Source organism: Microtus oregoni, unplaced genomic scaffold (assembly GCF_018167655.1).
Source record: "Microtus oregoni isolate MIOR12 unplaced genomic scaffold, Mior012 000017F_ref0000208, whole genome shotgun sequence".
Lineage (NCBI taxonomy): Eukaryota > Metazoa > Chordata > Mammalia > Rodentia > Cricetidae > Microtus > Microtus oregoni.
The window spans coordinates 4,689,021-4,745,551 of NW_024543076.1; the positions used below are offsets into that span (position 1 = coordinate 4,689,021).

General features: G+C 45.8%; 1 protein-coding gene across 3 annotated transcripts; it reads left to right on the forward strand.

Annotated features, from left to right (window-relative positions):
- The first annotated feature begins 9,680 nt into the window (after nucleotides 1-9,680).
- On the forward strand, nucleotides 9,681-56,295 carry Gne (glucosamine (UDP-N-acetyl)-2-epimerase/N-acetylmannosamine kinase). 3 transcript variants are annotated; one of them, XM_041667477.1, is made up of 12 exons: nucleotides 9,681-9,809; nucleotides 29,060-29,265; nucleotides 30,921-31,372; nucleotides 34,477-34,629; nucleotides 37,378-37,590; nucleotides 44,327-44,414; nucleotides 45,688-45,898; nucleotides 48,688-48,817; nucleotides 49,114-49,335; nucleotides 50,911-51,093; nucleotides 54,389-54,505; nucleotides 55,755-56,295. In XM_041667477.1, the coding sequence occupies exons 1-12, from the start codon at nucleotides 9,684-9,686 to the stop codon at nucleotides 55,988-55,990; spliced, it is 2,337 nt and encodes a 778-aa protein (XP_041523411.1). In that variant the 5' UTR covers nucleotides 9,681-9,683; the 3' UTR covers nucleotides 55,991-56,295. The 3 variants fall into 3 exon arrangements, with proteins under 3 accessions (XP_041523411.1, XP_041523413.1, XP_041523412.1); XM_041667479.1 differs by lacking the exon at nucleotides 9,681-9,809 and adding an exon at nucleotides 23,593-23,968; XM_041667478.1 differs by lacking the exon at nucleotides 9,681-9,809 and adding an exon at nucleotides 24,334-24,352.
- Nucleotides 56,296-56,531: the final 236 nt, after the last annotated feature.

Genomic DNA, 56,531 nt, shown 5'->3' on the forward strand with positions numbered 1-56,531 from the left:
TCTCACTTCAGAGCAGACCTTCCCCTCCACACACACCCTCCACTGTCTACCTTCCTGAACAGGTGAGCAAGAGTTCACATCAGAACCTCCTCCTTAGCACCTCCGCCACCTCAGGACCTGCGGCTGTGAGCTCCAGGGCCAGAAGGCAGCTCCACCCTCAAAGTCGACTGAAGTGAAGAGTCCTCTTAGAAACAGGAGAGCAGCTCAGGGAAAGAGACTTACGCCATCTCTCCTGGTCTGGTGTCTGTCTAGAGAACTACAATTCTTGACAATGCTCTCAACTCCAGGGGCCTCTGGCTCCACAGACCTCTGACAAGGGGGCGGCACTTGGGTCAACAGAAAGCCATGTCGCGGCTCCGCGCATCTCTTTGTTCTTCTGAGCCACTTGCCCCATGATCACACTTCCTCCCAAAACCTAAACTGCTCCCGCTGGCTTTCCCAGATGTCTCATTTATGAAGCTTTCCACATTCCTATTTTGAGCTCCGGACTTGAGAGAAAGATGAATCCCGCCATTGTCTCTCTAACTAGAAGGCAGAGGGTATGTCACTTTGCAGAGACACAGGATGACACACACGAGCTTCTCTGAGACATGATGGGTGTAAGGAGATAGGAAGTAGGCCAGAGGATATGGCCCCATGACCTCACAGGGGCAGGGAGAGAAGATAAGTCAGGAATAGCCTTGGAGAGCCAGGGTGAAACTATCTGGGGCCACAGCTCAGCGGGGGCAGAGGGGAACTGGCTGCAGTGATAGATCAAATCCCCTCATGAGAGGCCACTACTACTTCTGTGGATAGTAGTATCAGGAAAGTGGGGGGTTAAAGCAGAGTGTGAGGCTCTGGGGTTACAGGGTCTGGCAAAGCTGCAGGGCCATCAAAGCTCAGACCAGCGGTGATATAGGAGTGACTTCCTGTCCCTGAAGGAAACGCCAGATTAAAGCCACTTGGTTTTGGTTCACAGTTCAAGAGGATGCAGTTCATTATGGTTAAGAAGTCATGGCAGCAGGAGCTTCAGGCAGCCGGTCACGTGTGTCTGCGGACAGGGAGCGTAGAGGAGATGGTGGAGCTCAGCTGGTTACATGTTTGCAGGCATGGAGCGGAGAGGAGATGGTGGAGCTCAGCCGGTCACGTGTTTGACAAAAAGAGGGGAAGGTAGCCAGGAATAAATCAATGGTCAGTGTCGCTAGCTTGCCAGTCCCTGCAGGAACTGAATCAGCGAGTTGCTTGGAAAAGGGACCTGAAGAGATAGAAAACACACACGCACGCACGCACGCACGCACGTATGGGCGGGGTGTACAGGGGGGTTCAAATCCATTTCATTTTCGGACATTTTCTTTCAGGAAGAATTAGATGAAGGAGCAAGACCAGATGGTTGATTTTAACATTAGCTATAATATTGCACAGACCCCTCTCACGTCTCGGCTCCCCTCCACACGGGAGCAAATGAAGAGCAGAAGCAGGATTCCAGTCCAAAGCAGAGAACTCGCGTGGCTCCTCGGTAAAGACGTCAGAGAACGTCCTCAGCTGTCAGTCTTCCCATCTGTTTGAATACAGGGGCTTAGGGACCAGCCTGGACACTGAGGGGCTTACAACAAGCTGGGCATGGTAGTGCACACCTATAAATCCCAGTTCTTGTGAGGCAGGAGAATTGTGGATTCAATGCCAGTCCAGGCTATACAGTCTGGGCTACACAGAGACAACCTGACTCCAAAACAAAACAAAACAAATGCAAAGCAAACAGAACTTAAAGCCAGGCTAAGTAACCGACCATAAAAGGCGTGCTAGGGTCACAAGAGGACTCTGTGGTAAAAACACTTGCCACACAAGCCTGGCAACCTGAGCTCAATTCCTGAAATCCACAGTGGAAAGGGACTGAAAAATAATATAAAAATAGAAGAACTGATTTGAAGATCGATGCAAAACAAAAATACCACAGGCAGAGTTTGTACAGGCAGACATGGAGACCCAGTGGAGAGGAAGGAAGCTCAAGCATTAAGCTCAAGTCAGCTGACTCGGTTCTTTACAGCCATTGGTTCAGGAACAGGATGGACCTTAGAAATGATAAATTGCCCAAGATCATTCCAGAGTAACCGCCAGAGGCGGAATTCAAGCGGGCTTTCTTTCTTTCCCAGTCTGTGGACCAGGGGAAAGGACCTGTCAGCATACAGAACGCTGTTCTGCTCCTGGAAGAGAGGGTTCTGGGGCTTCAGTGATGTCAGTGGTGAGCCTATCTGATGAGCCACGGTGGGGGATTTGATAAAGGACTCTTCCCACGGAAGCTTCCTCTCTGATAGACAATTCAAAGAATTAAAGCTCTGGGGGAAAGAGGCCCCCAGAGATTGCGACAGCCTGTATTGTCAGGACTTACCAGAGATGCAAATCGATCGTACACATTCATAAAGAGATTTATCTCAAGGCATTGAGCATAGTCACTTCTTGCGTCTAAACCTGATGGCCGAAGGTAGCTATTTGGACTCAGGAAAGACTTGTGGTTCAAATTCAAAGGCAACTGGGCCAGAAATCCAGGAAATATCCATATTACAGACCAATATGAAGTATACTGACAGACTCCTTCCTGCTACAGTGAGGAAGGTCAGCCTTTTCTCTTATTCAGGCCTGGACAGACTGGATGAAACCTGCCTGTGCTGTGGAGGAATCTGCTGTTCTCAAGCCCATACCTTTAATTATAAATCTCATCCCACAGCACCCCAGGAAACCACCTAGAATAAGTTTGAGCAGATGCGTGGGTACTGGAGTTATGGTTTACCCCATAGAATACATGCCTAGAAAGTCTGCAACCCTGGGTTTGGTCCCTATAGTCCTTTCGAACAATGACAAAAACCTAGATATGGTGATCCAGCCAAACTACTATATTAAATTTCCACACTTACCAACAAGTTGGTCTGAAAATCTCAGAGTATTGCAGAATCTGAAAAAAGTGTCCACAGATGTGACAAAGCATCGTGACCTGGAGTTAGCCCCCATCACTGCAGTCACCTGTCAGTCAGCCTGTCAATCAGGATCCAGGAGCTAAGTCTCGAGCATGGCTGTGAAGGGTTTCCACACTGGGGTGAGATGAGCGGATCCATTCTAACTACAGATAGTCCCATTCCATGGGCTGAAGTCTCAGACTGAATAAATCAGTGAAAGTGAGCTGAGGACCAGTGTCCACCTCTCTGCTTCCCAGCCGCGGATGCAATGTGACCAGCGGCTTCAACCTCCTGCTTCCAAGGCTTCCCCACCATGAGGAACTGTGAACAAGAAGAGACGCTTCATTCTTTAAGTTGCTTTAGGTGTTTGTCACAACAATGGGAAGAGTAGCTAATCTAATTATCTAGGTAGGTCCTAAATCCAGTGACAAGTGTCCTTGAAAGAACTACACAGAGGGCCGTACAGAAGAGAAGAAAGCTTTCCGGATGCCCAGAAGAGGCTAAGTAAGCCAAGGAATGTCTAAAGAAGCTGGGAGAGCCAAACAGAAAGTGTCCTAGAGCCTAGAAAGGGAGCACAGGTCTGTTGACATTTTGGTTTTGGACTGTGGCTATCAGGAGTGTGAGAATACATTTCTGTTGTTCTACTTTGTGATTGAATAATGTTCCTGAGGAAGCTGACACAGCAAGGGACATCAAGTGGCTCATCTTCCTCTTTACCCTACCCCGGCCAGTCACACCATGGACTTGTGTGGCCATGTGCTTGCTTGCACCCACACAAGTCAGGGGCAGGGGGACTTCTTCTGACCCCTCTCCCCTCATCTCCTCTCACCTCCTGCCCAAATGCTACTTTCCTGCCCAAATGCCAAAAGAGCCCTGTCCTTGCCCACTCTTGGCTGCCATTTCTCACTTGCTCAGAACCCTGGTTTTATATCCTGCACCCTTATAACTGCCCTGACTCTGTCTTCCGGGCCTAAGAAGCCCTGAGCTGGCTCATCCCAGGACACTCACTGTCGCCACCTCCCACACCAGAGAGCATTTGTTGTGCGTTTACACAATCAGCATTCTGCACCTAGAAATGCAAGCTCACCATCTGCTCAGTGAGTTCCGCCCTCTCACCTCGTGAAAAGTATAACGTGTCCCAGGCTTCTGGAAGTCCATTTAGCATGCATTTCTGCTGGCGGGGTACAAGATGCACCTGCTTGGTGATTAGAACCAGACCCGACTGCAAGGCCCCTCTCCAGAGTGCAACTTTATTTGTTGGTCTTTACGTGGAAAACACACACTCCCCGTGGGAAGCAAGGCCGGGGCTACCTCTGGCATGGGGGCGTTATTTTGTTGACGGTATAAACCTAAGGCTTATCCTTTTGTTTTGTCTTGTGACAGTCTCACCACGCATCCCTCACTTGCCTGTAACTCACTATCATAGACCAGCTTGGCCCTGGGTGATCCTCCTCCCTCTAGCTCCCAAGTTCTGGGGATTCAGGCATGTTCCACCATGCCTGGCTAAGGTATAATTTTATTTGTATAAGAAAAGACACAGAACGATGAAGTTATATTTATAGAGTAAAGGTTACCTAAACATTGAGTCTACAAAAATGTGAGGTTAAGACTGATATCTTGAAATCTTGCTCCTCTTTCCCCCACATTTCTTTATTTTTTGCATTTGTCTGTATGTGTGTGGGCATGAGCACATCAGCTTGTTGGTTTCCTCTACCACGTGGCTTCCAGGCTCCAAACTCAGGTCATCAGACCTCATGATAAGCACCGTTACCTGCTGCACCATCCTGTTCAACTTTTTTTTTTAAGTAGCATCTCATTTAGCTCAGGCTGTCCTTGAACTCACTATGTAGCTGTGGATGACCTTCAAATCCTAACTCTTAAAACAAATTATACTAGTGCTGGTTTGGTGGTGCATGCATTTAATCCAGCACATGGAAGGAGGAAGCAGGAGAACCAGACGTGCAAGGTCAGACTGGATTAATAATCTCAAAACTACAAAATATCATATCAATATGGCATTATTATATGTACATTTATATGTATTTGTAATGTCAACTTGTGTAATATATACTTCTGGGGTTGGAATATACGCTCTCCATATCTGAATTTCCTTAAAAAGGGCACACCACTACTCGTACACACGCCAGTTCCTGCTTCCTAGTCCTGGCTGTCTCAGGACTCTCCCAAACTCTGTAGCCTCTCAGGCCCTGAGCCGGAACCGTCCCTCTTCTCTAAGAAAACCTCCTTGCATCTTTTCTGCTGTAAGTCATCTAAGGCATGGTTAATCACTCTTAACTGGGCCCACCTGGGCCTCTACGTGTTGGGAGAATCAGTATCTTCCCATCTAGGAATAGAATCTGCATATTGACAGAGGTCTGAGATCTTTCCAGCAAGGATTTACAGCAATCCATAGGTAATATGGTTTTATTTTTTATTTTTTTATTTTTTGGATTTTTGAGACAGGGTTTCACTGTAGTTTTAGAGCCTGTCCTACAGGCTCTTGTAGACCAGGCTGGCCTCGAACTCACAGAGATCTGCCTGCCTCTGTCTCCGGAGTGCTGGGATTAAAGGTGTGCGCCACCACCACCCAGCCCAGTAATATGGTTTTAATTCTTTCTACTCACACTTTTTTTTTTTTACATCTGTCGTGTGTGTTAGAACTGTCAATGCAGTACAGAATGATGGGACAATGTGAGGATTTTATCTCAGCATTACCTGTGGTCCTCGCTATAGGTTTGCACAGTTTTCTTACTGAATTAAGATTGGGGTTTTGCCAGTTGTTCACTTTTAAAATCAGAAATGTGCATAGCAAATGCTTTTTCAGAAGTTCTCTAATCTAGACTATTCTTCCGTTAATGTAATAGACCGCATAAAGAGATTTCTCAAGTTGAGCCATCCTGATGTCTGAGCGATGAAGGCCATTTGGTCATTAGGATTATTCTTAACATGCATTGTTGGGACTCCCTGGGAACCCGCTGGTCAGGGAAGCAGATGGGCAGTCTTCAGACCTTTGCCCCCCCTCCTTTCCTCCAAATCTAATCCCCCAGTCTCATTCTCAGCTCAGTAGCAAACTATAGGCTGTGGCCTTTCTACCCCCTCTGCCCACATCCCCAAGAAAAGAAGCAGATCCTAGTGGCAACCCTGCTTTACTCCTTCTTACAGACAGCTGGTATACCCCATTCTACTCCATCACCACCCCTAAGTGCCAGCTCCCAATACCAATAAACATGTTCTGAAAAGAAACCCCAATGGCCACACCTGGCAGGATGTCAGAAACATTCCCTTCCAGGGTACCCACACACGACACACTCGCCTAAGAAACAGACATGACAACAGAAACCAAGGAATGAACACTAACGCAATAGAGACAAGACCAGGTGTCAACACCTAGAATTACAGTCTTCCCAAACCCAGGTACCTAAACACCAGCATGCAAAAACAGCAGCCAGGACAATATGTCTCTACTAAAGCTCAGCAACCTTACTATAGTAGGCCCTGAGAAATGAAATATAGATGAAGCACAGGACAAAGTCTTCAAATTAGCATTTATGAGCCGGGCAGTGGTGGCGCACGCCTTTAATTCCAACACTTGGGAGGCAGAGGCAGGCGGATCTCTGTGAGTTCGAGACCAGCCTGGTCTACAAGAGCTAGTTCCAGGACAGGCTCCAAAGCTACAGAGAAACCCTGTCTTGGAAAAAATGAACAACAACAACAACAAAATCAAAAACCAACCAAACAAAAACAAATTAGCCTTAAAGAGGAGATGAAGAAACCCATTCAAAAAATCTGTAAAATACAAACAATGGAGTGAAATGAATAAACCAGTTCAAGACCTGAAAGTGGAAATAGAATCGATAAAGAAAGCCATCTGGGAAAAAAATTGAGGAATTCGAATAAGAATCTCAGAGGCAAGCTTCATCAATGGAATACAAGAAATGGAAGAGAGAATCTCAGGAGTAGAAGACACGATAGGAAAAATGGATACATTAGTCTGATGGAGGAAGGTCATTGGTTAAGTAATAAAGAAACTGCTTGGCCCCATAGGTTAAAACATAGGTGGGAGGAGTAAACAGAACAGAATGCTGGGAGGAAGAGGAAGTGAGCTCAGAGACGCCATGCTCCCCTCTCCCGGGCAGACGTGATAGCTCTGCTCTCTGAGGCAGATGCATGAAGCTCAGACCCAGGATGGACATAGGCTAGAATCTTTCCTGGGAAGACTGATGCTACACAGATTATTAGAGATGGGTTGATCGGGATATGAGAATTAGTCTATAAGGGCTAGAGTTAATGGGCCAAGCAGTGTTTAAAAGAATACAGTTTGTGTGTTGTTATTTCGGGGCATAAGCTAGGCAGGCAGCCGGGGTGCCGGGGACTCAGCCCGGCCGCTCCTACTACTACATTAGTCAAAGAAAATGTTAACTCTAAAAGAAATCCTGGCACATCTGGAGCACTGTGAAAAGATCAAATATATAAATAATAAGTATAAAAGAAGAAGACACCCAAGTCAAAGGCACAGAAACTATTTTCAACAAAATCATAGAAGAAAAATTTCCTAACCTAAAGAAGGACATGCCTACCAAGGTGAAAGAAACATACAGAACACCAAATAGACTGGACCAGAAAAGAAAGTCTTCTCAGGACATAATAATCAAAATACTAAAAGTACAGAGCAAAGAAAGAGTATTGAAAGCTGCAAGGGAAAAAGACCCTCACATATAAAGACAGACCTATTAGAATAACACTTGATTTCTCAGAAGTTCCTGTGCAGATGTCCTCTAGACTCAAAGACACCACAGAAGCCATCTTAGACTGCTATAACCAGCAAAACTTGCAGTCACAATAGATGGAGGAAATAAGACATTTCATAATAAAACCAAATTTAAGCATTGTTTGTCCAAATCCAGCCCTACTGAAGATGGTTAGAACACCTGAAAGTTCGAGAACAAAAAGAAGAAATAACACCCAAAAGGAATAAAGGGCACAACATAATCAAATTTAGGGCTGAAATCACTAAAATAGAAATAAACAAACAAAAAAATCAATGAAACAAATAGTTGGTTATTTGAGAAAATCACTAAGATTGACAGATCCTTAGCCAAATTAACTAAAATGTAAAAAGAGAAGATCCAAATTAATAAAATTAGAGATGAAAAGGGGAACATAAGGAAATCCAGAAAATCATATGGCATATTTAAAAACCTGTACTCCACAAAATTCAAAAATCTAATAGAAAAGGATAACTTTTCTGAAAATATATCATTTATCAATATTGAACCAAGGGTAGATAAGCAATTTAGACAGACTCCTAGTGAAATACAAGCTGCAATTAAAAGACTCCCAACAACAACAACAAAAACAGGGCCAGCCGGTTTTAGTGCAGAAAACTGAAAACAGACTTTCAAAGAAGAGTTACTACAAATACTCTTCAAATTATTTCACAAAATAGAAACAGAAGCAACATCACCCAACTCATTTTATGAGGCCACAGTTTTAGACTCAAAAAAAAAAAAAAACAGAATTACAAACCAATTTCCCTGATGAACATAGATACAAAAATTCTCAATACAATACTTGCAAACCAAATCTAAGAACATGTCAAAAAGATCATCCACCACGATTAAGTAGGCCTTATCTCAAGACGCAGGCCTAGTTCAATACATGAAAATCAACAAATGTCATATACCATATAAACAGAGTAAAGACTGAAAACCCAATCATCTCATTAGATGCAGAAAGGGTCGTTGATCAGACCCAATGCCCCTTCATGATAAAAGTCCCAGGGGGATTTAGGGATACAATGGACCCACCTCAATATAAAAAAGCTGATTTACAGCAAGCCCACAGCCAGACTTAGCATCAACCACTAATGCCTCCATGCTTGCCTACAGCCCAATCTTAGGGAGGCATTTTCTCAATTGGGGTTCTCTCTTCTCAGATGACCATAGCCTGTGTCAAGTTGACATAAAATTAGCCAGTTCAGCCTGTTTCCAAACGGACCGCAAACTCAAGGTCCTCTTCACACTGTGGAGCGCTGAGACCAAGGCACACCTCGGCACCAGCGAGGCGCTTTACGTTTTAATTACAGATTTCCTTAAGTGGGTGACATCCTGCGGTAGACACGGCCGGAGAGCGGAGTAGGTGACTGTGCGAATGACTGCTTCCCATTGAAACTGCAGGCTGTGTTCGGTGACAAGCAGATCCTTAGCCTGAGCTCCTTCAGGGACCCCTGGACACTAAAGACACAAACTGCACTCTTCGTAAGCCAAGGCTCTTTTCTAGCCTAACGTAGCTGAGATGAAGGCGATTTGATTTTTTCCTTCCGTCTATTGAAGCTAAAGGTTTTTCTAAACGTAGAGAAGTCTGTGGTTGTTAAGGAATCCTATTAAGTCTCTAATCTCTTAATTGCTTTGTTCAGCGAGCACATCAGTAGACGTTCTGAATATTCCTGTGTGAAAACGGGCAGAAAGGACAACAGAGATCTTCATGATAGCTATCACTGGGTTTATACTCAGGAACATTTTTTTTTTTAAAACTGGAAATAAAAATCACTGAGTTGAGTCACATATTAAGAACAGGGAAGTGGCCTTCAGGTTCCTTCCTTCCTCCTACTTCAAACCCACTGTCCAGGAACACAGGAAGTGTTCAGAAACACACACACACTCACACACACACACACACACACACACACACACCCTTCTCAAAGAGGCGGGGCTTGAGAGTTAGTTTGGAACACAGGTGCTTACTAATGACCACTTCATGCCAGCTAACCCAGGAGGACAGACAGCTGCTCGGCGATTCCAACCACACCTCGGGGGACAATTGTGCCACAGAATGGAATCACGCACATATCTCTACAGGGAGCTGGGTTACCCAGGACCTCATGTGAGTAAGGCCGGGCCTCTCGAGCACCGTGGCTTTGCTCTCAGACACCAGGGCCATCGAAAGGAGGAAGGGGAAAGCTTAGGTTTTCAATCTGTTATGTCTGTGCCCTGCTCACGCTGGCTCGCCACTCTGTGGTTAGTCACTGTACAGTTCTGGTTTGTGTCTCTGCCATCGCCCTGGCTCCCGTGGTCTCTTTGCATTTCCAAGCAGAAAGAAAAACAAACTCTTTTTATTATTATTTATTTATTTTACATCCTGACCTCAGTTTCCCCTCCGCCCTCTCTCCTCTCAGTATCTCCCCTACCTCCCCTCGGCTCCCCTATCCGCTCCTCCTCCTAAAAACAGGCTCTTTCCTGCCGATTCCTGTTGCTTTCAGATAAAACAAGTTTTGCTTTTACTTTTTGAATTCCTTGCTTCAAAAATACGGTCTCTTTCCAAAAGGTACAGTGTTTGCTGTAACTTTATTTTTTAGTTTTGAAACATGACACATAGACCCGCCGTAATGGATACCCCTACATCTGAGTTTTTGAATGACCATATGGTGGGGGTGGCATTTTCTTTGAGTTAATTAGTATCTAAGCCCAAATGAAAAGGGATCTCCGTGCTGATCAATCTTTAGCCTCACCACACAGTACACTGTATTAGAATGCATGTTTAAGCTAGGCTTTGACTAAGGCATCTGAGGGATGTTGGTCAATCTTTAGCCACACCACACGGTACACTGTATTAGAACATATGTTTAAGCTAGGCTTTGACTAAGGCATCTGAGCAGCTCCATGCTCCAGGGCATCATCACATTTAAGTTGAACAGCTCGGTGTAAAGGTCACCTATAGTTAGGAAACGGTTGGAAGAACCTGTCAGAGAAAGGAATGAGAAGCAGTGGCAGGAGAAAGGAAGGGAGTGTGTGTGTGTGTGGGGGGGGTGAATTTAGCCAAACCGGAAAGAAAAACTGTCTTTATAAAGCCCATTACTCTGTCTCACACATATGTGCCAGTAATTTTTTTTTTAAGAGTGAAGAAATCAGAAACAAGTTTTTAAAAAGACATTTTCAGTTAGGTGGTGGATTCATTCCAGGAGTTTAGGCCTTCCTCACAGTCTAAGGCCAGCTGTGGCACCAAGGTAGTGAGGGCCAAGTTCAAGGTCTTCAATAAAAAATGCATTATTTTTATTGTTTAGCAGTTAAATTCAAGTTTAGACTTTTTGAGCTTTTGCCTAAAATTAAATCCCCCCCTCCCCCCGTGTCTTCAGTGGGATCTAGCGTGCACCGGTTGTCTGTAATTACAAGGGCGAGAGACAGTCTAAGCAACCACTCTGGCTATTTTTAAGTCTCATAAGAAGAGAAAGGGCAGAGGGAGGCAAATATGTCTCTTGGGTCATTGGATAGGTCAGGATTCCACTCACCGGGAACTGTGGTTGAGGAGAACGCCCAGGTGGAGGAGGACAAAGATGTCTGTATTTGGGCGAGATTGACTTGCTATGTCTGGGACAAACGAAGTTGACCTTTAAGCAGCTGGTTAGTGGCCCTGGCTTGGGGATCCTCCACTAGACCTCCAGACTTGGAATCACTTTAAATGAAGGCTAAGCCACGCCAGCAAATAAGATCAGGCATGAATATTAAAATGGCATGGAAGAAGCCTGGGTACATAATCCCAGGAGCCAGCTTTTCCCACAGGGATCTGAGGAAATGCAGATTCTAGAGAGGTCAGAGACAGATAGGAAGCAGGGGTCCTGTGAGCCCCGGATGTGGGATATTTTGAAGAGACTTGTGTTGTGTGTATGCTTGCAATCCCTGGCACTTAGAAGGTCCTTGACGACAGCTCTAGGTAGTTCTAGACCAATGTGGCACTCTATCTAGAAAAGAACAAAGAAAAAAAGAAAGGAGAAAGAAGTAGTTTAGGAAACCTTAAGAACACCTTAAGATAAGAGTTGCCGGAGGGAGAACAGGTGCTTGGGCTGTGGGGGACGGCGGGAGTGAGTGAGAAAGGGGTTGGGTCCAGAAAGGCAAACTCATGTCCAGAACAAAGTATCACAGAGCGAGGTGAGGTTTCCACAGAACTTTTGACCTTATTAAATTCGATTTCAAGATGTTTGAGACTAACGGTCTGAGACCTAGACAGTCAAAACACTTAACGAACAAATAGCAGCAGCTGTCAAGTCAGCCTTTGGTCGCAGGGAGATGGGATCCAAGGTGCATGAAGGCTCTCAAGAACCTGGGGATGTTCGAGGCCCTTGTAGAAAATGAGGGTGTTGTCATACAGCAGTGACCTTCTCACATCCCCTGTAGAGCTAAATCTCCTCTAATCATGTACAATACTCAGTACAATGGAAACACTGTGCAGTTTTTATGCTGTATTATTTAACAAATAATGAAAAATAATGACAAGAAGCCCACACATTCTAGCACAGACACATTTTCCCCAAATATTTCTATCAATAATTCTTTAGATCCATGGATGTGGAACTTGCAAGCACAAAAGGCAACTTTATGAAAAAGAGTTATCTGGGCAGTGGTGATGCATGTGTTTAATCACAGAACTAGGAGGCAGAGGCAGGCAGATCTCTGTGAGTTCCAGGCCCTCCTGGTCTACAAGAGTGAGTTCCAGGACAGGCTCCAAAGCTACAGAGAAACTCTGTCTTGAAAAACCAAAATAAATAAATAAATTAATTAAAAAGAATAAAGTAAAATACATAGAATTGACCAAAAGCAACTGGGAGTCAGGGCAGAGAAATGGGGATGCAAAAAGTATAGCTGGACACTTCCCTGGCAGGGGAGATACCATGGTCACAAAGGTGGCTTTCCCAGTACGAGGTTTATCCACTACATTCCCATGCTGGACAAGGTTTATCCATCACACTCCACATGTGTCTGTTCCTGAGATTTCCCCAGATGTGGGAAACTTGGCTGGGGAAAACAATAAAAACAAAGCCAAGCCAAAACAAAACCAGAAGGACAGTTAGGTGGCGCCTTGAACTGAGTGAGAAGTATATTAAAAACAAACAAAACAAACAAATGGGTATTAGGTAGTGGAATTAATCATGTCCATGACAAATCTGCATTTTTAACCCTTGTTTCCTCTGGATCCCTAACTTCATGAAAATCTCCTAAAGTTCTACAGACTCAACAAATCCAAAACGAGAGCACCCACCTTCCCATCCAGAGCTCATCCCCAAGTCTGTCTCCCTTCGGGTTCAGAAAATGGCATTGCTGATCACCCACATACTGAACTAGGAAGGCTGGTCCCCACCCCCTCTATCATTTCTACCATCTGGCTCTATCTGTTCTTCCTTCACGTTCTTTGGATTCCATTCTCAGGATTCATTCTGTCTCTCCTCTCCTCTTTCCTCCCCTCTCGCTCCTCTCTCTTGAGTCAGATCTCACTGTGCAGCCCCTGCTGTCCTGGAGCTCACAACAGTCTTCCCACTTCAGATTCAAGTGCTAGGATCCCAAGTGTGTGCCACCACACCCAGCAGGATTCGCTTTCTTAGTTCCTGCTACCATCACTTGGAAATACCATTTTCCTCTAGTCCCTCTTCTTCCCAGCCTATCGCCCCTAATTCAAAATACAGAGAGGAGAATGCCCAACTCCCTCACGGTGGCCCTTGCTGACACGTCCTTGTTCCATTTCTCAGTCACATCTCCAGTTACTTTCTGCCTCCATACCTCTATCTTATAACAACACTGACTTTCTCCTTGTTCAGCTCGTTACTAATTTTCATACTTAATCTTTAAAAAGACGAGGCGATACCGTGGAGCCAGCTAGATAGCTCAGTGGATAAAAGTGCTGGCTGTGTAAGCCTGACAACCTGAGTCTGATCCCCAGATCCCAAAGTGTCCCCCAACTTCCACCTGTCTGCCATAGCATGCGTGAGTGTGCACATACATATGTACACACCATGATTATAGTTTTTATTTTGAAAAAAGGATATTTAGGCCTAATTGGTGGAGGATGACCAAGGGGGTTGATTACACAGTGATATGGGCCACAGGGAGAAACCAGAGATGGGCAGGACCACTGTTAGATGCCTCAGTTTTTATTGACTACATTTCTTACATAGGTACTGATTCAGGGACCCTCAGAGAGAAGCAGAGAGGACTAGCTTCAGAGAACTTGGGATCTGATTAGAGAACTAGGTCACAGATAAGGAAGTAGCTAGTACGACTGGTTTTCACAGAATACCATCAGTGATGCTAAATGTCACAGTTGTAAACATAGCCATTTTAAAGCACCGGATAATTCACAAATATGAAATGGGTACTCAAGCCAAATGCTACAGAAATCCAGTGGAGGTAGGAGTTTCTTTGGATAGAGTTCAGATTAAGTTTCAGGATAAATAGGATTTGAAAAGCAAAGACAGGCTGGGTTCAGCACAACCACAGGAAGCAGAAAGGAAGCCTGAAGGCCGAGAGCCTCAGGCTGGGGTGTAGTTCAGTGGTAGAGTGCTTGTCTATCGTTAGCAAAGCCCTGTGCTCAACCCCAGCACTACATAAACCCAAGCATGGTGAAGTAGCCCAGCCCAGTGATGGGAAGTGAGGCAGGGGTATTAAAAATTCAAGTGAGTGTTGACGCTAGCCTGGTACACAGGAGATCCTGCAGAAGGGACATGGGGGAGAGGAGAGGAGAGGAGAGGAGAGGAGAGGAGAGGAGAAGGGAGGAGAGGAGAGGAGAGAAAGAAAAAAGAGAAGAGAAAAAATGAGAAAAGGGGGGAAATGGAACCAAAATCTCTGTGTACTGAGATTGAGGTGGGGGAGTACCTTGACAGCAACTCTAAGTGTGGACCCAGACTGGGGTGGCTGCTGCCGGAGTGGATATCCAGGCTTTATCTCCATGGAAGTCCAAATGGAAAGCTTAAGAATAGAAGTTCTGGGGCTGGAGAGATGGCTCAGAGGTTAAGAGCACTGGCTGCTCTTCCAGAGGTCCTGAGTTCAATTCCCAGCAACCACATGGGGCTCACAACCATCTGTAATGAGATCTGGCGCCCTTCTCTGGCATGTGGGCATACATGGAGGGAGAATGTTGTATACATAATAGATAAATAAATCTTTACAAAAAAAAAAAAAGAATAGAAGTTCTGAGGACACAGTGTATAGAGGACCAGGGAAGGGCCAAAGCCCAATCATGGCAGTGCCCACATTCATGGACAGGACAAGATGTAAAGAAGAACAAGAAATGACCTGAAACATAGAACTGACGCTGTCCCAGTCGGGGCACGGGAGATGCAGAGCAGAGAAGTTGAGGCCTTTTGTTCATGCCGAGGCTTTAGAGATATTAATTATGTGTATTTGGATATGCCTTACACATTTATATACCATTGCTTTGTTGAGCTGCAGAATGGAGGACAACCTGAGCTACATAGCAAGATCCCGTGGGGCCTCTCCTTCAACCTTAGCTGCATGCTTGCCCCCAAATGTGACTTGGATGCTCGAGGAGCACAGCTGATTAACATATGGTATTTATACAACGAACATGGGTCCTTCCTCGGTGGTCTCTCAGGTGTGAGCCAGTACCGGATAATCTCCTTAGCCCCTCTTGGGACATCATGAGTCTCTCCTAGGGTTTGCAGATATTGAGCTCTAGTTAATACCTAGTTAAGTACCAGGAAATTCAACAGAACAAACTTGTATAATTTTCACTGGGACATTATTTCAGAGAACAATTATGTTGACTCAACTTTATATTGTAGAGCCAAAGTTAAAAGCAAACTAGATTTTTTCCAGGAAGTACAAATTTTTAAACTTCTGTTAGCAAGGAATGTGTAGGCAGAGGCTGCTTGTTCATTCTCGGCCACCCAGACCCGAAATAACCACACAGAAACTGTATTAATTAAAACACTGTTTGGTCTATTAGCTTATGCATAAGCTAATATTACATAGTTTATTACATCTTAAATTAACCCATTTCTATTAATCTGTGCACTGTCACGTGGTTGTGGCTACTGGTAAGGTTCTGTCCAGCGTCTAATGTCTGTCTCCAGCAGTGGTTACATAGCTTCTCCCTGACTCTGCCTACTCTCTCCTTTTCTATGGCTTGGAATTCCCGCCTTGCCCTGTTCTGCGCTGCAATAGGCGCAAAGCAGTTTCTTTATTAACCAATCATATTCACAGTATACAGAGGGGAATCCCCACATAAGGAATGTCTGAGTTTCCTTGCTTATACCATTTCGCTAACATCTACATAGAACAATATATCTTCATAGTCCATAGCAAAAATTACACTTTAAATTCCCAAATAAAGAGTGATATTCCACAGAAACAAACTCAACAACATTGTGTTTATTTGCATGTCTCTTCTGTAGCTGGGAACACTAGCATAGAGTTGGCTAGCCATTGTGGAACCATGAAAAGCTTGGTGAGTGGAAGAATCATTAAATGGCTCTGAAACATGAGTTTCAAAAGGCTCGTGTTGCAGTCATGAATACTTTAACCAGTCTTTCTGCCGGCCTATCTTTTAATCTCAGACTAAAGTTGATGCTTTAGGATGTTTCTGAATTCTTTCAGCCAATATAGTCAAGTGTGTGTCTGTGTGTGTGTGTGTGTGTGTGTGTGTGTGTGTGTGTGAGAGAGAGAGAGAGAGAGAGAGAGAGAGAGAGAGTATTCATGTGTGTGAGTACATATGTAAATGCAGGCCCACTTGCACATTGTACACAACTGTGTAGAGGTCAGAGGTCATCCTTAGATGGATTCCTCAAGTTCTTTTCACGTTGTTCTGTTTTGTTTTGAGGCAGTCTCTCGCTCTCACTGACCTGGGACTCTACAGAATAGGCTAAGCACTACTCAGACAATGTAATCTTTCCTTTCTTCCTTCCTTCCTTCCTTCCTTCCTTCCTTCCTTTCTTTTTTTAAAGTTTTTTTGAGACAGGTTTCTCTGTGTAATAGCCCTAACTGTCCTGGAACTAACTCTTGTAGACCAGACTGGCCCTTCATAGAGATCCGCCTATCTCTGCCTCCTGAGTGCTGGAATTAAAGGCGTGCGCCACCACCACCTCGCACTGCCCTGGCTCAGACAACGTAATCTTAACCCTTATGCTCTTTCCTGGGTGGTGGGGATGCTTCTCTGTGTAACGCAGCTGCAGAAGGCCACTTAGTGCAATAGGAGTCCTTCTCTGTTCTGAATGCTCCAGGAACCTTTCAGGAGTAAACTCCAGCACCAATGAGAGTGGAAGAGAGCCCAGATCACCGGCAAGCCGAAGCCAGGACAGCACCCGAAAGGCCCCAGTGCTGGGTCCAGTTTGTGTTCCCATTTTATACTCTAATGCCTCAATCTGAGGTGAGCAAGCAAGATGAGTCAGTCGGGTTGTTAAGAGCAAGGGCCCATTGTTTGGGTCTCTCTGTTCTGGATAGCAAGTGAGGTCATGCTTGGCAGTAGGCAGGACAAGCGGTGCTCTTAGTGAACACTAAGCACACCAACAGACCCGTACTGAAAGTTGCTCTTTTCTGCCTTATTCCGCCTCATGAGGAGAGTATATACAATAGAGTGTACATCCTGCTTTACCCCCAGACACTCAGACAGCCTGTCAATCCGAAGTACTGTGAGTGAGAGCAACTAAGTGGAGGTTGATAGCTACATGTAGATATTCAGAAGGATATGGTAATTGGCTACTTAGTTTTTGTTTGTTTCTTTTGGTTTTGAAATAGAGACTCCAGGATACTCTTTAGCTCACTGTAGTCCAGGCTGGCTCTAGCCCATGTTGATTCTCTGTCTCTGGAGGGCTAGGATTCCAGGCAGGCCTAATTCACCATGCCCAGCTGATCACTCATTTTTTCCACCCTGTGATTATCTTCTTCGTGACTCAAAACAGAGACGGGAACTACATAATGCCGCCTCCACCTCTCTTCTGGCCCCATCCAAAGAGCCCAAGAACTCTTTCCTCCACACTCTTATTCAGCCCCAGGGTCATCTGGACATCGTCCTCCAGGCAGTCCTTATCAGTGAGTTGGAGTTGGGGATCAGAATGATGAATTTGGCGGGTCTCCCTGACATTCGGGTCTGTTGATCTTCTGACTGCATGACTGCAAGGAGCAGGCATTGGAAGGAAAGACTCACTGTAGCTATAAACACATTGGCATCAGCATCAGAAGGCGGCACAGTGGCAGAGCACTGGCATCCCAAACAAAACAAACAAAAACAAACACAAACTAGAAAACAGGGAAGAAAAGTAAGCCTAGCTTACAAATCGATTAAAACCAGAAAGCTGTTGAGGATCCTGCCTCACGCTCCACCTGCCCTGCCTCAATAGTATCTGTGCCTGTGTTTTTAATATGCCCCCCTTTCCCACACATATCCCACCACCTAGCCACTGTCTCCGCCTGTCTAAAGGCCCCAAAGAGCTAGCGCAGCCCACCCGGCAGTTACCGATGTGTTTGTTAGGCACAGTCTTGGTGCTAGGTTTTTCAGGGATTGTGGACAGGCACCTTCTGAGTAGGCACTGATAGTGTGCTCTTTCTTTAATTTAATGGCAGTTTCTATTTCAGAAAAATGTGAAGTCAACACTTGATTTAGCTATTTATGGATGCCTCAGTAACACACACACACACACACACACACACACACACGTGTGTGTGTGTGTATATATATATATGGAGGGAGAGGGAGAGAGAGAGAGTAGTAGCTAGCTCCATGGGCTAGGGAGATAGCTCAGTTGGTAAGCGCTTCTCTGGCAAGCATAAGGTCACGAGTTAGAATACCTAACGCTTACATTAAAAAGTTAAGTTTGGGGACAGTAAGAGAAGTGGAATGGTTTGTGCGCTGTGAAGAGAGGCGGAACTGGACACGTGATGGCGGTGAGGAACAGCTTGATGTGAGAGGCCATAGTTATGCCCAGGCCCATACTGTTGCTGAGGGGCTAGGTCTGTGAGCCTGCCACAGCTGGGGTCTGTGTTGATGTCCATGGCCCACATTACCACTGAAAACCCTTCAGACGACCATGGTGTGTGCTGCTGCTTGAAGCCATGTTGATGTCTGTAGGCTGTGCTGCTGCAGGTGACCATATCGATCCGGTGGCCTACGCTGCCTCCTGAGGCCGTGTTGATGTCCAGGCCTCTGCTGCTGCCAAGAGCCATGTCTGGATCTGTGGCCCTACTGCAGCTGGGGTCTGTGTCGATGTACATGGCCCGTGTTTTCACCAAAAGCCATGCAGATGTCCGTGGTCTGTACTGCTCCCTAAAGCCCCTCCTCACCTGCAGTGCAGAGCAGAGGCATGGCTGAGGGAGAGCTGGTCCTGTCCCTTGCCTGGCAGCACAGGAGAGCTGGCTCCAGTGGCATGGGCACAGGGAGGCTGGCGACCTGACCAACTCAGCTCCCACCCAGGCCCAGATCCAGGGCCTTGAGTGGGACCACCCCAGCATCCACGCCGTCTATGAGCTGCTGAAGCACCCGAAGGGCCGGTCCTGCCAAACCGTAGCCACGGGATCTCCTGGACTCGAGGCCACAGCGGAATACCTGAGAGGAGTTTCAATGGGAGCCCAGAGTTGACGGTGTTGCAGAAGTCGTGAGCCAGACCAATGAATGACTCATTGCAATCAACATTTGCAAGTAAAGCTGTCTGGACCAAAGGGTCTCCTGTGTGACACACCACAGCATCTAATGCCACCATGACAAATGGATGTGTGCCTGAGAGGCCAGTAAGACAGAGGAGCAGAATGGTAACTGTGTGGCGGAGCTGGAGACTTGACAGCTGGGAGGGGTGTGAGGAAAGGCTGCAGTTGGTAGAGGAGCAGGACATGCCCAGAGGGGCCGGCAAGACTTTTTTTTTCCCCCAAGTTCTAATTTTTATTCTTTATTTTCTTTTTTAAAAAAATAAATCTTTATTTATTTATTACATATACAGTGTTCTGCTTGCATGTATATACTTGCAGGCCAGAAGAGGGCACCAGATCCCATTACAGATGGTTGTGAGCCACCATGTGTTGCTGGGAATTGAACTCAGGACCTCTGGAAGAGCAGGCAGTGCTCTTAACTGCTGAGCCATCTCTCCAGCCCTATTCTTTATTTTCTTTTGGGGGGAGATTACAGGGTGGAGGGAGGATGTGGGAGGACAGGGAGATGAGTGGCATTGGGGTGCACGATGGAAGGTTCCCTAAAGATCACTAAAAAATTATGATAAATAAATAAATAAATGGAAATTCAGTGCCGCTCCCCTATGCTAAGTTCTGTGGTACAAGCCTATAATTCCAGTGCTGGGGAGATTGAGACAGGTGGATCTCTGGGGATTGCTGACTAGCCAACCTAACTTAATCAGTGAGCTCCGGGCCAATGAGAGATCCTGTCTCAAAAAAAAAAAAAAATAATAATCACAAGATGAACATTTCTAGGAATAATATTCAGGGTGACCTCTGTCTTACAAATGCCTGCACACACATCCAATAGCTTTGCCAAGCTGATCTCATGCTCCCCATCACCACTTCTTGCATAATGCTGGGCACTGAGACCAGGCAAGCACTCTTAACACTGAGATAAACCTCCAGCTGACATTTTCTTTATGTTCCTATTATTATTATTATTATGCGATCTGAGTCTCATGTATTCCAGACTAGCTTCAAATTTATTGTATATTCAAGAAGGACCTTGAACTTCTGAACCTCCTGCTTCTACCTGTTGAATACTGGAGTTACAAGCAGGCACTATCTTGTCAAGTTTTATATGATACCAAAGGTTGAACCTAGGGTTTCACGCATGCCAGGTAAGTACTCTGTCAACTGAGTTACAGCCCCAGTGCTTGCCCCCTTTTCTGGAGTAGTGTCTCACATAGCCCAAGGTGCCCCCTAACTTGCTACATTGTTGAGTTTCTGGGCTTCTGATCTGTTTATATACAAAAGAGGTCTGCAGGGCATGGTGATGCACGCCTTTAAGGCCAGCAATTAGAGTTTGAAGCCAGTCTGGTCTACATAATGAATTTCAGCTAGGACTATATAGAGAAACTCTGTCTCAAAAGACAAAATGATCAATAAAATAAATAGGAGCGCTAGAACAGATACCTGGATGTCGTTATAAGCCCTGAGCATAGATAATAAGCAGTTACTACTACAATGGGTAGCATATACCAAGCAGGGGAGTACTTTATAATAATTAAATCCCCAAGTAAAAGAACAAAACAAGTCAGTGTGGTAAGAAATGTTGCCAAAATGGCCAGCTAAATATCCATCAGGATCCCCTCAGAAAGGGCTCACCTTCCGTGAGAAGGCTTAGTAATTCTTCATAGTCGGTGTTTTGATGTTTTCACATATGCTGCAGTCGATGGGTCAGCTATAGAAAGATCTTATTTTAGCCAGGCGGTGGTAGCACATGCCTTTATTCCTAGCACTCGGGAGGCAGACGCAGGAGGATCTCTGTGAATTTGGCCAGCCTGGTCTACAGAGTGAGCTCCAGGACACACTCCAAAGCTACACAGAGAAACCCTGTCTCGAAAAACAAAAAACAACAAAAATGACCTTATTTATATTATATTATAAACTGTAAGTCCTTAGATCAGAGTAAGGAAAGCAGGCAAACGGCCCTGCTTGGGAAGGCTTTGGGTTTGCCAGTTCACACTGCTGACCAGAAGAGCCACAGAGCCCCTAAAGTGTAATCTCACTTGCACATAGGAAAATGACCTGCACACTGAGAGACAAGTCCTTGCAAGGTTCTTGTGCAGTTCTGGAATTCAGAGATGCAAAAGGTGAGGTCATTTCATTTAATGTTAAATGACAAACACCTTACTAACTACCTACATATAGAAACACAAGATTTTTAACAGTGGTTAAGCAAAAACAACAACAACAAATAAATGCACAACAACTCAGAACTCTCTTAAGTACATATGGAGTCTAAAAAATGCTTTTCTTTCTTTTTCTTTTTTTTTCTTTGCTGCACTGGGATTGAACCCAGTTCCTCACACATGAGTACATATCAAGTTTGTCTTTCGGGGTCTGAGTTACCTCACTCAGAATGGTTTGTTTGTTTGTTTGCTTTGTAGTTCTATCCATTTGCCAGCAAATTTCATGATGTCATTGTTTTTAACAACTGAGTACCGTACTCCACTGTGTAAATGTGCCACATTTTCTTTACCAATTCTCTGGTTGAGAGACATCTAGGTTGTTTCCAGTTTCTGGTTATTGTGAATCGAGCTGCTCTGAACATAGCTGAGAAAGAATTCTTGTGGTAGGATGGAATGTCCTTTGGGTATATGCCCAGGAGTGTATAGCTGGACTTTGAGGTAAATCAATTCCCAATTTTCTGAGAAACTGCCATATTGATTTCCAAAGTGGCCATACAAGTTTGCACTCCTGCCAGCAATGGAGGAGTGTGCCCCTTGCTCCACATCCTCGCCAGAATGATCTGTCACTTTGCATTTTTATCTTAGCCATTCTGGCAGGTATAAGAAGGAATCTCATAGTCATTTTGATTTATATTTTCCTGATGACTAAGGATATTGAACATTTAATTATGTTTTTCTCAGTCATTTGATATTATTCTGTTGATAATTCTCTGTTTATATATTTATATCATTTTAATTGGATAGTTTGATTTGTTGATTTCTAGTTTCTTAAGTTCTTTATATATTTTGGATAGTAATTCTCTGTCAGATATGGAGTTGGAGAAAATCTTTTCCATCTATAAGCTGCCGTTTTGTCCCATTGATGGTGTTCTTTGTGTTATAGAAGCTTTTTAGTTTTATGATGTCTCATTTATTATTGATTATTGATCTTAGTGACTCCACTGTCACTTTTCTGTTCATGCAGTGCTCTTCTGTGCCAATGCGTTCAAGGCTATTCCCCACTTTCTCTTCTATTTGGTTCAGCATATCTGGCTTTATGTTGAGGCCTTTGACCCACTTGGACTTGAGTTTTGTGTAGGCTGATAGATATGGATCTATTTACATTCCTCTACATGCAGACATCCAATTAGAGCAGCACCATTTGTTGAAGATGCTTTATTTTTTCCATTGTATATTTCTTATTTCTTCATCAAATCCAGATGTCCATAGGTGTGTGGATTTATGTCTAGGTCTTCTATTAAATTCCATTGATCAACGTGTCTGTTTTTATGCTAATATCATGCCGTTTTTATTACTATAGCTCTGAAGTACAGTTTGAAATCAGGGATGGTGATAGATCATCAAGTAGCCTCCATCCCAGAGATGCAGGGATAGTTCAACATATAAAAATTAGTCACTGTAGTCCACCATATGAACAAACTGAGAGAAAAAAAACCACATGATCATCTCCAACTCTTCCTATATATTATAACCTCAGTTTAGGGGTTCAAAAATGGACCTGGGGAGAGCGCATCCTTGGATATCTTTGTTCCTCTTTGCAATATGGTCACAATGAATAATAATAATGATTATTATTATCATTATATTAATTCTGCTGTTCTCATTGACTTATGGAGGATAGGTGGCAGAACCTGGCTTTTCGGGGCACCCAAATTCGATAACAGAATGCTCAGCTAATACATGTGTCTTGTCACTCCGCACTCCAACAGAGCCTCCTGGCAGGCGTGGCCAGGCTTAATCCCAGGGACCACTCTAGGCTGGTGCTTGGTCTATGAGATGACTCTCAGCTTGAGTGCAAGGCTGAAACAACCATCTCGTGGAAAACTCGGGCTTCACAGTGGGCTTCGGCAGAGGAGAGAACACCCCCAGGCTCAGCAGACCGAATGGACGCCACTACCCGAGCTGACACGACAGCGGAAGGCGCTCAGTGCAACCGCCCGGGGCTAACAGAAATGCTCTGGGGAGGGCAGGGGGCGGGGCGGGGGCGGGGCGGGGGCGGGGCCGAGGCCGGGCGGAGAGATCGACGGTTCGGCGCTCCGCGGAGTTAGGGGGGGGGGGCGCCTGCAGGATCAGCGGTCGGGCGGAGCGCCGAGTCATCGAGCGGCGCCGGAGTAGCGGAAGCCACGGGGTACGCTGGCCCGGGCCCGCGGTGTAGGCCGGCTGGAAGCCCGCTGACTGAGTGCTGAGGTGGCGCTGGAGGAACTAACCCGGCGAGGGCCACACGCCAGTCGGTGACTCACGAGCATCGCGCCGCGCTCCGACAGCTCCCCTGCAGCTGTGGGCCTTGCGCTGGGTGCCCCGGGACTGCGCGGCAGGGCGCCTCTCCCGCCGGACGCGGGGCTCCGACGTGTGACCCCGGAGCTGTCAAGCTCAGCGTGCGGGTGAATGGGAACCGGGGCGTGAGGAGGTAGGCCTGGCCCGTCCCCGCGGGCAGTGGGCAGCGCAGCCCTGGGGCCCGGGGCGGAGGCGTGAGAGAGCTGCTGGCCACCCCTGCCCCGGGTGCGCGGGGTGTGATCTGGGAGACGGTCTCGGAGGTCCGCCCAGCACGGACCATCTGGACTCTTGGCCTCCTTGGAAATGTGATCGGCGTTTATATCCATCCAAGAACAGCCTTGTAAAATCGCTAGAGCACAGTTGGGCTTTGCTCCTCAAATAGGAGGGGTGTGGCGAGGGTACAGTTTAACCGGAAAGAAAATGGTTTAGCCCAATTGTAGGGGCTCTGGAAGGAATGACAGACTGGATTATAGCGGGGCAGCGGGGTGCTGAGAACTCCGCACCCCGTTTTATTGCGGTGAGTTCCATCCGCTCTGCGTGAAAGGAGGTGTGTGTCAAGTTCTCCAGCAAGGTTTGCGCTCGTGGGTGTTTGTGGAATGTACACACAAGGCAGAGGGTGTGTAAGGCAGTGACCTCGGTGCAGGAAGATGGATCTATCAGTCATTAACTATGTTTAACTGTAATTTAGAGCAAGACGATTTTTTTCTATACCTCAGTGTTCCTGTCCGTGTAGCGGAGTGAATGAGATAGGATTAAAAGATGCTTTCTTATGACGTTATGTTAGCACAGTGCGAGGTGAAAGCGCTTACCGGTGTTTACCGTGTGACTGGTGGCTACTTGCACAAGCGTACAGAAAACACTTTCTCGTGGTTGGGACATTGACATTACCACCTTTTGCAACGTTTATAAAGCACGATTGAGTTGAACGCGGTATGTGAGCATTGCCATTTCTTGGAGCCGCGCAGATGGCTGGTGGTGGTTGCTGGAGGATGTGACGCTGAAAACTTGACCTGAGTTTAGGTCCTCAGAACCCGGTAAAACCAGCTGTAGAATCCGAGCGGCTGGCCGGCAATCCGGCAATCTGAAACGTTGAGTTCCCCGGAAGGAGCGGGGATACTACAGACAGCCTGTCTCTAACAAGGTGAAAGTGTAAGCGGGGAGTTGGTGAGATTGTTCTGTGAGGCAAGCAAAGCATTGGTGGAGAAGGAGAAAGCGAAGTAAAAAACTCTGTTGAAGCCAGTTGACTGCTGCTGTTGGGATGGGATGGCCCAGATTTGGGGGTCCTTGCAGGTAGTCTCTGGGTTAGGCATTTTATAAAACCCTTGTGGCCTCCCATTTCCCTTATTGTCTGGTCCACTGATCAATTGTTCGCCCAGGCAGCCTTTCCTTCCTGCTGATTTGCTGTGTTCCTGACGTGTCCTCCACCCTAGCCCAGAAGGCATAAAGAAGCACACCCTTGCGCTCCTTGTCTGTTTGTGTGTTCTAACTCTGCTTCAGCTTGGAGGATTGATTGATACAGGAGTGTGTGTGTGTGTGTGTGTGTGTGTGTGTGTGTGTGTGTGTGGTGTTTTGAGACAGGGTTTCTCTGTAGCTTTGAAGCCTGACCTGGAACTAGCTCTTGTAGACCAGGATGGCCTCGAACTCACAGAGATTCGCATGCCTCTGCCTCCCGAATACGTGAGCCATTACTGTCCTGTTAGAGTTTGTCCTTTGACCTCCACTTTCACCCATGCAGCCTTCCATCTCACTGGCTCGAGTGCTCAAAACTGTTTGCATTTTGCAATGTTTGGGGCCTCAGACTTTGGGATGGGTATACACAGTATGCACTGACAAATATAGATACAGTTGATTGTTTTTAACTTTTGTCTAGTATTCCGCCATGTAAAGAAGCAAATTCAATCTTGTTTTACATTGTACTTTATGAAGTAGTTTGAGTCAATTTTGTCTCATTACTCATCCCATATTAGTGGTGACAATGCTGGTCACTATCTTCAGTGTAAAAAATGTGTCTTTAGTGGTGCAAGTCTTTAAACCTGGCACTCAGGAAGCAGAGGCAGGAGGATCTCAGTGAGCTCCAGGCCAGCCTGGTCTGCAGAGAAAATCCCAGGACAGTTAGGGGTATGTAGAGAGACCCCCGTCTCAAAAACACAAAGAACAGAATTTTTAAAAAATACCTTTGGGAATACTTCATCCAGAATAAATAACAGACAGTTTGTTAAAGTTTCTGATTTCCATTGCGCCTGCTTGTGAAAGCGGAATGGCTGGGGTCTGTTGTGTTCCAGGCCATCCTCCACAGTGTTCTTTCCTAAAGTCAGAAACAAGACCTTTCTCAGCTCCTTACCCATCTCAGTTTCTGTGCAGTGCCCTACACAGATTAAAGACTCTGTAAGCTCTTGTTCATTCTGTTTATTTCCAAGGCTCTTACAACTCTTCATTTATTTGAAAAGCTGATAACTTGCACAGTTGGTTTGGTATTTCCATTGTCTTTAAATTTTTCCTTGTTCCCATTTAATTCAGAAACATAATTATAAATATTTTAAAAGTAAAGAAGGTAGCAATAGCTTGTAAAATGTTACCAATTGCATACTATATATTATATGTATTTATAAATAAATACATATATATATATATAGGAGGATGGTACATGCCTGTAATTTCAACACTTTGGATGCTTACACAGGCCAGGGAAGACCAGCCAGGGCTACATAGGGCTGTCACAAACAAACAAAAAACCCAAGCAAACAAAAAACCACTAATAAGCCCAAATAACAAATGTTGGGGACAAGGAGAGGAGACAGAAAAGAAAAGACGGAAATGAAGGCAAACCAGTCCTGTGAGCCGCTGAGAAGAGCCACATGGCTGAGAGAACGGCCTGGCAGACCTTCTCATTTGAAGCCATGTGAATACACCACTAATCATGAATTGTGTATTTATTTATTTATCTGTTTGTTTATTGGGATAGGGTCTTACCATGGAGCTCTGGCTGACTTGGAACTTGCATGTAGTCCAGGCTGGCCTCGAACTCACAGAGATCTGCCTGTCTCTGCCTCCCAAGTGCTGGGATTAAAGGTGTGCGCCACCATGTCCAGTATGCAATAATTAATTTTTAAAATTCAAGAAATACTCCTCTTTAAAAGGTTTTATTTTCCTAAAATGTTTTGGCTTAAGAAGAAAAAAAAAGAGCACGTATTTTCATAGTTTATACTAACGGTTGGTTAGGACGATAGCTCAGTAACCTGGCAGACAAAGCGCTGCCAGCTGGAATGTTCGCCGTCCACGTATAATACATTGACCAACGCCAGTCGTTTGCTCTGCCTCACCCAGCAAATCAAATACCACAGCTGAGTCAGTCCACGTTTGTTCAGTGGAGGGAGGATTGTGTACAGGACACTTAGGACGGCCGTTCTCTAATGATTAGGTGGTGCTCTAGACTCTTGGCAGTGTGCTCATTTGACAGTTACAAGGGCTTTTCTTTGGGCAGAATTAGCGTTTCCTGGGTATTATGCTTTGGAGTGGGCCTCACTCATCATGGGACAGTTTGCATGATCAGGGAACTCCACTCTGAAGTGTGCCCACATCAGAAGACCCTTGATGGGCTGACTGCTTAGCCTCAGGGGGCTGCGCTGCTCCCGTTACAGCCTGGATTCCTAGTTCAAGTTCAAATAGTGCTGTATTTCCTCAACCCTAAGCACCAAGGTCAGAGTCCATGAGGTGAAACTTAACGTTGCTACTGGGAAATTTAAAGTTTTCCATAAAACAAATCCCTCCCCCCTGTTCTTTGTAGCTCCCCCACACCCTGTCTCTTCTTCCCTTCCTCATCTCATATCTCACCATGTACGTGGATTGGCTTCCAGGTCAGGATCTTTGAATCCTCCTGCCTCAGCCTGACAAGCACTGGGGTTATATGATAGATGGCCTGCAGAAACAAGTTCCCTAAGTCAACCATCTCTTGCTGGTTTTGACTTTGTAAGTGAAGGGTGTGGGGTGAGGGCTGATGGAAAGGTAGGTAGGCCATGGAGTTAAACAAAAGTGTTTTCATGGGTGTGGCAGGACCACAGTGCTGAGGAGGAGGTAGCTCTGCAAAGGATGGGGTTAATGAAGCCTCCCCAGAAGAGGTGATACTTCGCTGGGGTTTGAAGCCTGAGTAGGAGTCTGGGCAAGAGGGGAAGGAAGCTGTAGATCCAGGCATTAGACCTAAGGCTGGCATAGATCCACTAATGAGCAACGGGCATTTTGATTCACTGATGCTTTGACACTAGTAATCGGAGAGATGTGGTTTATAAAACAGGCTGAGGTCCAGATTAGCATTTTGGATTTTATCCCATAGTGAGGTATGCTGATTGGTGTGACAGTCAGATCCCTTTGAAAGTCTGTGGGAGAAGGACAGGACAAGAAATAGGCTCACCACTTTGACTACTAGCTCGGACCCAAGACAAATGGACTTTTATCTAAGGGAGGTGCTGGTGGGGACCAAGAGGAAGAAACAGTGAGCTCAGGGGTGAATCGACCCGCCCAGGAGGTACTGGTGAGGAATGGAAGCGGCAGGATAGCAGGAAATTTGGATGAGTCGTAGCACGTAACTGGGTTAGGGAACAAACCAGGAGAAACAGCTTTGCGGGAGAAATGAGTTCAGTTTGGGACACCGACTTTCAGGTGCCCTGGGGAAGCGTAGCAGAGCCGTCCGTGGGCGTTTGGAGCCGGCTTTGCTGTCTGGCACGTGGGTGCAGATGAGGTCTTGAGGGAGTTTCTAAGAAGCATCTCTTCCGAGGGAGTGTGTCATGTGAGGGCAAGGACATGCTCTTTGAAGATGTGATCTTGAATCTTGGGGCAGTAATTTTCCCTCTAGACCTGTCTCTCCCTTTTGTGAAATTAACCGGTAGGTGATTCTCAGCCCACATTTTCTAACAGTTGGGCTCGCTTGTGAATATACCAAGTATTTTTTCCTTTAGTAAGTACTTTAAACTAATAATTAAAGAGAAGTTATTTGTTTATCTTTGGAATGGAAACTGTGTTCCAGTGTGGCAGTGAGAGAAAGGACGGAGGCTGCCAGCCTGCTGGGGGTTCCTCACTTGACACCCCAGTGAGGGTGTCGCAGGGGGAGCAGGGTGGAGCAAAGATTGGACGCCTCTGTACTGAACCACAATGCTTTCAACAGGAAAGTTCTGCTCTCCTACTTCGTAGTTATTCCAGCAGTAAACAATAACTTTTATTTTTGTATCGTTAGGAACTCTATTTTAAGAAACTCTCAACTAAAAAAAAGCAAGTCATGGAGAAGAACGGGAATAACCGGAAGCTTCGGGTTTGCGTTGCTACCTGCAACCGCGCGGATTACTCCAAACTCGCCCCGATCATGTTCGGCATTAAGACAGAGCCTGCGTTCTTTGAGCTGGATGTGGTGGTGCTGGGCTCACACCTGATAGACGACTACGGGTGAGACGCGTGCTTTCCTGTGCTTCGTCCAGCAGTGCGCCCGGGAGAGCCTGGGTTTGTAGGCTGCGGGCCTCGGCCTCTGTACTGCAGAGGATTGGGAAGACGCTCAGAGTCTGTTACTTCAGTTATAAACCAGGGTAAAAACCAAATGGCGATGAAGCCTGCCCCAGTGCTGCTGTTCAGCAGATACTTGATGATCGACAGCTGGAAATGTCACTATTTGTTACTACACTCAGAAGAAACACATATGTGTGTGTATAATTGTATATAAAATTAGATTATAATAACATGGCTTCATGGCATAATTTTTTGGTGTTGGGGTTTGAGCCCAAAGCCTCAAGCAAGCCAGACCTGTGCTTTACGACAGAGCAGGCTTATTTCACCCCAGGGTGTCTCGTGAGTTCTAATGGCAGTTCTTCAGAACGGTTTATTAAACTGAGTGTATTGGTGTGTGCCTGTAATCCTACTACCTGGGAAGCTGAGGCGGGAGGATTGCTTTGAGTTTGAGTCCTGCCCAGATTGCAAAGTGAGGGCTGCATAGTAAGACCCTGTCTCCAAATAGACAAAACAACAAAAACCAATCCTGGTTTACAAGTCAATCACATATAAAGTAGTATACATGAGACAAGATTTACAGAAGTCTAACTTATCTTAAGGTAAATGAAAATGTTACATTACCAGGATCATTAATTTGTGTGTGTAACCTTAAGGTCTGTACTGTAGGGTAGCAGGCATGATTTGAAAACTGAAGGGTAGGCTGAGCTAGACCAGGAAGGAGCCTTGGCTTTGCTCTCCTCGTGCACTTAGTGCCCCCTTGTGGTGTGAAAATGTTCGTGCAGCCTCCTAAGACTGACCGTCACCGTTTATGAAAGAAGCCAGTGCTCAAACCGTCATATTCAGACTACTTTAAAGGCAGGGCGGTAATGCACCGCCAGAACAGTAAGCAGAATACCACCGTCTCCTACACTCTGTGTGGCGGGGGCTTGCTCTAAGAAGACAGTTAAGGAGCAGTGAGGAGGCTCATGGGTAGCTCCTATAATTTTTTTTTTTTTTTTGATTTTCGAGACAGGGTTTCTCCGTAGCTTTTGGAGCCTGTCCTGGAACTAGCTCTTGTAGACCAGTCTGGCCTCGAACTCACAGAGATCCACCTGCCTCTGCCTCCCGAGTGCTGGGATTAAAGGCGTGCGCCACCACCGCCCGGCTAGATTTTTTTTTTTTAAATTGTAATGAATTTGGCTATCCAAGGCAGGCTATTTGAGTGATCAGATGTTGTAGTTTGAGCCAGAGGTAGAAGTCTCAGTAAGTTCTCTTCTGTGACAAATCTTGTGCGGGAAGCCGGTGGCAAGGAGGCTGGCCCGGACGAGGTAGTTGCTGCAGCACCTGAGGTGGAAAGGTGTATTTGATGGTGAGACTATTGAATAGGAAAATCAACTAGTATTTAGGAGGATTTCCAGGGCAGGCTTTATCTTGATCTGGAGAACGCTGCTGACTGTGTACCAGTGTGAATCGGGTATAGGTACATTTATGGTCTTTGCTCTTTGTTTGTAGTTTAATTACTTGTTTTAGCAAGCGAGACTGTGAGCAGGTGTCCCTTTGGGGTTGGTATTGTGCTTTCTTGTGTAAGAACATAGTGTCACTCCTGTGCTCCGCTTTAGAAACACATATCGCATGATTGAGCAAGACGACTTTGACATTAACACCCGACTCCACACGATCGTTAGAGGGGAGGATGAAGCAGCCATGGTAGAGTCAGTAGGCCTAGCTCTAGTGAAGCTTCCAGATGTCCTTAATCGCCTGAAGCCTGACATCATGATTGTTCATGGAGACCGATTCGACGCCCTTGCCCTGGCGACATCTGCCGCCCTGATGAACATCCGAATCCTGCACATTGAGGGCGGGGAGGTCAGTGGGACCATCGACGACTCCATCAGACACGCCATAACGAAGCTGGCACACTATCACGTGTGCTGCACCCGCAGTGCCGAGCAGCACCTGATATCCATGTGTGAGGACCACGACCGCATTCTGTTGGCAGGCTGCCCTTCCTATGACAAACTGCTCTCGGCCAAGAACAAGGACTATATGAGCATCATTCGGATGTGGCTAGGTACGTATGCCAGACTCAGAAAGTGCTGGGCATATTTCAGTCTTTTTGGAAACTAATGGACACAATATTCCATTGGAGACCAGAGAACTAAGATTTTACTTCACAGTTCTTACTTTGTGGTATATGCTTACCCCAAGGTTCTCTATAAAATGGAAAAGCTGGATTGATGTTAAAAATCTGTGCTATCTTTGTACATATGAATGCTTTTGCTCCACTGAATATTTTAGTGAGTAGTATTCACAAGGATAGTTCATTCTTTAACAGTTTTAATTTATGTGTTGATAAGCTTTTAAAAATGAATTTTATTATTGTGTGTGCATATGCATATGTGTGTCTGTTCAAAATGTGATGTGCATATGACTCTGTAGTCAGTCCTCCATTTCTGCCCTGTGCTCTAGGGATTGAGTTCAGGTCCACGTGCTGGAGCGTAGATAGCTCAGGATAACCTTGAACTCTTGATCCTCCTGCCTCTGCCTCGTAAGTGCTAGGATTATAAGCATATGCTATTATACCTGTCCATGAGTACAATTCTTACTTTATCAAAAAAATGGGGAAAAGGAGAAGGAGATGGCTCACTGGGTCAATTGTTTGGCATAAGAATCCATGTCAAAGAGCCAGCTGTGGTATGTGCCCTGGCCCTGGCATGGCGGGGCATGGAGGCAGCTAGTCCAGCTGGACTGGTAAGCTCTGAATTTAGAGAGACCGTCACAGGAGGTGTAAGGTGGAGAGCACCTGAGGAAGACAGTCAGCGCTGCCCTCCTGTGTCCGTATGTGCACATGTGCACAAGTGTTGGGAGAGCATGCTAGAAAAATGCATGCATAATGTGATCCATCTCTGTAAAGGCTGTAATAGTGGAAAGGCTAGAAAGTAGGTAAAACTAATTTATTATATTATTTTCCAGTGTGAGCTTAGAGTACTTTGACTTTTTCTACTTTTTTTTTCAAGACAGGGTTTCTCTGTGTAGCCCTGACTGTCCTGGAACTCGCTTTCTATATCAGGCTTGTCTCGGCCTCCTGAATGTAGGGGTTAAAGGCGTGTGCCACCACCGCCTGGTTGCATCTTATTTTTTAGTATGGAAAATGTTGCTTTCACTTTTGTGTGTGCACATGGGTTTGTGGAGGCCAGATGTTGATGTCCAGCATTTCCCCCACTGCTTATGATTTGAAACATGGCCGCTCACTGAAACTGCAGCTGACGGGTGTGGCCAAACCGGCTGGGCAATAAGCCCCAGAGATTCTCTTGTCCTCATACCTCAGGGCTGGGAGTATTGGCAAAGAATGTCATACTTGGGGTTTTGGTTTTGGTGGCTTTAAAAGAAAGCGAGCATGCCGGTCCAGCGGGATGGCTCAGCAGGGAAAGGCTCTAGCTCCTGACAGTGCAGCCCTTGCAGCCCATATAAGGTGGAAGAGGCCGGGCTCCACAGAGTTGCCCTCTGACCTCCACATGTGTGCACATTCCCTCACATGAGGCCCACACAAGAACACTAATTTTTTAAAAATCAAGGGCACAATGCAGTAAGATTGTAAACACAAGCTTAAAGCCCTGTTTGACAGTTTATACTTCATGATGGAAAGAGCAAAACCTGGATTCTTTTTATATTTATTTCTTTATTTTTAGACAGAGCCTTGCTATATAACTCTGTTTATTCTGGTATTCATTGTGTAGGCCTGACCAGTCTCAAAACTGACTTTCCTGCCTCATTCTCCTGTCTGCACACAACTGCACACAATACCCAGCTTCTTGTTTTACTTTTACACTGGTAAAAAAAAAAAAAAAAAAAAAAAAGCAGACACAAGCAAGACAGCGAGCCCAATTGTATCTAGCAGTAATACATTTGTACAGGTAGCATTGTCTGCTTCTCCACTAGAGCTTCTTACGTTTTCACTCTGCTCACAGGAAAGTAAAATTGTGCAGGTCACTTACAACATGCAGCTTTATCACCTGATCCCATAAAATATTAGCAAGGTCGAAAAGATACATTAAACTCGTGATAATGAGAGGCATCCCAACAGTAAATATCAGTCTTCGCTGCCAGGAATAGATAGTTCCAGCTCAATGACTTGAGCTTTGTTTCTCAATATTAAAACGAAACAAAACACAACACAACAAACAAAAAATACCTAGCCAGGTATGGTGGTACGTGCCTGTAATCTTAGCACTTGGGAGAAGATCAAGAGTTCAAGGTAATCTTTAACTATATTGAATTCAAGGCCAACCTGGAATACTGAGACCTTGTCTCAAAAAAAAAAAAAAATCAAACCTGGTGAGACCGCAAGCCTGAGTTCAATCCTGTAAGATGGAAGGAGACTACCGCAAGTTATCCTCTACAAGTGATAGCATGCATCTCACCCCTCACTAATAATGATACTCAATAAAACAGAGTTTGAACAATTACACTCAGAGTATAAGGTAAATGAGAAGTGGAAATCACTCATGGAGCAAAGGGCTAGAATTCTTCCCCTGAGACCTCTATTTATTCTTAGCAATAGTTTGTAGAGAATGATCCTTCTCATGGGACTGGAGAAGCGCTTTGATATCCCAACCCTCAGGGCTAACAATGCAGCTGGCTACTTGATTGGTGAACCTTGCGTTTAATTCCCAGACCCCTGGAGTGTGTGTGTGTGTGGATCCTCTCACCTACAAAGAAAATACTATGAAGATGAAGGATGTGGGGGCTGGGGGAGGGGAGAAGAGACTCTGAGAGGAGATTGTGTCCTTCGTAGCTTACTGTCTACATGGACATTTGTGCTTTGGCTGCTGCTGTAAGGATGATTCATGTCAAAGGATGACAGCATTCCCCTCTCGGGAATGAGTCGGGAGTGAGTTCATTCACGTCCCAGCACCATGTGCCGCAGCTGTGGTTTAGAGCGGAGCTGTACGTTGAATTGCCTTATCAGACGTGGTACGGCACTTAGATTGTCTGCACTTAGATTAGCTCATCCTTTAGATCATAACAGGAAAGGCTCTCCTTTTTCACGTTTGAAAATGTGTTCCAGGCCAGCCAAGACTACATAGTGAGACCCTGCCAAAAAAAAAACAACAACAGCAACAAGAAGAAGAGTCTTAACTAATGAAGCACTGTGGTTCGCCTCTCTTTAAACAGGTGATGATGTAAAATGTAAAGATTACATTGTCGCTCTGCAGCACCCTGTGACCACTGACATTAAGCATTCCATAAAGATGTTTGAATTAACACTGGATGCACTTATCTCGTTTAACAAGAGGACCCTAGTTCTGTTTCCAAATATTGATGCAGGTAATGGAACTTAAAAATGAAATTATGCCATCTACCTTTTCAAACTTTAGTTTCTGTTACTTTCCTCTTTTCTTGATGGTCGTCTTTGCTTGCCTATCCTATCCTAGGGCCCTTCGGAAAAGCATCCCAGGCGAAGGTTAGTCAGAATGCTGTGTGTGATGCTGTAGTCCACCTCTAGTAGAAACAACAGGAAGTAAATGTTTATGAGGCTCACTGCTCTGCAGTTTGCCCTCCTGCTTTGTCGTTTCCCTCCAGTTTCCACTCCGAGAAGGAACTCTAAGGGCTGTGAGAGGTCAAGGTCAAGGAGGGTGTCTAGGCTGGGATAGCTGTGGACTTCAGTGCTAAGTGAGACCTCAGGCAGGTGATGGGGCTCTGAGGTACATGAGACAGATCAGGGCTGACACTAAGGGGTCTTTAAATCCTGCTTATTGTAGCTGACATTAGTCACTGTGAGCTCTTAGGATTCTTTTGGTTACAGGATTCATTTTCTCTGAAATGCTAAGCTATTACCTGCCACCTTACTTAAGAAGAACCTTTTCTGTTAGAAGAAACAGGACTCTGAACCCAGATTTTGATCAGGTAATATAGCAGTATCTCAAAATCCTTTAGAGTTCTTTTGGCTCATTTAAGTTCTGAATAAGTAATTATAATCTATCTGCCTATCTCTGAACGATGTGTTCTGGTTGTCGTAACTTTCCGGGATGTGTACGCTGCAGAATTAGTTCTCCTCTGTAATATGCAGTGTGGTGCACATCTGTAGTCACAGCTACTCAGAGCAGAGGGGCGGATCCCTTGGGACACTGGCTCAAAGACAAAGATTCTGACTTAAAGGGAGATTGTCTGAGTCCTGCCCCTGCACATCCTCTGCTGTCCAAGGAGCAATGTCACTATGCGGCTTAGTGCCCCAGCACGCTTGCCGTTTCTGGGAGGGAGGTGGGCTCTTGAGAAGACTAGATTGCAGCAGTAGCTTAGGCTTCAGACTAAAGTGGAGCCTTGGAAGAGGAGGACCTTCCAGAGCACCATATTCTCCTGTAATTGTAGATGAGGATTGGCATTCAGGGAGGGACTTGGCCAGTCATCTCCCAGGGCGTTGGAGTCCTGAGCCCATCTGCCTGTCTTCCACACAGAGAAACTTTAAAAAGAAGACATGCTAAAGAGCAGTCAGGGTTCCCCGCCTGAGAGGAATGGGAGGAGGGGGAGAAGGGTGGGAGGAGGGGAAGAGGGGTGGGAGGAAGGGGAGGGAGGTGGGGGGCTGGCAGGAGGTGGAAACTTGTTTTTTTTTCTTCCTTTTCTCAATAAAAAAATGATATTAAAAAAAAAAAGAAGACATGCACATAGTTTCTGGTGCCTGGGTGAGTTCTGTCCATTGAGAGCTTCATATGTTCACTGTCTGCCGTAGGTCAGATGAACCCCTCGTCCTCACGTGGCTAGAGGAGAATTGGCTGGAACACTGATCCTGGTGTGTTTGCACTCACCTGTGGTCCTAGCGCTTAGGAGGCAGAGGCAGCGGCAGAGGCAGGAGGATCCCAGAGAGGTGGCCCAGGGGTTAAAAGCTTGTGTTTCCCAGAATCCATGTTGGGCAGCTCACAACTGCCTGTAGCTACAGTTCTAAGAAGGATTCAACCCCTCTGGCCTCAATGAACACCTTCCTGTACATGAACATACCCCCACAGAGACACCCATACATGCACATAAGGAAAAAGGAATAAAACTAAAGATCTTTTCTGTAAGTTGTAGGGAAAAAGTTTCAAGCCAACCTGGTCTATATAGTGAGACCTTGTTTCAAAAAACCAAGGAAGTGGGACTGGAGATGGCTCCTGGTTAAAAGTGGGCTGTGTATGCGGTGTCCCTGGGTTAGTTCCCACACGGCAGCTCACAGCGGTCTGTACTCCAGTTCCAAGGGGACTTGATGTCTTTTGGCCTCTGCCGTCTCCTGCTTGCACAGGTACACATACACATAAGTGAGTCAATTCATCTTTTTTAGAAATTCTTGCCATCCAGTACTAAGGAAGAGACTGGGGAGACAGCTTGGTAGTTGAGAACTTGCCGTACAAAAGTGTGCATGAATTTAGATCTGTTGTGCTCAAGTAGAGCACATGCACCTGCAGGACATGGTGGCTTCCCTGTAATTCCAGCCTTAGAAGACAGAGATGTGAGAAAACACACCACACCACACACACACACACACACACACACACACACACACGGGAAAAGAAAAACAAGGGAGGGGAGATTAACTTTTTCTCGTAGACTTATATTGTTTCAAAGTGCTGTATTTTAAATGAAATACCAGCTGTGGTGTTGGGCCCCATCCACACTGCCCTGGAGTTTAGGTCACAAAGGTGGGAGTTTGTGTTTGTGGGAGTGTGAGCAGAGTTAGGCAGAGCTACTCCAATCGGCTCAGGTGTGGAGTCAGTGTCCTTCCTGCTTAGAAACTACTGCCTTCTTTGTAGCCCAATTAAGGTGAGAGTTTATACTGAGATACTACTACAATATACCTGCTTTGCTAAGTGCTGTTGGAAGCCCCCGCTGCTACTGTGTGAGCTACATGAGACGCAGAAGCTGATCACTCGTTATGTGCTGCTCATGAAAATCCTAGCACCAAAAACTGGAAAGATGAGTGGTTCAAGTGTCTGTTTTCCAAATAACTGCTAGAGGATTAGGGCTGTACTTGCCAATAAAAGTGATTTCTTTGTCTCATTCGATTAAATGGTTGCGTTTAATCATGTGATCTTTTCATTTTCCCAGGGAGCAAGGAGATGGTTCGAGTGATGCGGAAGAAGGGCATTGAGCATCACCCCAATTTCCGTGCAGTCAAGCATGTCCCATTTGAGCAGTTTATACAGCTTGTTGCCCATGCGGGGTGTATGATTGGGAATAGCAGCTGTGGGGTGCGAGAGGTCGGCGCTTTTGGAACACCTGTGATCAACCTGGGAACACGCCAGATAGGAAGAGAAACAGGTGCTTGCCTTTGCCTGTCTCTCAGCTGACTAGTGTCTCTGTAGCCGTGTGATGGACTGGTGCTGGCCACATGTTTCAAATTCACTTCATTTTTGAGAATTTCACAGATGAGTACTGTATATTTACTTCATTTCTACCCTTCACCCCTCCGACTCCTCCTGTTTTCCCCCTCCACTCCTTTTCAAATTCATGACTTCTTCTGATTTATTGTTTTACACACACACACACACACACACACACACACACACACACATCTTATTGAATCCATTTATTGGTTGTTTGTATGTGTTTAGGGCTGACCACTTGGGATTAGACAACCTATCAAGGAGTTTGTCCTTGGGGGAAACTGTCTCTCCGTCTCTCAACAACCAGCGATGGCTGATAGTTCTTCTATCTAGGGGTGAGCTAGTGACGGGCTATGGTTCTTCTATCTAGGGGTGAGCCAGTGACGGCCTATAGTTCTTCTATATAGGGGTGAGCCAGTGACGGCCTATAGTTCTTCTATCTAGGGGTGAGCCAGTGACGGCCTATAGTTCTTCTATCTAGGGGTGAGCCAGTGACGGCCTATAGTTCTTCTATCTAGGGGTGAGCCAGTGACGGCCTATAGTTCTTCTATATAGGGGTGAAGCTTTGTGGCATTTTCCCCATTCATGTTCTCATGTCAGCTGGGGTTGAATTGTCCAGGCCACCATACTGTTGAGATTTAATGGTGCAGCCTCCCTGTCGTGTCTAGAAGACACTGTCTCGCAGTAGATGTCCTGGTCCATTGGCTCTTAGATTCTGTTTGCTTCCTCTTCAGTGATTTCCCTGAACCTTAAGTGTCGTTGTTTTGTCGTTGCAGCAGCCAGGGTTGGCCAGCCTCAGTCACTTATTCTCTGCATTTTGACCACTTAGGAATCTTTGTAATAGTCTCTGTCTGCTGCAAGAAGAAGCTTCTCTGATGAGGGATAAGAGCTACACTTCCCTGTGGGGACAAGGACAATTATTTAGAGTATAGTTAGAAAATGTACTGGTTAGGAACGTGGCAGCGGTGGGTTCTCCTGCAGGGTCTGTGAACTCTCTAGCTGCTGACTCCCGTTGAGTGGGCCTTGTCCAGTTTCACAGCTGCTGGCTGCCCCGAGGTAAAATGCCCACCACCACACCATCGGGACAACTTGCCCACAGCCATTGCTGTGCTCTGTGGGCTTCACAGCAGGCAGGACTACTGGGCATCTTGCATAGTGCCTTCCAACACCGTGAGCCAATGCTCAGGGAGGAGGCTCCTAGGTCAGTGCCAGCTTGATTCCTCTCCGTCCTCCGTCCAAAGCACATGGGTGCTCAGCAATAGGTCTTTACGTTCCAGTTCTGGAAAGCAGCCAAGGACAACGGCAATAGCTTGTTTTGTTTTGGGATCCTTTGAAGGCCTCTGACTAACAGTCCCAAGGGAGGTTCCCATTCTTGGCACTGAGGTCTTTGTTAGATTGTCTATGGCTCTTGTGTGTGTGTGGTGAGGGGAACACTGCCACCTCGTGTGGCATAACTCTACTTTAAAGTGTGTGTGTGTATTTCAAGTAATTCTATAAAATAATGCATTTCCTGGGGCTTTTTCAAATATTCTTGGAGTTACTTATCTTTCCTTCTTCCCTCTCTTCTGTATTACCTTCCCTCCACACTCCCCAGCTCAAGCCTCCCCGTTTCCCTCCTCCATATAGCACCTGTACCACGCTATCCCCCTCGCCCCGTGATCTTCTGCTTCTCTGACTCCTGTGGTTATTTCAGGTTATATACCAGGGCTAAAGACTGGGAGCTGGGATCCACGAGTCAGAGACAACACAATGTTTAGATTTCTACATCTGGGTTCCCTCCCTCAGTAGAATGTTCTCCAGTCCCAGCTCATCAGTTGAAGGACATGGAGGTTCTTTCCATTTCTTAGCTGGTCTGAGTAGTGTGGCAGTGAGCATGGCTGAGCAAGTGTGTGTGAGCGTGGCTGAGCAAGTGTGTGTGAGCGTGGCTGAGCAAGTGTGTGTGAGCGTGGCTGAGCAAGTGTGTGTGAGCGTGGCTGAGCAAGTGTGTGTGAGCGTGGCTGAGCAAGTGTGTGTGAGCGTGGCTGAGCAAGTGTGTGTGAGCGTGGCTGAGCAAGTGTGTGTGAACGTGGCTGAGCAAGTGTGTGTGAGCGTGGCTGAGCAAGTGTGTGTGAACGTGGCTGAGCAAGTGTGTGTGAGCGTGGCTGAGCAAGTGTGTGTGAACATGGCTGTGCAAGTGTCTCTGTCGTAGAATGTCAAGCTTAGGCATCTCTCTATACTTAGGTATGTATGTTTCATGTGTATCTCTCTATACTTAGGTATATATTTTAGGTATCTCTCTATACTTAGGTATATATGTTTCATGTATATCTCTCTATACTTAGGTATATATGTTTCATGTATATCTCTCTATACTTAGGTATATATGTTTCATGTATATCTCTCTATACTTAGGTATATATTTTAGGTATCTCTCTATACTTAGGTATATATGTTTCATGTATATCTCTCTATACTTAGGTATATGTTTTAGGTATTGCTCTATACTTAGGTAAGTATTTTAGGTATATCTGGCTACATGTTTTTGTGAACAAGGAGGTAAGTGAAGTGAATGGCCAATTGTAGCTTAATATCAATAAATAACACAGATGATCACCACATTTATAGCTCTATTTGCATTTTTATTGCTTTGTAAAATCAGTTAGAGCTGAAGGGTTCTTAATTATGGTCTTTGGCCTTGTTTAAGAGAGACTGTAGTTGGATGCGTCTTGAGTGTATGAATGCTAGTCTGTATTCGAGCCTGGTCCAGTGTCCTTTCAGTCTGCAGACTATGACGATCCTGAGCAATGAAAGTGTAAGTAGGATTATTAATGCATTGCTAACTGAGCTATGCATGTTATTAGCGTTAGTCAGCTTCTAATGCTGTGTACGTGCAAATATGTATCCGTAGCTAATGGGAAAATGCATGTCATTAATGTAAAAAGAATTGGATTAGAACTAAGGAGATTAGTTCCGGCTCTGCTGTTTCTTCCGTTCTTTTTCATACCACCCTACATTTCTGTTATCGTTATGTCATCCCAGAATATTACTTTGCTCTCTGTTTTATAGGGAAAAGAAAAGACCAGGATGGAAATTCTTTCAGATCTGTTACGAAAACACTTAGGATGTATGAGGCACTGGGATATGTAGGTATCAGACTAAGGAGCTAAGGACACAGCGTAGTTTGTAGAGTGTTTACGCAGCAAGCATGAAGCCCTGGGTTCAGTTCCCAGCACTGAGGCATGATGGTACACACTAGCAGTCAGAAGGCAGAGGCAGAGGGATCAGAAGTTCAAGGTGTCCTTGGCTACATAGCAAGTTCAAAGCCAGCTTATGCTACATGAGACCCTGCCTTTGAGGAAGAAATGGAAAGAGTGCTCTGTGCCTTGTGGTGGGAGGAAAGCTCTAGAAAAGGAGTGAGGAAGCCCAGATTACCAGAAAAATTGGTGTGCTTTGGCTCTCGCTAGCATCCAAAAGAAACAGAAAAGCAGGGACAGGGAAAGTTAGCTTTTTCTGAATCAGAACTCAGGAGACGGGCAGACCCAACAAAACTCATGGTAGTTTGTAGGGACCGCCAAGTGTTGCTCTTCATGACTGATATTCTAGTGGGGTAGGGAAGATAAGTAAGCAGCCCCAAAAGAAGATACTAGGGTTTCTAGGTGCCATGTAGACGGTAATACAGGGTAATGGGATGGGCTATATTAAATGCTGAGTAGGCCTCTTTGAAAGGTGGCACTTTAGCTGAGATCGGGCAGAAGCAGGTGAACACACATGCCAAGGTTATAATTTTTTTTTCTTTTTTGGACCAAGGATCTACATAATCTTGATACTGGGGAAACAGAAGGGTCAGCCTGATTGTAAACTGTTAGCTAAGAAGAAGATGAGAGCCAGGTGTGGTGGTGCACACCTTTAATGCCAGCACTTGGAGGCAGAAGCAGGAGGATCTCTGTGAGCTAAGACCAACCCAGTCTACATAGCAAGCTCCAGAACAGCCAGAACTACATAGACCCCTTTTCTCCCTCTGCCCAAAAAATGAGAGGCAAACTTTTTCATCCCCAGATAGGGTCTATTTATGTAGCATTGGATTTCCAGGAACTTGCTACATAGACCAGGCTGGCCTCAAATTCAGTAATCCATCTGCTTCTGTCTCCCAAGTGCTGGGATTAAAGGCGTGCACTGTTGTGTGAATTCTAGTTGGTTTTAATAATAAAAACCCAAGTCAGATATAGGGGTAAATGCTGAAAGGTCAGAGAAGCAGAACAGCCAGCCACTAATTCTTACATCTACGAAATCCTCAGACCGAATGGGGTGTCCTGTCTCTACAAGTCCTCAGACTGAATCCTGAACTCCTGTCTCCTCCTGCCTTATATTCCTCTCTCTGCCCAGCCATATCTCTTCCCATTTCCACCTCCCTAGTGCTGGGATTAAAGTTGTAAACCACCACTGCTTGGCTCATTTAATCTCGTGAAGCCTAGGGTGGCCTTGAACTCACAGAGATCCATCAGTCTCTGTCTCTCGAGTGCTGGGATTAAAGGTGTGCACCACCACTGCCTGGCCTCTATGGCTAACTAGTGTGGCTTGCTTCGCACTCTGTTCTTCAGGCAAGCTTTATTTGTCAAAGCACAAAATATCACCACAGTGCACTACCGCCCCAACTGACACAGACTTTTATAAGATAAAATACTGATGTACTTGTTTGCTTTCTTTTGCCATGGCAAACACTTGGGGAGGGAAGGGTTTCTTTGCTCTTACAGTTTATGGTTTTATTATGAAGGGAAGTCGGGGCCAGAACTGAAGCAGAGGCCATAAAGGAAAACTGCTTGCTCCTTAGGGCCTGTTCAGCTTGCTTTCTTATATCTACGCCCTAGGACCTCCTGCCCAAGGGGGAACCTCAATGGCAACCCAAAGGAAGACAGTGGTGTATTGAGATAGAGAACATTACGCGTGGATTTGGTTACTAAGGTTACCTAGTGCATGTGAGCTGCAAATGGAGGGAGAGCGCCAATGGCAATGTTTAGACGTTGTGCTGAGCAGTGGGGAGTGTCTTCATGGCATGGGGACTCTGAAGAAACAGTGGGAAAGGGATGGGATGAAGAGATTGCTTTTGCCATGATCAGCTGATGCCAGCCAGATCGTCAAGGCAGAGAAGGAGCTGGATTGTGTCAGGGAGATTTAAAGATGGATGTAAATTTGTAATTGGAGGTTATAGATGGTATGTAGTAGGCATCTATTCACTTGCTGTAACAGAGACCCCCTAACAGCAGGAAATTACACTTTTTCCCTTCCTGGTGTGGCAGCACCACAGCCATCAGAATCAGCCCAGGTTCTTGGTGGGTATTCTAGCCTTTTTTTTTTCTTTTTGTCTAGTCTATATTTAGACATTTGGAAGAAAGGAAGGGTCATTTGTCTAGCCTTGAAAGTTGTAAATATTTCCTCTCACATCCATCAGAACCTGGCCATCACAGGCTACATCTGGCTGCAAGGGAAGCTGAAGAATAGCTTTTGGGTAGATACCCAGATTCCTAGATGAAACTTCCATCACTAGTACTACAAAAAGAAAAAAGATATTGCAGAAAATGGCCCTCTGCTATGATGGTATTTTAAACGAAGGAACTAATGACATACCCAGGGAAAGTGTCTAACTAGGGCAAAACTGCAGTCCAGCACCAACCTGGAAACTGTTCATCAGTGAGGTAGAAGGCCAGAAAAGAAAACAGAAAAGGAGCTTTCAGTGATGTGATACCGTTAGAGTCCAGAAGGAGACAGTTCCCGGAGATGGTGCTGAAAGCTTGATCTGGGCCCAAATAAGAGGTCAGAGGAGCGGGGCAGGATGGGGCAGGTCTGGTGGCGCTCACCTGTGGTCCCAGAACTCTGGAGATGGTCTCTGTGCTTCCTGTCTCTGCACTTAGCTAACTGCACATTCAGTGGAGCCAGGGGCAGGGAGATGAATGTGTTTCCTGCTTATCTGCTGCTCATCGTCTTACCTATGTCTAAATCCCTCTCCTCCTGTCTCTCCTGGGCCCTACTTGCCCATTAGTCGACGTTCTCTTCCATGTGTGCTTAACTCCTTCAGCGAGCATGTTTAGACTCTCTTATTTTAGGAAACAAAAACAAAACCCTTCTTTGGCCCCTCATTTCTCTCCAGCTACCTCTCTCCTACTCCTCTTAGCCAAGCCTGTTGGAGACCTAGCTATTTGTGATGTTTACTCTCTCACACGGGCCAAGAGATGTATAGAGAGAAAATGCCTGCCCAGCAGCTGGCTGGCCAGCCCTGCCTAGTTGAGAATAGGCTTGGTGGATAGGTAGGTGGGCAGTTTGTCAGGTAATTCACTCTACACAGGTGTGGTGGCACATGCCCGTAATCCCACTCAGGAGGGTCTTGAGTTTGAGGCCAGCCTACACTGTAGAGCAAGACTCCCTCTCTCCCCCCTAAAAAAACCAAGCCTCTGTGTGATCGCACACACCTGTAATCCTATCACTTAGGGGAGATTCGGGAAGTGCCACAGGTTAGAAGCCAGCCAGGTCTACATAGCGAGACTTATCTCTAAAACGAAGTAAACTCCTGTCTGATTTTACTAGGTGGCTTTGTTTGTTGTAAGGAGTCTCATCAGGAGTTATGGATCTGGTACATTGCTGTTTGTTTTTCTTTGAATAGTCACACCAAGTCATTGTAACATGTCTGTGGATTTATTTAGGGGAGAATGTTCTTCATGTCCGGGATGCTGACACCCAAGATAAAATACTACAAGCGCTCCACCTCCAGTTTGGTAAACAGTACCCTTGGTGAGTATACAGCCCTTCATTTTGGAGTGGTTAAAAGGGGAGCTACCTCAGGCAGCAAAGGAAGCTTGCTCCATCACCATTTAACCATCTTTTTTTTTTTTAAATTAAAGATTTACTTATTGTGTATACAGTGTTCTGCCTGCAGAAGAAGATACCCGATCTCATTATGGATGGTTGTGAGCCACCATGTGGTTGCTGGGAATTGAACTCAAGACCTCTGACCTCTGGAAGAAGTCAGGAGCACTGACCATCTCTCCAGCCCTCATTTAACCACCTTAACAGAACTTTTCTTCTTACATTAGCACACCCTTCACCCAGCCAGGTGGCGGTGGCTCACGCCTTTGATTCCAGCACTCGGGAAGCAGAGGCAGGAGGATCTCTGCGAGCTTGAGGCCAGCCTGGTCTACAAGAGTTCCAGGACAGGCTCGATAGGTAGAGCAAAACCCTGTCTTGAAAAACAAAAAACAAAGCAAAACAAAACAAACAAACAAACAATTAGCACATCCTAGCAGCTGGAACGACAAGATATCACATCCCTCAGTGCTCTGCCCAGGTTCCAGTAGAGAAGTTTCAAGGTTTACTTCTATTAATTACAATTGTACTACCCTACAGTGTGTTTCTCTGGTATAATTTGACCACATATTAGAAAACAATGTATCGGAATCTTTAAAACTTAATTTTGGCTGCCCTTCCTTTTATTTCAATATGATAATGTCTCAGAATTGAAAAGAAAAAACTTCAAGAAAAAACTTCTAAAATAGCAAATCCCAAATTCATGTACTAAGTTACAGTGTTGTCAGAAGGTCCAGATGTTACTGTACTTAGTTCTATGTAATTATGACTTGTGGGATTGTTGTTGTGTTTTCGTTTTTTGTTTTGAGACAGGGTCTCTCTGCTGTACAACTCTGGCTGTCCTATAACTTACTATATAAGCCAGATTGGCCTCAAACTCAAAGAGATTCCTCTTCTTCTACCTCCCAAGTGCTGGTATGTGTCACACACACACACACACACACACACACACACACACACACACACACGCTGTGGGGATGATGTTTTATTTCATTTTCTTTTTGTGGTGCTAGAGACTGAACTCAGAGCCTCATGCACACCAGGCAAGTGCCCTACCACATCGACTGGTCCCCAGCCCAGAGAAGTTATTTTAAAAAGTACAAATTAGTTCTACCTGAAGACTCGGATTTCAGCGCCCTTGGCACCGCCTGTCATGCACAGCCAAACCATTTCACTGAACTGACTTCTTTGGCTATTCCAGCTCAAAGATATATGGGGATGGAAATGCTGTTCCAAGGATTTTAAAGTTTCTCAAATCTATTGACCTTCAAGAGCCACTACAGAAGAAATTCTGCTTCCCTCCTGTGAAGGAGAACATCTCTCAAGACATTGACCACATTCTTGAGACTCTCAGTGCTTTGGCTGTTGATCTTGGAGGGACAAATCTCAGAGTGGCCATAGTTAGCATGAAGGTAAAGTCACTGCAAAACATTTAACTTTATATCTCACATGAGTGGTTGACTTTTTATTTTATTTTATTTATTTATTTATTTTGAGACAGGGTTTCTCTGTGGTTTTGGAGCCTGTCCTGGAGCTATTTAAACAGCCCTGGTTGTCCTGGAACTCTTGTTGTAGACCAGGCTGGCCTTGAACTCACAGAGATCTGCTCGCCTCCACCTCCTGAGTACTGGGTTTAGAGGAGTGTGTCACCACGACCAGCTGAGTGATTGATTTTTTTAAAAAAAGATTTATTTATTTTTTATATATACTGTTCTACCTACATGTATGCCTTCAGGCCAGAAGAGGGCACCAGATCTCATCATAGATGGTCCTGAGCTACCATGTGGTTGCTGGGAATTGAATTCAGGACCTTCAGAAGAGCAGGCAGTGCTCTTAACCGCTGAGCTATCTCTCCAACCCTGAGTGATTGATTTTTAAAATGTTTAATTGGGAGGTAGAACTAGGAAATATACAGGGAGTTTGTCGTCATTTCCTGTTGTGCTGACTTTGGAGTCCACTACAATATTTTTCTCTTATCTATGTTAACATTTCAAGCTGGTGTGGTAGCTAATGCTTATAGTCCCAATACTTGGGAGGCTGAGGCAGGAGGATTCCTGCAAGTTAGAAGCCAGCCTGGGCCACAGTATGAGACCTTGTCTCAAAAAACAAAAATACAACAAAATAGACATTAGGAATCCAGTATGGTAAGTCTTGAGTTGGCAATGGGGAGACCCCTGTAGACATGAGAGGGCCTTGCCACCCAGGAAGACAGGAATTCTATAGTTGTAGACACCATGAGCATGGAGTCCAGTGATTCTTCCCCACCTACAGGTGAAGAAATGTGCTCTTGTAGAGCATGGTCAGCTTACGCCTCCCCAGTTTGCATTTTCACAAGGCTGATCTTCCCAGAGTACCATATATCCCTTCACCCTGCTGACCAGCACACTGCTGGAGCTCCGGCAGGTGAGAAAGCCTTCGTGCAAACAGCAAACTGTGTTAAAATGATCTCTTACTGACCTTATGAGAAACAGGCCTCCCAAGAAAATCAGCTTGCAGCATCATAGATTACATGTAAAGTTTCAAGAGTCCTTGAGAAATAGCAAATATTTTAAACACAAATCATTCGAAATTTGCTAATATTAGGTCAATTAATGAAAAGCAAAACAAAACATAGCTTTCTCAAGAGAAGCCAAAAGACCTCCCTATACTTTAAAAAAGTTAATAGACTATTCTCTTAACACAGGATTTTTATCAGTGACCAAACACCTTTTTGGAGGTGAAATTATAGAGACATTTCTATTGAAATCAAGGAAAAAAGTTTTCTGTTCTATAAGAAATAAAGCAAGGAACAACAAAATGGAGATTATACATAACAAAAAATATTATTGATAAACCATAAATTAACTGGATTATAGAGTTAGGATGATCCAGTAAATGGCTGAATGTTATGATTAATATGTATCAGTAAATTTCTGGTTATGTGAATTTGTGGCAAAGATCTTGGATCTGTTTGTGTGACTGTGTCAGATAGGCCTGCACATTAGCGTTCCTGAAACGCTGTGATCCTCCAGGTTTCTGGCTCCTGCCCAGACTAATTGAACTGGACCTCTGGGGACAGCTCAGCTGTGCTCTGCTGACTCCGTCACACAGTAAAGATTAGAACCACTCCTGTAGATTTATTTGTAATGATAAACAGCTTTAACCCTTGTGTTTGAAGTGTAAAAATCCATTAATACAAATGAATATGAAGGGAAAAGGAGATCCGATTTAGAACAACAGATTCCAAAGAATAATCAAAACCATAAAATTGTGATTTACATAAATAAAGTTATGAAATAGTACCATACAAAGGCCTGGAAAAGTATCTTTGGTGAGAGTGTTGAGTATTTTTAAATGTCAGCCCCTCACAAATTGGATGATAAATTCAGCATAATTATAGTCAATATTTCGATGGGATCTTAAGTCATTCTAAGCTATTGGAATTGACTTTCTGTGTTTGGTTTTTTGAGACAGGGTTTCTCTGTGTAGCCCTAGCTGTCCTGGAACTCGATCTATAGACCAGGCTGGCCTCAAACTCAGAGATCTGCCTCCTGAGTGCTGGAATTAAAGGCGTGTACCACCACCGCCTGGCAAAGGAATTTTTTTTTTAATAACATCATTCTGAAACAAAATAATACACAGTTGAGGGGAGTAAAAACAAAACAAAAACCCCAAACAAAAAACCCTGGGACACTAAGAATAATGAGGAGGGACTGTCTGTTCAGTATTAAGTCACAGCGCACAGCACAGTGTGATGTGGTGTTTGCCAGTCCACACAGAAGCTTGCCATGAGTTGAGTGTTCACGCCATTACCACTCCAGATAAAGAAATGGCTTAAGTGCAGACATGAGGGTGACCATTATTTGCCCCAGTATTGAAATCAGACAGTGTATCAACCTGGAAAGAGGAATTAGGACGTGTAGTGAACTAGATTTAGACTGTCCACTGTTGACCACAGACCTAAGAGAGTTTTCCTCGATGGCCACGGGGTTGCTGTTGTTTCAACAACCTTGTGTTGGGATGGATTCCCGGGAATTACTTAGGCTCATCTCAGGGACAGGCCCCGTGCACACAGTTACTCTGCGTGCCCAGCACGGGCTCCACAAGGGCTGACTGTCCCGGGAAGGACAACTAACAACATTCACAGACTGTAGTGGATAGAATGTAGAATGTAGCTGTAGCCACTGAGCCGGATCTGTGTTTTGTTTCTCTCTCCTTCTAGGGTGAAATAGTTAAGAAGTACACTCATTTCAATCCTAAAACCTATGAAGAAAGGATTAGTTTAATCCTGCAGATGTGTGTGGAGGCTGCCGCAGAAGCTGTGAAGCTGAACTGCAGGATTCTGGGAGTAGGTGAGGTTTTACATTACAGATCCAAGAATGCGCCTCTCTGTGTTCACGGTCAGCACGTTCTTACCCTTGACCTCGGGCCAGAGTTCCACTTCTCATGCCAGCAGGCACTGGGGAAACGCATGGGAGGCTCTGTTGTTCTGCGGGCACTGTAGACTTAGCTCAGGACTGATTCCTCGCAGTCCTTGGCAATTTGCAAGATGTGGGGTGAATTGATTTACGTTTGCAGCCAAGAAAGTTGGCAGGCTTTCCTAAAATGGGTAACCAAAATTGTCCTCTCTGTTTGGGGTGGAGCTCAGGCATTTCCACAGGTGGCCGTGTGAATCCCCAGGAAGGAATTGTGCTGCATTCAACCAAACTGATACAGGAATGGAACTCGGTGGACCTCAGAACACCCCTCTCGGACACCTTGCACCTCCCTGTGTGGGTGGACAATGACGGCAACTGTGCTGCCATGGCGGAAAGGAAGTTTGGCCAAGGAAAAGGACAGGAAAACTTTGTGACACTCATCACAGGGACAGGTGAGGAGGAGGGGCTTCACCCCGCAGGGCTGTGTCTTAGCCTTCACTTGCAGCTGGAGTGGACCACGATGCACACATGCCCTTTCCTGAGCAGGTAGTTCAGTGGTAGGAGCCTGTGTCCACCACATGGGAAGCCCTGAGTTCTGACCCCAGTACCACCAAGACAAAAAGGAATAAAGAATTTTAGCCAGGCATGGTGGCTTACACCTGACATCCCAGCACCTGAGAAGCAGAGGCAGGATAATTGCTGCAAATTTCCAGGTTAACCTGGGCTACACAGCTCTTAAATTTTGTGTGATTTCACTTTCGTTGTAGGCTTCTATTGTTTGTTTGATGTTTTGGTTGAGAAAAATCTTGTGTAGCCCAGCCTCCTGCTCCAGCCTTCCAGACCCTGGCTACAAAAGGCATGCCATCACTCCTGACTAAGCTTGTGTTTTCCACGCAAGTCCTCTTTTTGTGTTAACAGTTTTAACAAGTCTGGATACCATTTTCTAGCTCAGAGCAGTCAGTCAGCTACAGTGAGAGGGAGAAGAATGATTTGAGGAATAAGTGCCCAAATAAGTAAGAAATGGAGACAGAAGGCCTGGCTCAGCAGTGAGGAGCAGCAGCTGCTCTTCCAGAGGACTCAGGCTCGAGTCATAACCACACAGTGGCTCATGACCGTCTGTAACTCCACTCTCTGGCCTCTGCAGGTACCAGGCACACATGTGTTGCTTTAGATACATGCAAGCAAAATGCCCATACACATAAGATTGAGAGTTCAAAAGGTGTAGATGGCAGGATGCTCTTCCAAACAGAGGCTTCTAAGGTAAAGTGTACCTTGCCTCTGTAGAGAGAGCTAATGCATTAGTGCTCTATAACAAGTCATTGGTCTTTGTGATTTAGAATGGCAGAATTTCAGATTCCATGTTCTATGCTTCTGGAAGTAAGCCCTGTAACACAATTAGACAGACTGTCTTACCTTCCCTTCCCTTGAAGCAGAGCTTGCACAAGGACTTAGACATGGCTCTTTTCTTGTGGAGGTGGTGGGAACCGTAAATGGAGTGAAACCACTTAGGGGCGGACCACCCAAGTCCACTCAGGGGAGGACCACCCAAGTCCACTCAGGGGCGGACCACCCAAGTCCACTCAGGGGCAGACCACCCAAGTCCACTCAGGGGCGGACCACCCAAGTCCACTCAGGGGCGGACACCCAAGTCCCATCAAGACTGTAAGGGCCAAGATCTCCCAGGATACCAAGTAAGTTTCCCACAGCTCTGTCTGGAGTTGTCTGCTTCCTGCGGCTCCCATCACACCTGGGGACCAGGCTCTCACCGATGACCTCACAGTCATCGGTGCACAGAGTAGGCAGTGAGTGCTGGAGGGACCACCGACCAATACAAGATGGGCCAAATGCCACAACTGGTCTGGTCACAGACACCAGATCTGCAGCAGCTGCTTCCTTCCACAGTGGCACCAAATAAAGCCTCGGCGCCTAGTGAGACGTGGGCATTTTATAAACGCTCAACAGCTTGGCTAAACAGCCTAGCTTCCTGTTTCAGGTAGTGCCACACAGTGACTTGTCTCTCACTGCAGGGATCGGGGGTGGAATCATCCACCAGCACGAGCTGATCCACGGCAGCTCTTTCTGTGCGGCGGAGCTCGGCCACCTCGTGGTGTCTCTGGATGGGCCTGACTGTTCCTGTGGAAGCCATGGCTGTATTGAAGCATATGCCTCTGGGATGGCCTTGCAGAGGGAAGCAAAGAAGCTCCATGATGGTTTGTAGTCCTCTCCTGCGGAAGTGACTAACCAAATGCAGACAGTACCTGGGAGTAGACGTTACAGGGAGCTGAGCATGGAAGCCATAATTCGTCCAGGGCATCCTTGGTCCTGACTCAGGTTTACAGAGCACACAGGGGCATCTACAGCTCCAAGACAGCAGGGAAAAGTTCTTTCAGTTGTTTCTCAGCCATTGGTTGGCACAGGACCCAAACTCCATATGCATTTTATATATACATTTTAGTGATGAAATAAACAGTGAACATCTTAGAGTTTCTGTGTGCCAAATGCACGGAGAACGATGGCCAAGGAGGTGGCTGCCTGTGCAGAGGGCACCGGAGTTCCTTCCCTGCCCTCCATACAGGGAAAGGAGGGAGTGTTGGCTTCCATCCTGGGAGCTGAGCGGTAGAGAACACGTGAATCAGGAAGGCAAGTCCGACGCCAAAAGGAGTCTTCCAGGGTGGAGACAGTGGGGTCGGCATGTGAATGGTTCAGGGTGTGAGGAGGACCAGTGGGTCAGAGGAACCACTGAGAACCTTCAGGAAGCGTGATCTGAATTTCAGGTCCTCAATGAAGCATAACCTTTTGATTTGTTGTTGTTGGTTTTTAAGACGGTTTCTCTGTTTAGCCCTGGCTGTCCTAAAACTCACTCTGTAGACCAGGCTGACCCTAAACTCAGAGATCCGCCTGCCTCTGTGCACCACCACCGCCGGGCAGTCTCTTGATATATAGAGGGAAATGGTGGTTGACTAGAGGGTGGCTTCAGTGGAGCTGTTATAGAAGGACTTTAGTTTTCTGATGGGGCCGCTTGGAGTTGGGAAAAACAGGTCTAGGTGGCAGGTGGCAGGGGGTGCTGGGAGCTATCCATGTACAAATACTTAAGAGGCAGGGATTCAGGGAGGTCACAGGTACTGAAGTAGTTGTTACAGCTGGGACTGAGGCACTAGACAGAGTCAAAGGTGGAATCCTGAGAGATCAACCTGTGAGTGCAGAGAGAGGCCCCAGGGGAGGGCGGTTCAGAGAGGGTAATGGCAGGACAAGTATAAAGTCTGTTGGCCTAGTGAGAAGAGGGAGACAGCTGAAGCCGTAGCTGAGGCCCGGGAGGAGAGCATGAAGTGACACCTAAGCAGGAATGGTAGGAAGTGAGACCTTGTCTCAGAAAAACTTGGGGTGGGAGGGCTGGGGAGATGGCTCAGTAGTTAAAAGCACTGGCTGCTCTTCCAGAGGACCAGGGTTCAATTCCCAGCACTCACATGGCCACTTACAACTGTCTGTGTCTCCAGTTCCAGGGGACCCGACACCCTCACACCAGTGCACATAAAATCAAATAAATTATTTTTTAAAATAATTTAAAAAATAATTTGAAAGGTGGGAGGCTTTATTTTATCTCAGGTTCAGGCTTCAGTCCGACTAGTCACCCCCGCCAGTATGGCCCACTGCAGTACAGTGCATCGTGGCCGTGGCCGAGGCCTGTTCACCTCGTGGACAGGAGCAGAGGTAGGGCTGGGAACCCAGTATCTGAGTGCTTCCCTAGAAACCTAGCACACCCAAATACAGCAGTCCTGGCTGACAGAAAGACAAGGCTACAGAGAACAGCAGGATGGCTTCGTAGAGTGCCTGCCCCACAGCACGAGGACCTCAGTAGGTCTCAGCACCCACATCACACCAGGCATGGTGGTGCACAGCTGCATTCCCAACAGCTGGAGTGAGGAGGGCCCCTGGGGCTTGCAGGCCACAGTCTAGACAGAACAGTGAATTCCAGGTTCATGAGAGATCCTGACTCAAAATATAAGCTGGATAGGGATTGAGGAAGACACCCAAATCCACTTATAATCTAAACACACGCACACATATACACGTGTACATACCTACACAAACACAGCACCCACACAGAAAATGTCTGTTTATTAAGCACTTAGTCAACTTTGTTCATAATCCATGTCCCTTGTCTATAATTTATTCCTAAAATAACTCTAGGCATTATTATCCCAACCTTCTAGAAAAACCTATGGAAATGAAATGGCCTGTGCAGCCAGTAGTGACCACTGGGACAGATCTGAGCTGGTACTGGCCAGAACTGTCACTCCGGCCTCTGACACTCAAGGCCCTGCTGGTGCCTTGTAGACCACCTCAGGGCTCTGGCAAGGGTGCAGCACTGTGTGTGCATGAATGAGGGTAGAGACGGAGAAGGAAGAGTGGGGTAGGGAGAATAACGAGGGTTTAATATTACAAGTGAGAAGTGAAGGAAACAGCAGGCAGGGAGGCTGTATTCAGATCCGAGTCAAGTTCAGACTCGACAGCAAGAGGTAGCAAAGGCTTTGGTGTTGTGATATGGAGCGGCGGCGGGCTGCGTCCCGCCACCTGGCTAGCTTTACCTGAAATAATTACATGGAAACTGTATTCTTTTAAACTCTGCCTGGCCCATTAGTTCCAGCCTCTCATTGGCTAGCTCTTACATATTGATCTAACCCATTTCTAATAATCTGTGTAGCCCACAAGGTGGCTTACCAGGGAAGATCTTAACCTGCAGCTGTGTCGGGTGGGAGAATCATGGCGAGTGCCTGAATCTGCTTCTTTTTCCCAGCATTCTGTTCTGTTTACTCTGCCTACCTAATTTTCTGTCCTATTAAAGGGCCAAGGCAGTTTCTTTATTTAACCAATGAAATCAACACAAAACAGAAGACTCCCACATCACTTTGGGACAATATGTTGGGGTTGTTTTACTCTTAGCTCTTTTGTTCTTTGTTCTATTGGCTTTTTGAGGGACCCACCACCCAGCTCCAAAATAAATCATACACAGAGGCTTATTAGTTATGAATGTTCAGCCTTAGTTTGGCTTGTTTCTTGCTAGTTTTCTTAAATTATCTTGACTACCTTTTGCCTCTGGGCTTTTTCCTTTTCTTCTGTGTATTTTTACTTTCACTTTTTTACTCTGTGGCTGGCTGGGTGGCTGGTCCCTGGCATCATCCTCTTCTTCCTGTTTCTCCTTCTATTTATACTCTGCCTGCCAGCCCCACTTATCCTTGCTCCTGCCTTGCTACTGGCCGTTCAACTCTTTATTAGACTGGCAAAGAATCACAGGCTTCACAGTCAGACAAATACAGCATAAACAAAAGTAACACACCTTAAAATAATGTTCCCCAACAGCAATGTGTGGGTGTTTGCATGTGCTAAGTAGCTCTGAGTGGTGGAAAGAACCACCTCCTTAGAGTGAGCTGCCAGCGGGCACAGCTGCAGTGGAGACTCCTCAGGCTGCTCACTGCTCATTAGTGCCTCTTCCTCTTGTGCCTTCAGAGGATCTGCTCTTGGTGGAAGGGATGTCAGTGCCCAAAGATGAGCCTGTGGGTGCCCTCCATCTCATCCAAGCCGCCAAGCTCGGCAACGTGAAGGCCCAGAGCATCTTACGAACAGGTAAGCCTACGGTCCTGGACACCCAGGGCTCCCACAGACAGCCTCAGTTTCCCTCAGGTGCAGTGCTCTGCATTGTGATTCCTACTTTCTGAAAAAGGGAAACGTGTTGAAGATATTTAGAAGCACTGCCTATAATTGTGTTTTACTTCTTATTTCATACTGAAAATATTGCTTATTCACTTTATAGGTATTTAGAGAAGAACAGGATAGTAGTAAGGAAAACTGTCTCGAGTCACCGACTGTTAGAAAGTCTTTCCAGTCTGTTCTTGTAATGCTTACATAATTAAGATTGTATCTTACAGTATACATTTTACCTATTTTACAGTGCTTAGAATGAACACAGGGCCTTCTATGTTCCGGCGAGCATTCTGCCACTAAGCTCGACCCCCATTCCTCTTTTTCTCTCAGATGGCATCTCACTTTGTTGTCTGTGCTGACAACAAGAAAGAAAGATGGTACCTGGGAGGCCTGGGGAAGACGGGAGATCATCAGCTCTAGGAATCTAGGTAGCTAGCCGGGCGGTGGTGGCGCACGCCTTTAATCCCAGCACTCGGGAGGCAGAGGCAGGCGGATCTCTGTGAGTTCGAGACCAGCCTGGTCTACAAGAGCTAGTTCCAGGACAGGCTCCAAAACCACAGAGAAACCCTGTCTCGAAAAAACCAAAAAAAAAAAAAAAAAAAAAGGAATCTAGGTAGCAGCTTGCATGATTAAGTGAGCTCAAGAGAGGCTTAGGCCACAGAATGAGATCCTGTCTCAAAAAGGAGAATGAATCAAGGCACTCTCTTATAGGCCTCTTCTCAGGAGGCGGAGGCGGAGGCAGGAGAATTGCCTGATCCCAGGAGTTCTGAGCCATGTAGTGAGACTCTTGTCTCAAGACAAAACAAAAGCCAGCTCAAAGCTTAGACTCAAGTGCTTGGGAGCTGAGGCAGGAAGGCTGTTGGGAGTTGGAGGCCAGCCTGGATTACACAGTAAGAGTCTGTTTCAAAGAGAGAAAACAAAAGATCTAAGAAAGAGTAAGCCATGAACAGGTTTATTTTGTTTTTTTGAGAGAGTCTCTTTGTAGTTATGGCTGTTCTGGAATTCAATGTATAGTCCAGGCTGGCCTAGTCACAGCAATCCACCTGCCTCCGTCTCCTGAAGGGTAGGACTAAAGACTACATGGTCTTCGTAGACAGTTTATCACACAGCACTTCCCAGTGTCTGGTTTGGCATTTTCCTGGAAACTTTTCTGCTTTTTGCTCCCCTACAGCTGGAACTGCTTTGGGACTTGGGGTTGTGAACATCCTCCACACTATGAATCCTTCCCTAGTGATCCTGTCTGGAGTCCTGGCCAGTCACTACATCCACATTGTCAAGGACGTCATCCGCCAGCAAGCCTTGTCCTCCGTGCAGGATGTGGATGTGGTGGTTTCCGACTTGGTTGACCCGGCCCTGCTTGGCGCTGCCAGCATGGTTCTGGACTATACAACCCGCAGGATCCACTAGGCCACCTGGGAGTGGACATGGACCCAAGAGCTACTTAGTGAAACAAGGTTCTTTTAGATCAGTACTTCTCCAAAGGCAAGTTTGGGGGTGGAGGCTGCTGAGATGACTCAGTGGTTAGGAGCCTGTACTGCGCTTGCAGAAGACCCCAGTTCGGTTCCCAGAGCTCAGTCGGGCACCTCAACTGCCTGAAAGCCAAGCTCCAGGGGATCCAAGGCCTCACCAGCCTAGGGCATCTGCATCCAAATGTACATAACCCTCCCCACAAACACAGAATTAAAAATAAATCTTATTTTTTAAAAGGCAAATTTGGTATTTATTCTCCAGCAACACCAGAAGTACCTTTGCTTTGACTCTTGTATTCAGGGTTCTCTAGAACAGAACTGATAGACTGAATCTTTCTATACATAAAGGGAATTACTAGAATAGCTCACAGACTGAGGTCCAGCTAGTCCAGCAGTGGCTGTCTCCCAAGGGAAATCCAGTGCAGGAGAGTGGGGGCAGCCAGGCAATCACTTCCTTCTTCCATGTCCTTTAGAGAGGC

Excerpts from the sequence above, each read along its gene's own strand:
- Gne (XM_041667477.1), top strand. The coding sequence starts at position 9,684 with ATGCCAGCTAACCCAGGAGGACAGACAGCTGCTCGGCGATTCCAACCA. Across the intron at positions 9,810-29,059 it reads TGGGTTACCCAGGACCTCAT|GAACTCTATTTTAAGAAACT; the intron begins GTGAGTAAGGCC and ends TTGTATCGTTAG. Across the intron at positions 37,591-44,326 it reads CCAGATAGGAAGAGAAACAG|GGGAGAATGTTCTTCATGTC; the intron begins GTGCTTGCCTTT and ends GGATTTATTTAG.